Consider the following 70,938-nt stretch of genomic DNA (forward strand, 5'->3'; position numbering starts at 1 on the left):
GATATAGGATCAGTCCTCAGATGACGTGTAACATCCAGTGATTGACTGTAGAAGATCTGATTTTCCCGAAATTTTGACAAACTACCTTTTCCTTGAATAAAAATCAGTGCACAGATAATCAAGTCTGGAGAATTGTGACTGCGTGAAAAAAGTTAGTACATTTGCCGGTGTAACAGATCGTATTGCAGGGGAATTGTTTTTAATGATCACAAGTAAGTTCCTCGGGGTATATTACGCAGTATATTTAATAGTTTTTTTCAAGCACCTTGTGAGTGGATTTTTTTGGTTTACAGACGTCTGCGATCGGCCCGCAAAGTTTGTACACCCAGAGACTGCATGCAGCGCGTGGTATTTCTGTTACGGAATTGCAGAAAAGCGGCACGAAGACTGGCGGGAGGCCCAAAGAAGAATTGAGGAGAGGTGGAGGCTGGGCCTTACCGAATGCAAGGTTCTGCGAGATCGTAAGCCAACCACAATGCCAGTTTAGTGCTCAGTCTGTGCCAGGCTCACCATCTGATCAGATCAGGTGGATGTCGTAACTCGCCGGAGGAATTCATTGCACGTACAATACGCGTCGTTAACAAGTTTTCACGTGGAATCGCAGCAAGGTTTTCGCTCTTGCCTTTGCACTCGCGCAGGATAATAAACGCATCACCAGTAAGTGAAGTTTGATTTCATTTTTAATTTCTTCATGAGAACGACGTCGAGTGTGAGAGCGAATTTAATGAAATTATCGACAGAAATCGCCAGTACGCGCATTTGACGAATGACGAAAAACGCGATTTCATTGCACAACACTAAACGTATCATGCGTGCTCTTTGCACGGATTGGTTGCGTCATGCGTGTATAGCAACAGCTTGAGACGACAACTTCTACCGCACATTTCAAGACATTTACTGACTCCAGGAGTGTGTTACGTGGTCGTTTCTACATCGTTAATAACAACGTGAAATAAAGATCCATGCGAAAATGTCAGGAGAGAATATTTATCGTCATTAAAACGTAATTTTGGATTGTTCAATCGTTTTTTACACTACTAATCAATCCTGTTATGAGTTTGTTCACCAAAGGCATCGGACTATTTTGCACCATACTCTTTACTGACTGACAAAAGAAATCTATAAATATAGGCATTCAGCGTTTTCAAAACTCGAGACTTCATAAGCAATGGTGTTTAGTCTAGACTGTGTGAGCTTTTGTTGTTTTCTAGGTGTTGACGTCATATTAAAGTATACAAAAATAATCTCTACAGTCCGTATATACAAAGGTGTCATGTCGATCTTTATCTCAGTTGATATTTGTATATACTCGTATTATTCACTGTTTAGAGCAACGGGTATATATGTATAATCCCCTCTCGTACAGCCCCTCAGTTCGTCAGTCTTGTCGAGTACCTCGAATGAGGCACATCACATAAAAGTTTAATATAAATCAGAATAGAGAACAGAATTTATTAACCCATTTCTAACACTAGGAACCGTCTAAAAAACAAATCTAGTACAAGCTTTAATCCTGCACATTTGATCGGCGAAAGAGCTCGAATAATGTGCTTAACTACTGAGTGCATATATTGTTTATTAGTAGTATCTAGACCTGTGTTCGGAACATGAAGAAGCTATGCACAAATGGTGAAAAACATGCAAAATCAATTTTTTGTCGTCTTCATACCTTCCATTAATCAGTGAAGCAGCTCGTTAACGTTCTTTTGTCACCTTCGATGCAAAAAAAAACGGATTCTTCAATCTTATTCGTTGTAATTATTGCCCAAGTTCAAATGTTAGATAACATCACGTACGGTGTATACAAAACTTATTCTAACCGTTGCGCCGTGATTGATTTTATTCGATTTGCTTTTTTAACACCTGTTTACCTTGACTTTTCCTTCTACCAGCTGTCTCACGTTTTTTACGCGCACCACTTGCCTCTCGGCACAACAATTCGTGACTGCTGTAATGTTGCACACTTCTGGCATAACTAGTTCCCTGTATCAATATGTGTGACCAGAAACAAGTGGAAATTATACACGTGAATCGGTTAGCGTCAAGCACTCGTTTCGCCGCATGAGCACATGCAAATTTATTCCCAGCAATGTATCACAAAGAAAAAGAAAAGTGGACATGTGAAACCAAGCATAGTTGCGAAATAGGTGGTATAATATACTCGGAACTCTTCTCTTCAATTCGTGCGTGCGACTCGATAGGAAAATCAGGATAGAGGAAAAGATCATTGAAAGCGTCAGCCGATTGCGTAGTAGTTAACAGCAGCGACTGGCTTACTGGTAAACCAGTTGGATTCTGGGACAAAAGGTAACTGTTACATCGAGGAAGCGTCATGTGAGACAGAACTTGCCGTCTGACAGGTTGAATCTGGGCTGCAAAGTTAGCCGTGCACGATCTGTTATGCCGTTTAATCAGTTACTCATTTACTTTCGCAGATCAGTCATACAGAGTAGCGTTAATTTTTTGAAACAATCAAAACCGATCAACATGTAACAGTCGAAGATCTCTTTTCTTTCCTCCTATTTGTTTCTCAATATCTTCATTCCGTAATTTTAGACTAATTCGAAAGGTTTAATTTACGCAGTATTGATTCCACAGCGGGAGGTTGAAACCTGTGGTCAAATAGCTGTCGAATAGTAATAAGCACAGTGACTCGGCTTTTAAAGTTGCTTGACGTCCACTCATTAGAAGTTGGTATCAGGCGCTTGTTCCAACTGGTCAATTATATTCAACATCGCTTATTTGCTTTCCACCTCCGTGATCCGGGAGAGTTCGAAAACTAAATGGTTTAGAATATTACGCAATTGTTTATACTATACATATAACCTTGATCAAATGCTTTCTCACCTTGGGCAGTTATTCGTCAAATAGATTCAACGTTATTTCGCAGCTGCTTGTATGAACATATATAATTATGGCTCGAATGCGATAAATGTTTTTTCATATAACACCATGATTCGCCAATCAGATGATTTGCGAAGCTGCAAGGTAGACTTGTTGTAGCATGAATGACAATCGATAAACAGATTCGTGTAGTGCATACCGAATACTCTAAATCGTAACCTGTGGTATAACTTCGTTAGTTTGGTTGTTCCTTTTCAGCTCCGGTAGAGAAGTGTCGAAAATTTAATTATACCATCGAAGGTAATGCGATTCCTAGTAATTTGAGAAAGGTGTTTCTCGCGGATCTCCAGCGTGAAACGAACTTCGTGGCTAATTACAGACATTACATAATTATGTGAGCAAAATGCAGCAATGAGTGTAAACGGAATTGCGACCGCACTTCGCTGCAGCTGTATTGTATGCTGAAGCAGTGACATTCGTCAACGCATGACGACACAGGCAATTCAGAGAACATTTTGTACGTGCATATTTTAAGATTTGTTCCTTGCTTCAGGAAGGGAAAAAATGACAGAAGCAAACATGGACGATATTCCCGATAGGATCGCCGAAACCTTCAAGGGACGAGACATTTTCATCACCGGTGGTACCGGATTCCTAGGAAAAGTGATGCTCGAAAGATTCCTTCGTTGCATACCGGAAATTGGAACGATCCACTTGCTGATCAGGCCGAAGAAGGGGAAGGACCCGAAACTTCGACTGGACGAAATATTCAATGGACCGGTAAGTCGAGGTCCTTTGGAGACCAGTGTTCACTGGTACCAGAGTTTCTAACGCTCATGTTTGTTGCGAAATACAATTGCGAAATGGTAACGCGACCCACCTTTTTCTGGAGAACTTTTCTTCTCCACCGTAACTCATGAGATGTATAGTACTGTTGGGCAAGTCAAAGTTGAAACACCGTTTTGCATTAGAGCGGAAATTATGATGACAAGCTTTCTTAGATCTTGCCATAGACGAGAGGCACATGTTACGTGATGTATTATTATGGTGTCTCTGCTCGTCTACTGCACGGAGGAGTCCCTTATATAGTATGTCACTCTTATTTCATCGTCGAGCTGAATAATCGTTGCATCTTAACGTGTATGAAACTTGATAATTCATACCCGTGCTCCATTCTACCAAGAAATTCGCGACGCATGAGGGAAAGTAAATTTTCTACGAAACTTCGATGTGTTTACGCGTGAACTGCATTCCTTGTCTTTTTGCCAAAATAATCAACTCACACGCCAAGATTTCGAAATGAATACTTTTCTAAATAGCAAATGCCAGATAGTTCACTATCGATCCCGGAAAAATTGCGAATTGATTTAATTTATCTATTTCGTAAATGCACCAATAAGGGTATGGTAAAATCTTTGAACAAATAATCCCAGCAAACGCAAAAGGAAGGGCTCGTCAGAGAAATTCGGACTCAAGAATGTTTACGCGTCCTCGAACAAACTTCACAGATATCAGTTTCCGGCTCTGCGTGGCCGTAGTGACAATTTCGGATTACGCACGGTTCAGAGAAGTATAGGCGCATTTTCAGTATTTTGCAAGAATATACAAGAGATAGGAGAGTCGCATAACGAACATCGTAATTTATACATATAATTACGCGTACGTGTAATACGGGTAATAAAATTATCCTATACAATTTCGCTCGAACGTATAGGTAATGGTAAATGGTAAAAATAGGTAAATAACCCATACGGTGCGTCTGTGACGCAATTTCTTGTCTATTGTCGCTTTCGAATATGGTATTGTTAAAATGAATAAGTAAAATGAAAAAGTGGAATGAGTGTTGGTCGTTTTTAATAGAGAGTCGTTATTGAAGTTGATATGCATGATCAGTGTATAATTTATTACATGCATGTGATGTATTCACTATACACGAACAGCGTGTTAAGTTTTGGTTTTTAAATATGCGGCCAAAAATATCCATACATTCATGCATTATTCAAACTTTAATTCAATAAGCATTCCAAATGTTTTACACGTGCAATTCTAAAATTTTATTACTAACTTTCCTCTTGTAAGAATTATTGAAAGTTGTCAAAACATAAATAAACAAATTTCTCTCTATACTCCAGCATCCGTTATAATATTTGCACTCATTTCCATATTTACCAATACTTTCTATCCACAATGCATATCAATTACCATGTGATAACAAGTATTAATTCAGCATAATTCCGAAAAGACGTATTCAGTAGCGAAAACTGATCACTGGGAATAGCTGCTGCATATTACATACGATTCAAGAGTGCCGGCAAAGAAAGCGGAACCATAAAATAAAATTTTTAAAACCCGGATGGTGTTCAAATTAACCAGTTAAACATTCTAAATCAAATTGATTTACTATTTGATGTTAGATCAAGTTGATTAGGAGTAGATGGGGATAAGGTGAGAGGGTACCGAAAATGCAGACGCAATTATAAATTAGAGGGTAGAAAAAGTGGTTAGAAACTTGAAGGACTCTTTGAGCACAGAGAGTAGCACGTGGGGACGCAAAGTTTTTGAGGAATGCAAGGAGCGTTAAAAAGGATTAGCTATGCGAAGAGTGGTATATACTCACAATTTCACAGACCACGAGATGGGTGCATGCTACGCAAGACGCATTACGAATGAGTATGCCCTAGAAATCCTTGAAAGCATGGCACCTGCGACTTATAATCCAACATGCAGTCACCCTTTCAACATTGGCAGGTATACGTGAAACATATAAAATACGTGATCATGTTGCACCTCATTTCATTCGCCTAATCAGAATCAGGTGTATATATAAGCATGTGACGACATTCCCGAGAGGCAAGACTGCCCCTCGTTCCGGTTTTCTCATGCCGGACCATTTTCTAATCGCTCACGCCTTTCTAATTTAACCGCTAATAAATTGGTCCTAAACTACCGTATAGCCTGCACGTTGCCAGATCGTTATTCTTTCGAAATGGTACAAAAAATGATCTACGTTATACTCACGATCAATCGTGCGCTGCGTCTTCTGCTGTTGCATATCAGATTCAGGCCGCTGGGCGAGGGGATGAAATTGATTAAAAACTAGAGCTAGAGGTCGTCCGAAATCTCTCTTCTGACCTCAGCTCCTTTGGGATTATATGATCGACGGTTTTAACTGAGTCAAGGACGCGTAAAGCGAAAAATTCATCGGCTGGTAGTGAAAGAGAAAGTTCCTTCTGCTGTTGTGCAATATTTTCTCCAGTTACTCGGTAATACCAATCCACACTAACGATACCTTCGCAGTAAGCAGGCGCGTTAGCCACGCATATATAAGCGAGTTCATCAAGGCCAATAGGCCACGTGGATTTATGTTTCTGTAGTGCATTTGTCTGGCCACACATGCAGAGAAAAAACACAAAACGGAATGGAAATTTATTATTCACGACTATTTGAACTCCCTTGAACCGTGCCGAAATTTATATCCGTCTATGCTTTATAAGATGCTTTGGTTTACGAACGTTACATTTCGCGGATACGAGTGAATTGGCGATAAATAATACCAATAATAATCTCATACTTATGAACACTTGACATATTTATCGCAGGAGTACTCGTACTTGGCACAAAGGAAAAAACTGTCTCGCAAATTGATCTGAGGCTTAGATGCAACTTAATATGCAATAATTCACCGACGATTCGGAATGTCGAGAAACACGCAACTCGACAAGAGTTCCGCTTGAATAGAATAAAGTTTGGTATAATACATGATATAACCCAGATAGTCAATACGGTATTACGCTATGTTGTAGAAATTTAATGAAAATGAAACGAGACCATGAAACTAGATTTTGGGTTACGTACAATGCAGGTTGTCACCAAGGTATAACAGCAGACCGGAATGGGTCTGGGGGTAAAAGATGATGAGGAAGCAGGTAGTGTAGCAAAAACGAGGATTTTCATATGCTCGTGTAAGCTTCAAGGCGTATAGAATTAGGTACACCGAAAGAATATGTGTCATGCATCGGAAGTGGCTGATAATTTACCGTGCTCAATAATGTTTAGATGGTGTAAAAAAATCTCACTGCCTTTCAGTAATATAAGTGAACGATCGTTACATCTTCAAATATTTATTTCACTTTGCGTTACCCAGGTAGGCAAAACTTTTCTTCGTGTGTTGTTCAAATACTCACTAGAAACACGCTCTTTTTGCGAGTCGGTAAACTTTTTCTCACCTTTTCGTTTTTATTGAAATAGCCGGGAATGAAACAACATTCCAAAACGAGACGTCCGCGGTTTTGAATCAACAGTATCGGTTATTTCGAGTCACGTATTACGTATTTATGCTAAATCAGAATCACACCAACAGCCGAAACGGAGTTTTTTTTTCTCTATGTAATAAACCCACGTGCTCATTGGCACGTACATAGGTATGTACATACATCCGTCGGCATAGCTCGGAGCGTGATAAAAGTAGACTTTTAAAATTGCATAGTTACACTCTTGCTTTCTCTTGGTCTATCTGACGAAGTGAGACATACAGATTCATCAAGTCGGTGGATTAGCCGAACAAAATTCAAATCAACGCTGTGCGTGAATGGGTATTGGAACCCCGTGCCGATGGAGCATCTCACGTTCTGATGACGTTTGACTGACAGGCTGATGCCATTAATTAAACTCACTGATTATCAATCACTAAATATAGCTGGGTCTTAGATTGGCTCGCACGGTTAGCGAAGTCAAGCCGAAACCCATGCAACGTTTGAATTAGGAACAGTCTAAAATTCTCATTGTCAGACAGGAATGATTAATGTTGAGCGTTACGTGAGACGAGTATACTTACAGTGTGATTATGCGAACGATTCGACAGTATTCGTGACGTGGATTTTTGAACGGGAAAAAGTTGTTCGCGTTCGAGTTGAACGAACTGTAATATGAGTGGGGTTTGATCGCCTCGTGAACATGTTGCGAACGGAAACTTATACGATACGTCCCCATTCTCGGCAACGTGTAGTAGAACTGTAGAATAATGACCAATAGTTGGGATAAATTGTCACCTCGATTGATCTGTTACAGCTTTTCGAAAAAGTTAAAGAACAGAGGGGACTGCCAGCTCTTCACAAATCGGTCTCTATCATCAGCGGGGACGTCTCTATGCCTGGACTCGGCTTGTCAGCGGAAGACAGAAAACTGTTGTGCGAAAAAATTAGCATCGTCTATCACGGGGCCGCTACTGTCAGGTTGATTAAAATATGCTGTTTCTATACGAAATAAAGCTTGTGCTCATTTGCATTTTAAATATTCAAGCATAGTCTTTACCTGATTTTGAAATTGCTGAGTAGAATCTGTAAGCTGAAATGCATGTATGTGTAGTAGCAGAGCTGTGTAAATATATACACGTGGATAGCCTGTATCTTGACCTGTCTTTACGATTGAATTATACGCGTTGAGGCGACTAAGCAAGAGTAAAGGAAAATTATGCAAAAGTGTCTCATTAGCAACTACGACTTTCTATCACTTCGTTATTTTTTTATACTTATACTTTCAAATGACAAACTTTTCAAAAGTCATCCATTCTCTTAACTGTGCAAATCAATTTTACGACGTCACATACGGTTGGATTGAAATTTTACATATGTATCCTGTAGATTCGACGAGATGTTGAAGAGGGCCGTTCTGCTGAATACACGTGGTACAAAACTAATGCTAGAACTTGCCAAAGAAATGAAGAAGTTAGTTCTCTTCGCTCATATTAGCACGGCGTATTGTCATCTCGAGGAAAAGGTAACGATATCTCATTATCGCTTTAATTCTTCTGTAAATTTGTCCAACTTGAAATCACGCACATGCCAGAAAATCTTAAAGCCTGAGCCTTGGCCTGTTAACATAATTTTTTTTATCAATTTGAAAACGAGACTATAGTTTTGGAGAAATGTTTAAAATCAGTAGTGGTTGCACATGCTAGCTAATTCTCGTGCTTACGAAGCATTACGCTTTAATACAGTCGGTCCAGTATGGCGACGGAATAAGTGCCAATTGTGGCTTGAATGGCTGTTGCAATCACCGTATATGTTGATTTGCCAATTGACAAGCAGATACATGATGAATTTTCTATTATTCGTCATACGCGACTAACAATTTCTCCAATTTGACGTCGATTTTTCATAACATGGTCGGGTTCGTTAGGCCGTACCTATAATGATAAATCGCGTCTCTTTCCTACGGCTCTGCCAAACGAATGTAATTACCATTATTTACATGTTGTAATCCGTGCATTGTCACTGCATAGATTCTAGGGGAAAAACCATACCCACCGCCAGCGGATCCGCATAAGGTGATAAAGTGCGTGGAATGGATGGAGGACGATGTGGTCGAGGCGATGACGGACAAGATCCTGGGGGATCTGCCCAACACATACGCGTTCACCAAGGCACTTTCCGAGGGTTTGGTCGAAGAAGCGATGCCTCATATCCCCGCCGTTATTCTTCGGTGATTATAATTACGTTACCGCCACTCGGTTACATCAGGTTATTTTGGCCAACGGCCATAAACGGCGAGTGTCTGGTATCCCTGTCTTCGTCCCTGCCGGCGTCGCGTCTGCAGTCCGGTATATTTTGCAATTTCAGACCGATCACCGTCCACGTGTGCGCCGATTCTCACGGCTTTATTATAATTTCGCAGGCGCGCTCAGCGGCTACGTGACTCTTTTCGCGTAAATTACGCCCTCGTAAACCCTTGTTTTTAACGATTCCGACTGCCAGAGATATATTCTCATCCTTACCTAAATGTAGACGGTATAACGTACAAATGCATTTTGTGTACATGAATAATCGTTTGAGAGAAACGTTTAAATGGTACAGTATAATTTTATATGCGAATAAACGATCCACGTACAACCGATCGAACCCAACTTTTGGGCATGTTGCGATATTCTCGTTGATATTTCACAAACGCGAGCTTTCCTGACAAACAAAGAGATTCAACACTTTCCAAACGAAATCTGCAGCCAGTTTAGGGTGGTACTTGTACTCTCCGTCAAATAGCTCGATGTTCGAACCGAATTTTATCGCCTTCTAATTGGTCTCATTCCCTTCCAGTCCCAGCATAATAATTCCGGTGTGGAGAAACCCGCTCCCTGGATGGACAGACAATATAAATGGACCAACGGGTCTCCTGATCGGGGCTGGGAAGGGAGTCATCAGGACAATGTACTGCAATCAGAATGGGTACGCCGACTACCTCCCTGTAGACGTTGCGGTAAACGCGATATTCGTTACCACGTGGAATTATCTGTCCAACAACGATCGTGGGAAAAACGTATACAATCTCACAAGCAGCACCGAGTTCAAGGTGACACTCCAATTGTCTAATATAGTATTACTTTATCAATACATTGTTAGAGGTTTCGGAAAATCATTTCGATTTGTGGATGCAATTGCGTGATATGTATAACAAAGTGAACTCTTTTTAATTTCAGGTGTCGTGGGCAGAAATTATCGAACGTGGTCGTCGCATAACGGAAAAAGTACCTTTGAACGGAGTGGTTTGGTACCCAGGAGGAAGTATGAAGAGCTCGCGCTTGATGCACAACATCTGTGTATTCTTCTTCCACATGCTTCCAGCTTACTTTATTGACACTATAATATTCCTCGCGGGACACAAGCCAATGTGAGTCTTGACAATTATCCATGGGATGCTCAATTGCGTGATTACGATCTTGAGAAAGACATAGTCGGCGAAATCAGGTTCGGAATGTATGCGTGACTCGATAAGTTTAGTAATCGTTTGATGGTTACAGTATGTGCAGAGTGCAGCGAAGAATTCAAAAAGGATTCGAGGTGTTCGAGTACTACGCCAATAATCAGTGGGACTTTGACAACGCGAACATAAGGGAAGTCAGAGAGACGCTCAATCCTAAAGAGCAGAAATTGTATGTGCTTAACGGTGACGATATGGACATTGATGCCTATTTCGAAGACTGCATTAGGGCGGCAAGGATTTATATTCTTAAAGAGTATCCGGAGACTCTACCTGCAGCTCGCAGGCACATGAAAGTGTAAGTGTATGATTGTACCCTCCGTGGTTTTTGCTCATTAATATTTTATTGTGATTGCTAGCTCGATACGTACACAGAAATTTCTTTGGATATTTTCATTTCATTTCACATCAAATTCGTTTCGTAGAAATCGCAACATCACGTTACGACATACGAACGAAAGACTTCACAATATGTTGAAAACATTCCGTTAATTGATTGAGATCAGAGTAACGTGTCGATAAAATAGATAAAATGAGTGATGATGACTAATTGAAAAAAGCATTCATAATTCGTATGATTGCTTATTTATACTCGGTTTATCATTATAAGTTTTAAAATTGCAAAGTTAAATCAACGCGAGTCTCTAGCAGTGAGCCATGCTGATCCAATGGTCGCAACCGTTTTAAATGCTTGTGTTCTAGGAGGGTTATAGCAAAAGGAATTGAATATAACGAGAGATGAAATTCGTTCGTTGAAATTCAAACGTTGACAAATCACGTATATATAATTCGTCGCATTTTTACAAAGAATTCCAACAACGTAAAAAGCGCCAGTCATATTCTATTTCCTATTGCCGGACATCTATGTGAAGTTCTCAATTTCAAGCGGTGTTGAGTATCGAAATGTTCTTTCCTTGTTGCAGTATGTACTGGGTCGACGTTATCACGAAAGTCCTGTTCTGTTTGCTGATTATCTACACGTTGGCATCGTGGAATGACAGTTTTCGAGCTATGTTAGTAGGCGGATGGGCCCTGATAGCCGGAGTTTTATCCTTATAGCTGTTGTACATTACATTTCTTTTTTTTATAACAAGTTTGCAATACCTTTGTATTACAATATGAGTACCAAATGAAATAGATAATCTATGTATGTATATTTACATAGGTTAATTAAATAAATTCTATAAATCACTATCACAATAGGCTACCTCTAATCGTACTAATTATATATACTAGTGAAACTAAAACTGTATTTTAGGTTGTGTGTCTAGTTTCCGGTTTTCACGGTTTCTCTGCATTTGAAAGCACAACCGTAATAGACCATAGCAATACGGCCCGGCATCATGAATTGCCTATCAAACAATAACCGAAAAAAGTTCGATCCACGTCTTGAGTCTATGTTCAACCTTGATCCTTGAGTAGTCAAAATCCCACGAGTCTGAACTACGTGGGTGAATAAGTGGTAATAAAATACTAATCTAAAAAGTAATAAGGTACTTGAAAGTGTGAAGAAACGGCAAAAATAGAGAAGCGAGAAGGAAATCGAATAAAAAGTCAGTTATTCGAGGTAAGAAAATAATGATGAATAGTATTTTCTTGAACTCAGAAGTGTTGAATTCAAAATGGTTTTCTTCATTATAGAGGTTATTAAACGAAACACCGAAGAATTGTTGACGTTTCCGCCCGAGTAGGGGCCCTTCTCAGAACGAATATTTATTTATTGACCACATCTATGACAAGTATGAACAAAAGGTAACAGAAGGAAAAAAGATAAAAAGATAAAAACACAGAGGTAACATAAAGAAAATAACCTTAGATTTAAACTTATTGTATAAGAAAAAAAATATATCAATATCGAAGCAATATGTGCCAAACGGAAAACAAGACGTAAATACCTGATAGTAACGCTGTATGTTGCAAAAATGCTGAATGAAAACACGACGAACATCACAAGATAAAACACAATAGGATGACTAGCCAACCGTTATAATATAAAAACAAGTAAAAAGCGTACATCTTAGTCTACTAAATATTTAAATTCAAGTTCATAGTATTACAAATTTAAAAGTTTAAAATTATCATAATCGAGACGGACGAAAAATAATTTGAAAAAACACGTGTGGATCCTCCGACGTGTAAGCGGGAAAAGAGTTAAATATCAAGGTAATGGGCGGCAAGGCAGTGACTCAAAGAGTTACTAACTTATCTGCTAATTGAGACCAACGTAACTTGACAGCGTTGATTGCTACCTCTTGTGGTACATTCGTAAACAAGGAGACTGCATCTTTCGAAACCAAAATATAATCGTCCGGAAGTGTGAGATTTTTAATAGCATTCACAAAGGCTATCTTTGACCCGTGAAGCGGGAGGAACAATGTTATTTCCAATCCAATTACTCTGAATACGAGTTAGGTTGAAAGTCGGGCTGTTGGTGAAGTAGAAAATAATTCTAACAGGTACATCTGGTTTATGAAGAAAAGAAACAAAAGGTAAGAAAATAATGTAGTTCAGTCTCATTATTCCAGAATCATGCACTTGTGCATAAGTAAAATGCCTTTGCATACGCTTGTCACCGCATAACCGCAGTCTATACTGAAAATTTTGTGTCAAGGCCCTTTCTTCCGAACAATGAACAATGGTAAAAAGAAACATCGATACTTCACTCATTTCAATGCATTACATACATTACGATTCTAGAATTATTCAGAAAATTAGTTTAATCGTTTCTCCAATGCACTGTATCTACGTAATTTTGTGAGAGCAATCGATAGGGCGCAGTTGGAATACGCTATTAGCTACTTTATCTCGCTTCGTTATTTTCTCCATTTCTTTACTTTTAAATAATACTAGTTTTTTCAATTCTGCGAATAAAAATGTAATTGAGAACCATTGACCTAACCATGTGGGTTTAGACGGGCAGCATTCTGCTGCGACGTCAGTATCCATTCTCATATGCAGCTATTCCTACCGATGAGCGTGGCGCTGCCGCGTTAATTTGACGCCCATGAAAATCGAGACAATAGGTGTAACACTCGTTAACATAGGTCTGTCAACGGTGCATTGATTGGAAATATCCGTGTGGGTAACTGGAGTTGAAATTGCATAGATCACATTCGAAACCCGTTTCAAAAAATAAATTCAGCAGTCACACTGATGAGTGGTTTTTATTTTTATAAGGGATGATAGAAGTACAGTTTTTGTTTTAAACGGACTCCTGAACAGGTGGTTCGTAGCCTTCGGGCCTGTCGACCTTTGAGCCACCTTCACCACCTTCTCCGCTCTTGCCGCCACCTCCATCACCGTGGAGCTCGAGAAGTTTGCTTAGTTCAAAACGCGGCTTCTTCAGTACCTTAACCTGAAATATATATCGTAGAATTAGGCATCAATAATTGAAAATATGAATGGAACTATGTATTGTTTATATTTAATCTAGAAAATTGTATGACACGGGAGCAGTGTCAGGCGTAAAATCCTTTACAAGGCAGTAACCATTCACAAGGTATCTATATCAAGTTTAAGTAAATCAATTGAAACATGTCAATAGAAAAGTAAATATTACGAACCTTGCGAATATAAACGTCGTGAAGTGGGTAAATTCCTTGACAAGCTTTTTCAATGTCTTTAGCAATAGCGTCGGGCAATAGCTTGCTGACGACCCCCTTGAGGTCGCTGGATGTAATGTCACTTGTGATGATTTCAACCATCTTCTTCCGGATGTTGCGAACCTGCGAGAATGGAACATTTTAAAATGGATTACATATTGCAGCTGGATAAGGCGGAGCATATACTTTTGCTGGTGTTCCTTAATTCGTAATACTGATTAATAAGACTCCGTCTCAGATGAAACAATTACGCATTATTATTTAGTCGAAGAAACACGAACATTAGCAAGTCCAAACAGTATGACTTTTTTTAGTATACAAATTTTTCCAAACATAAATGGCAATTCAAATGTTTTAACCAGCTTAATTTGGAGATAATAGAAATTTATTAACTATGTCCGAGTTTCACTAAAAACTTTTATAAGCATTCAACATTAAAATTTGATAGTTACAATATTAAAAGTGACGCTACTTTAATACCAAATAATGAAGCAATTTGCATCACGATCGTTAGTGTAAACCTTAAAGATTTATGTGATTTTATTGAACCATGTTTAAGATACCTGGGCATGTTGGGCGTAGCAGGTCTTTCTTCCACTCATCTGGTCTTTGTTGGTAAATCCAATACAGAATATTCTGAGGAGGTATCCATCAGTTGTTTTAACATCTACATTAGCTTCAATAAGGGTTTGCCATTTTTTGACCATTGAGCGTAGCTTGTCGGTAGTCAAGTCCATTCCATGGAAGTTGGTCAAAACATTACGGCCTTGTACATCCTCGGCAATGAGTCTAAATTTGCGGAATGATCTTTCTGCATCATTATCGCTCTGAAGATCAGCCAAAGATACTTCGAACACACGGAATTTGAGACCCTCGGAGGCAATTTCTGTAGAATGAAAAGTTGAAAATCAGAGAATGAGATTACAGTAGTATCAATCATTAAATAGATTTCTATACACAAAAATGCACCATTGAGATTTCGATAGGTTTCATGTTATTTGTCGCAGCATATAATTTCACCATTCTTATTGACCAAGATATGGCGTGGTAAGCGTCTGCTTTGATTTACGCAACACTAAACGTCACACAGACATGAATGAGTACCAGTGTGAAGCTGGGGTTGCGAGTGAACGATTCAAATTTGTTTGAGACAACTGCACTGGAATTAAGTTTGATGGATGATGAATACTGAGATGAAAATCAGAGAAACAGACAGAAACTTTAATGAAAGAAAACAAAAGTTCACATGAAAATTAGTAAATTACATCACATTTTGATTTTGAGATAACTTACTTGTTCCCTGAGTTCTGTTCACAAGGGTCTTACCCACTTGGCGGGTGGTGAACATTGATGGTGCCTTGACATCGTACCAATCCTTACGAGTGAAAGGGTCAACACTAAAAATACATAAACCTGGCTAAAAAGGTGAAATAAAAACTATGAAATTACAGTAACGCGTTAATTCCCGAGTTTCTTGCCATTTCAATTCAAATATGTTTTTGGCGACCCAATGCCGGAGTAAGATAATATATAAGATACCGGAGGCCTCAACGACCATAACCTAGCTTTTCAAAAATAGTTGCTATTCACTTGGAAAAACACAAATATAAAAAGTTCTGCATAACCGAGTACTTTGGTCGCAGTATAATTCCATTTCAATAGGGATGGGCTATAAGTAATCGATATTTAAAATTCAAGTTCTGTTGATCGACTGCTTGAACGTGAATCTTCAGCCCCGAACTTTTTCAAGTCCGAAACAAATTATTACCGAGTAGTCGAAGATAGTTTGAAAAAGTTTATAAGGGAGTAGAATTCCTGTCGCAATGTTTAAAAATTAATTAGTTGACAGGTCATAGTTGAAGAAACGAATAGTATCAAGTATGCCGAAAACACAGCATGGTAGATCAGTCACGGGACGTGGGAAATCCACTCGAATTACGTGCATCGCTCTACATATAGAAGTAGAATTGAGATATTTTCACTCACGAAACTTTAGGTAAAGAAAATATCGTAATATTATTCACTCACATCTTCTTCTTTACTCCTTTCTTGCCTCCTTTCGACAGACCCTTGTTTTTCCCTACCGCCATGATTAGGGTTATAAACGGAAAGAGAAAATGTGTTTACAGCGCTGCGGACGGAAACGTGGTCGATGGGCCAAGCTCGAGTGGATGACTACATGGACTCGACATGCTGATGTCCTAGCCTATCGAATCTACCAATCTACTGGTCGAAGTATCGATACGCTTGAAAATCGATTCGGGTGATTGAAAAAGATAGAAACATGAAATGTATTTTGTAAGAATGTTTAGAATGCAGGTAATATTTATCGTTGGAGTTAATTATTCACATTATAAGAAACCGAATTACCAACATCGTTGACTGAAGAATATGAAGAAAGTTACCACTGGGTAAATTTTTGTGACCAGCCGTTGACTGAAGAATATACAGAAGGCTGATACAGACAGTTCTGGACAGTTGCCCTAATGGGCTTTGGTGTGACAACCGAAAATCGTCGTGCGCTTGCGCTTCCTGAGATGTTCCAACGCGACGGTAGAGTTGAGAACTTATTGCAGAACATCAGAGAGTTACCGATTTCGACATGATGCTGGCTGCATTAACCTTCCGAGTAACACAGTCTTCGCAATGGTAAGCCCAAGCCAGTATATAGCCTGTGTGTACTTACCAATTTGTCGGCGATACAAGAAATTAATAATGAGAGTAAATTTCTTCAAACATTTGTAGAAAAACAGTGATTTAATTAAAGTATAGGTACCCGAGAAAAAAATTTATACGCAGATTATAAATAATAATACATCAGATGTAATAATGATGCTGAGACCAAGTAGTATATATGCATATGCGGTCCATGTACGATATTGATATACATATATATGATACATTTAGGATTAATACGTGATGCATACTAGAAATTTTATAATTTTTCAGAAGACAAACTAGATTATCTACAATAATACGTGTATAATATGAAAAGAGAAGAATTATTCATTTTGAAATGGGATTCTATTCGACTCGCGCTCAACGTATTCCATAACATTAGTATTCATAATTATTCCAACAACTTTTCATTTGTCTCTTGATCTTGAATTTTTGTAGGCATAGAATCGAAACGCTGATTTAGCTAGTCGCAAGTGAAGTATCTACGTTGGGTAGAGAAGCAGAATTGTTTTTCGAAAAGTGTTCGTACGGAAAGAAATTCAGAATAACTGTAATACATCACGGATGCGCTAACTTTGATCGAGATGAAATGTATGTTCCGTATATAAGACAGTATTTAACTCAGTGTAGCGATTTACACATCTAATAAGGTGATCGGGAGAGAAAGAACGAAGCTTCTTAAAAGTGTATTTTAACACACATTTGAAGGGTACGAGCAAAATTTTTTATCATCCAACTGTCGCAGAACGGCAGCGTTATTATCTGACCCGTTAACTGAAGAATATATCTTTAGTCAACGGCTGACTATCGAAGGGCCTGGCCGCTTGAGTCTGGAATCGGCAGGAAGGATAGAGTGCGTATTTCTTGTACGAAATGTGAAAACTAAAATCATTATACATCATATCATATCATCATACATCATGCATCATACATCATACATAGTATTAAAGTTCGAATCCAAAGTTTGGATGTTCGGATGTTCAGAAAGTGACGTCACTCTAATTTTTTTTTCTCTTGACGTCATCGACTGCTTGAAAATTTGCTAGCCGAATTCCTCAGTCTGGAAACAACCGCGCAGTAGAGCTGACGGATAAGAATCGCGCTCCGCAGATTTCGAGAACCGGGTTCTCTACCTCCTGGATCCTGCGCTCCGGGTCCGTTTCCTGGTGCAGCTTGACTTCCGGGACAAGCGCTTCGTAATTTCTGCGCGCCGGGTCCACTACCTGGTGAAACTCGACTTCCAAAACAGGCAATCCGTGGTTTCTGCGCTCCAGGTACGCATCTGGTGAAAATTGACTTCCAGGACAAGCGCTCCGTAGTTTCTGCGCTCAAGGTCTACTACCGGGTGAAACTTAACTTCCAGGACAAGTGCTCCGTGTTTCGTATTTCATGTTTACAGTTAATTACTTCAATTCAATTTTTCGCGCAAGCCCAAATTCAGTAGCTGTCAGTGCGCTAATAATATTTCTCCAATTTTTTATAATTTTCTCATAATCTTCTTGGTAAGATGTGTCGATATAAAAATTATACTAATCCTTACATAATATTTTTGATGTGTTCTAATACTGAAAATATTTATTAGTATTCGAGGTATAACCTGAGGTCGTTAGCGGTGGTCGTTGGAGGTGGTTGGCGGTGGTTGGAGGTGGTCGAAGGTGGTCGAAGGTGGTCAAGGAGGAGGACGAGGATTTGTGCATGGTGTGTAAAACATTTTCATAATATTTAATGGCAATTGTGATTATGTTTCATCTGAAAGATTTCAAAGTTGTCATGTTTACAATAAATTATTTCAATTCATTTGTTGCGCCAGCACATATTCAGTAGCTATAAATGTGCTAGTAAAATTTATTACATTATTAATCAATTAATTATTTATATTAATCCTTACACAATATTCTTGGAGTGTTCTTATACTGAAACTATTTATTACTCTTCAAGGTATAACCCGAGGTGGTTATCGGTGGTCTTTGGAGGTGGTTGGGTATGGCTGGCGGTAATAGGAGGTGGCTGGAGAAGGAGGAGAAGGCGGGAGAGGAGGACGAGGACAAAGACGAGGAGGAGTACTAGGTGGACGAGGAGGACGGAGGTGGTCGAAAGTAGTAGGGGGTGGTAGGCAGGAGTAGTAGGAGTAGGAGTTGGATTAGAAGTAGGAGTAGGATTAGAAGAAGTAGGAGTAGGGGTAGGAGTTAGAGTAGAATTAGGAGTAGTAGGAGGTGGAGTTGGAGATGGAGTAGGAGTAGGAGTAGGATGGTGGGAGAAGGGGCGGGGAGGGGAAGGAGGTGGAGGGGAAGGAGGAAGGGGGAAGGGCAGGGGAGAGGGGGCGGGAAGGGTAGATTAGAGTATGAGGATGGGGTGGGGTAGGGTAGGGTAGGGTAGGTTGTAGGGTAGGGTAGGGTATGCTAGGGTAGGGTAGGGTAGGGTAGGGTAGGGTCGGGTAGGGTAGTTTAGGCCCCACTACCTCGCCTCTCCAACACCCCAACACCCCACCACCCCACCACACTGCCATCCCAACACCCTAACATCCCGCCACCCCAACACCCCAGACTACCTTACCACCTTGAATCACCTGCGACGACCCCCGTCCTTCTTGTCCACCTCGTGGTTCTCCTCCTCTTCCTCCATTGTCCTCCTTCTCGTTCTCGACCACCTCCGTTTACCTCTTACCACCGCCAACTACCTCCAACGACCTCGAACCAGCTCAAATCACCTTCAGCTACCTCCAACCACTGCTAATCACCTCCAACGACCACCTCTAACCACCTCGGGTTATTCCCTGAATACTGATAAACATTTTCAGTAAAAATTAGAACACATCACATTATTATCATAGATCATAAATATTGTGTAAGGATTAATATAACTTTTCTGTTGACAGATTTGACCAAGAAGACTTCAAGAAAATTATGAAGAATTAGAGGAATTTTATTAGCGCATTGATAGATACCGATTTTGGGCTTGCGCGATGAATGAATTGAAATAATTTATTGTAAACATGACAAGTTAAAAAAATTCAAGATAAAATACTGTAATGATTCAAATATAACCGCTCATTGTACACGGCACGATCGGATGAGGTTAGACCCAGGGAGTGGGGCACCTGGTCGCAAATTTAAGGAGAAAATTAGGAGGCTTGGTCTACGTCTCTCCAGGAGGAAGGAGGTGCGGAGGTTTTCCTCTCTGAAAAGAACTCGTAATCGATCCAAAATCGACCATTTAAAAATAATAAAGTGAATCTAAACTACGAGGACATACCTATTAAATTAAAAATTAAACACTCGAAAACCCAAGCACAAATTTAAAAAGAGACGATATAGAACGAGAAATAATTAAAGTGCAATAAAGAAATATAGTGCCTTGACGAAAGACGGTTATTGACAATTATTTATAATCTCAAGAATATCCACCAGTTTTAACCATATACACTGTTTTAAACAATATACACCTGGAATGAATGAATTGTGGAATGGATGAATGAATGAATTTTAAACCTAATGATGGCTCATGTGTGGATATATTTATAAATAAATTGAAATTTTCACTATACTACTCATAGTTTATAAAAGATTTTTAATATTGATTTCGAATAATTTTTAATTTTCAAGAAATTTTATAATACCTATAATTACAATTGCCATTAAATATTATAAAAATGTTTTACTCACTGTGCACAAATCCTCATTCTCCTCGTCTTTCTCGTCCTCCTCCTCGTTCACCTCGATCACCCGCAACCACCCCCAACCACCTCCGATGATCACCGCTGACCACCTCGGTTGATACCTCGAATACTAATAAATATTTTCAGTATTAGAACACATCAAAAATACTGTGTGAGAATTAATATAATTTGTTTATCGACATATTTTAGCAAGAAGATTATGAGAAAATTATAAAAGATTATAGAAATTGTATTAGTGCATTGATAGCTAATAGATCTGTGCTTGCGCGAAAACTGGATGCAAATAATTTATAGTACACATGACAAGTATGAAAGACTCTAAGGCAGCACGTGCTTCTACAGGATTCTAGGGATATTCAGGATTTGTGGGTAATTCACCTGGTGGATGAACAACATGCCGGAGAAAATTATTCCCCATCCAGCTCGGTACCATCGAGCTTACAGACATGACGGTAGCAACCCAAGGCTAGATTTTCACTCGCAGCAAGGTTCTGTGGCAATATTTAGCGTTGTTTTTCTCTTCATTTTTGGAGCTAAAAATTTTTGGTCTCAGATTCGATTTAAATGACCCTTTCCTCACCAATTGGACCCCCAGGAACTCAGAAAACGCGGCGAAAACAGCGTGGGATCAACAGGATAGAAATCACGAAGGAAAAAGCACCTGCTGAAAAATGTCGAAATCACAGGTTTTCGTTTTTTGGCTGTAACTTTTGATGCGTTGATCGCAGCGTATTGAGACTGCGCCCAATCGATTTCTCTCGCAAAATTACGTCGGAATGGTGCGTGAAAGAATTTATTTCAGCACTTTTCAAAATCGCGAAAATTTTCGCCAAAAATACAAAGGGGTAAGCCTTGCTGTTTTTTTGGGCGAAAAACTTTTAGTCTCCGATTCGGTTTGTGTGACCCTTTTCTGACCAATTGGACTCCCAGGAACTCAGAAAACGCAGCGAAAACAGCGTGGGATCAACAGGATAGAAATCACGAAGGAAAAAGCACCTGCTGAAAAATGTCGAAATCACGGGTTTTTGTTTTTTGGCTGTAACTTTTGATGAGTTGATCGCAGCGTATTGGGACTGCGCCCAATCGATTTCTCTCGCAAAATTACGTCGAAATAGTGCGTGAAAGAATTTATTTCAGCACTTTTCAAAATCGCGAAAATTTTCGCCAAAAATACAAAGGGGTAAGCCTTGCTATTTTTTTGGGCGAAAAACTTTTAGTCTCCGATTCGATTTGTATGACCCTTTTCTGACCAATTGGACTCCCAGGAACTCAGAAAACGCAGCGAAAACAGCGTGGGATCAACAGGATAGAAATCACGAAGGAAAAAGCACCTGCTGAAAAATGTCGAAATCACGGGTTTTTGTTTTTTGGCTGTAACTTTTGATGCGTTGATCGCAGCGTATTGGGACTGCGCCCAATCGATTTCTCCCGTAAAATTACGTCGGAATAGTGCGTGAAAGAATTTATTTCAGCACTTTTGAAAATCGCGAAAATTTTCGCCAAAAATACAAAGGGGTAAGCCTTGCTGTTTTTTTGGGCGAAAAACTTTTAGTCTCCGATTCGGTTTGTGTGACCCTTTTCTGACCAATTGGACTCCCAGGAACTCAGAAAACGCAGCAAAAACAGCGTGGGATCAACAGGATAGAAATCACGAAGGAAAAAGCACCTGCTGAAAAATGTCGAAATCACGGGTTTTTGTTTTTTGGCTGTAACTTTTGATGCGTTGATCGCAGCGTATTGGGACTGCGCCCAATCGATTTCTCTCGCAAAATTACGTCGGAATAGTGCGTGAAAGAATTTATTTCAGCACTTTTCAAAATCGCGAAAATTTTCGTCAAAAATGCAAAGGGGTAAGCCTTGCTGTTTTTTTGGGCGAAAAACTTTTAGTCTCCGATTCGATTTGTATGACCCTTTTCTGACCAATTGGACTCCCAGGAACTCAGAAAACGCAGCGAAAACAGCGTGGGATCAACAGGGTAGAAATCACGAAGGAAAAAGCACCTGCTGAAAAATGTCGAAATAACAGGTTTTCGTTTTTTGGCTGTAACTTTTGATGCGTTGATCGCAGCGTATTGGGACTGCGCCCAATCGATTTCTCTCGCAAAATTACGTCGAAATAGTGCGTGAAAGAATTTATTTCAGCACTTTTCAAAATCGCGAAAATTTTCGTCAAAAATACAAAGGGGTAAGCCTTGCTGTTTTTTTGGGCGAAAAACTTTCAGTCTCCGATTCGATTTGTATGACCCTTTTCTGACCAATTGGACTCCCAGGAACTCAGAAAACGCAGCGAAAACAGCGTGGGATCAACAGGATAGAAATCACGAAGGAAAAAGCACCTGCTGAAAAATGTCGAAATCACAGGTTTTCGTTTTTTGGCTGTAACTTTTGATGCGTTGATCGCAGCGTATTGGGACTGCGCCCAATCGATTTCTCTCGCAAAATTACGTCGAAATGGTGCGTGAAAGAATTTATTTCAGCACTTTTCAAAATCGCGAAAATTTTCGCCAAAAATACAAAGGGGTAAGCCTTGCTGTTTTTTTGGGCGAAAAACTTTTAGTCTCCGATTCGGTTTGTGTGACCCTTCTCTGACCAATTGGACTCCCAGGAACTCAGAAAACGCAGCGAAAACAGCGTGGGATCAACAGGATAGAAATCACGAAGGAAAAAGCACCTGCTGAAAAATGTCGAAATCACGGGTTTTTGTTTTTTGGCTGTAACTTTTGATGCGTTGATCGCAGCGTATTGGGACTGCGCCCAATCGATTTCTCTCGCAAAATTACGTCGAAATAGTGCGTGAAAGAATTTATTTCAGCACTTTTCAAAATCGCGAAAATTTTCGCCAAAAATACAAAGGGGTAAGCCTTGCTATTTTTTTGGGCGAAAAACTTTTAGTCTCCGATTCGATTTGTATGACCCTTTTCTGACCAATTGGACTCCCAGGAACTCAGAAAACGCAGCGAAAACAGCGTGGGATCAACAGGATAGAAATCACGAAGGAAAAAGCACCTGCTGAAAAATGTCGAAATCACAGGTTTTCGTTTTTTGGCTGTAACTTTTGATGCGTTGATCGCAGCGTATTGGGACTGCGCCCAATCGATTTCTCCCGTAAAATTACGTCGGAATAGTGCGTGAAAGAATTTATTTCAGCACTTTTGAAAATCGCGAAAATTTTCGCCAAAAATACAAAGGGGTAAGCCTTGCTGTTTTTTTGGGCGAAAAACTTTTAGTCTCCGATTCGGTTTGTGTGACCCTTTTCTGACCAATTGGACTCCCAGGAACTCAGAAAACGCAGCGAAAACAGCGTGGGATCAACAGGATAGAAATCACGAAGGAAAAAGCACCTGCTGAAAAATGTCGAAATCACGGGTTTTTGTTTTTTGGCTGTAACTTTTGATGCGTTGATCGCAGCGTATTGGGACTGCGCCCAATCGATTTCTCTCGCAAAATTACGTCGGAATAGTGCGTGAAAGAATTTATTTCAGCACTTTTCAAAATCGCGAAAATTTTCGCCAAAAATACAAAGGGGTAAGCCTTGCTGTTTTTTTGGGCGAAAAACTTTTAGTCTCCGATTCGATTTGTGTGACCCTTTTCTAACCAATTGGACCTTCAGGAGCTCAGAAAACGCAGCGAACACAACGTGGGATCAACAGGATAGAAATCACGAAGGAAAAAGCACCTGCTGAAAAATGTCGAAATCACAGGTTTTCGTTTTTTGGCTGTAACTTTTGATGCGTTGATCGCAGCGTATTGGGACTGCGCCCAATCGATTTCTCTCGCAAAATTACGTCGAAATAGTGCGTGAAAGAATTTATTTCAGCACTTTTCAAAATCGCGAAAATTTTCGCCAAAAATACAAAGGGGTAAGCCTTGCTGTTTTTTTGGGCGAAAAACTTTCAGTCTCCGATTTGATTTGTATGACCCTTTTCTGACCAATTGGACTCCCAGGAACTCAGAAAACGCAGCGAAAACAGCGTGGGATCAACAGGAGAGTTAAGTTACGAAGGAAAGTGCACCTGCTGAAATATGTCGAAAACACAGGTTCTCGTTTTTCGGCTGCAACTTCTGATGTGTCGATCGCAGCGTATTGGGACTGCGCCCAATCGATTTCTCTCGCAAAATTGCGTCGGAATAGTGCATGAAAGCATTTATTTCGGCACTTTTCGAAATCCCGAAAATTTTTGCCAAAAATGCAAAGGGGTTAGCCTTACTTCTTCTTCATTTTTGGAGCCGAAAATTTTTGGTCTCAGATACGATCTAAATGACCCTTTCCTGACTAATCGGACCCCTAGGAACTCAGAAAACGCAGCGAAAAGAGCGTGGGATCAACAGCAGAGAAATTACGAAGGAAATCTTCCAATTCTTGGCTGTAACTTTCGGCCTGCTGCTTTTCACCGCTTGAGGCTATACGCAATTGATATCTCCCGCAAGATTACATTGACGTAGGGTATCAACAAACCAATTCTATCATCTCTCAAAATCGGCAAATTTCAGTCCGAAAAATTTCAACGGCGCAAATTTCCATCTTTTTTTTGCGCTTCTGGAGCCAAAAACTCTCCGTTTCGTCATTTTTTCAAACGATCCTTTGTAGACGAATTGGACCCTAAAGAAATTCGAAAAGACCGTAAAAATGTGTGGGAAATAAATCCAAAGACAGACGAGCAAATTTTCAATCATTTATTCATTTTAATCCAGTTTGCATCAAGTACTAATGATAGAGTATCATTCATGTTATGTTCTGCGAAAGAGCATTGCACCTGTACGCAGGTCATTACTTGAGTAATACCTCCAATTTACGATAATCACTGCATTACACAATATCCCTCATTTTTAGCATCAGATAATATTCGTTGCACTTTTTATTTCTGACGTAATATTCAGATTTATTATTTAATATTCAATCATCCTTTTGCATTGCTATGTGACCTCGACTGTTATATATTACAGTTCACTGTATTATACAAGTTACGTTCCATACTGACACCCGATGGATGGTTGTAGAATTCGGACGCAAACACTATTTACCGGTGCAAATCTAGATATTTAAATTGATGGCATGAAATTTTGTTTCATACCTACAGACTTATAAAATGTATTAATCATTTTCAATCACACACGCCACAAAATTCACTATCTATGCGGCCTAAAAGTCAAACCCTAATGTTAGGTTACCCGCCACACATTTTTGTCACCAGCTGACATCGAACAGGCGTCACCATCATTTTCAGGATCGATTTCTTCACGCGTGACAGAAGAATATAAAGACAGTTGCCCCTTATGGGTTTTGGTGTGACAACCGAAAATCGTCGTGCGCTTGCGCCCCCAGAGATGTTCCAACGGTAGAGTTGAGAACTTATTGCAGAACATCATAGAGTTGACGATTTCGACATGATGCTGTCTGCATTCACTTCTGATCCTACTCCTACTGCATCAAATATTATAAAAATGTTAAACTCATCAAGCACAAATCCTCGTCCTCCTCGTAGACCTTGTTTTCCTCGTCTTCCACGTCCTCCTCCTCGTCCACCTCTGATCACCTCCAACAACTACCGATAACCACCTCGGGTTACACCTTTAATGGTAATAAATATTTTCATTATAAGAATACATAAAAAATATTGTACAAGGATTAGTATAGATGATTAATTAAATAATAATATAATAAATTTTATTAGCGCATTTATACCTACTGAATTTGTGCTTGCACGAGAAATGAATTCAAATAATTTATTATAAATATGACAAGTTTGAAAAATTTTGGATCAAACAGAATAACAATTGTCATTAAATATCATAAAAATGTTAAACTCACCGAACACAAATCATCGTCCTCATCGTCCTCCTCCTCGTCCACCTCCGACCACCTCCAACCACCGGCAACCACCTCCAACAACCACCGATAACCACTGCGGATTGTACCTTGAATAGTCATAAATATTTTCAGTATAAGGACACATCAAATATATTGTGTAAGGATTACTATAATTAATTAATCAATTAATAATGTAATAAATTTGAATAGCGCATTAACAGCTACTGAGTTTGGGCTTGCGCGAAAAATGAATTGAAATTATTTATTGTAAACATGACAAGTTAAAAAAATTTTAGATAAAATATAATTGCAATTACCATTAAATATTATAAACATGTTTTGCTCACCGTGCACAAATCCTCGTCCTCCTCGTCCACTTCGTCTCCTCCTCTTCCTCGACATCCTTCTCCTCGTCCACCTCGATCAGCCGCAACCACCGCCTACCACCTCCAACGACCAACGCTAACCACTTCGGGCTATACGTCGAATACTAATAAATGAGCGCTTGTCCTGGAAGTCGAGTTTCACCAGGTGGTCGACCTCAAGCGCCGGAATCATGGAGCGCATGTCCTAGAAGTCAAGTTTCACCAGGAACCGGACCTGGAGCGTAGAAACTACGAGGCGCTTGTCCTGGAAGTCGAATTTCACCAGATAGCGGACCTGGAGAGCAGGAACCACGGAGCGCTTGTTCTGGAAGTCGAGTTTCACCAGGTAGCGGACCTGGAGCGTAGAAACTACGGAGCGCTTGTCCTGGAAGTCGAGTTGCACCAGGAAGCGGACCTGGAGCGTAGAAGCTGCGGGGCGCTTGTCCTGGAAGTCGATTTGCACCAGGAAGCGGATCCGGAGCGCAGGATCCAGGAGGTAGAGAACCCGGTACTCGAAATTTGCGGAGCGCGATTCTCACACGTCCGCTCTACTGCGTGGTTGTTTCCAAACTGAGGAATTCGTCCAACTGATTTTCGTCTATATAGATCAAGAGAGAAAAAATTTTGGGTGCCGTCACTTTCTGGACATCCGAACATCCAAAATTTGGTTTCGACCTTTAAATACTATGTATGTATGATGATATGATGTATGATGTATGACGTATGATTTTAGTTTTCACATTTCAGACATGAAATGCGCACCTTATATTTCTTGCCGATTCCAGATTCAAGCGGCTAGGTCCTTCGATGATCAGCCGTTGACTCAAGATATTCTTAGGTTAACAGGTTAGCTAATAATAATGCTGCCGAACGGTTCTGCTACCGTTGGATGATAAAAATTTTTGCTCGTACCTTTCAAATGTGTGTTAAAATAAACTCGAAGTTTTATGAAGCTTCATTCTTTCCGAGGTTCTTTCTCTCCCTATGAAAAAAAAATCCCCTAGTCACCTTTTTAGGCCTTTAAATCAGGACACTGCGTTTAATACTGTCTGATATACGGAGCATCCATTTCATCTCGATCAAAATTAGCGCATCCGTGCTGTAATGCAGTTACTCTGAACTTCTTTTCATAAGAACACTTTTCGAAAACAATTCTGCTTCTCTACCCAACGTAGATACTTCATTTGCGACTAGCTAAATCAGCGTTTCGATTCTATGCCTACGAAAATTCAAGATCGAGAGAGCAAATGAAAAGTTGTTGGAATAATTATGAATATTAATGTTATGGATACATCGAGCGCGTGTCGAATAGAATCCCATTTCGAAATGAATAATTCTTTTATTCTCATATTATAGTCGTATTATTGTAGATAATCTAGTTTGTCTCCTGGAAAATTATAAAATTTATCGTTTGCATCACGTATTAATCGTAAATGGATCATATATAATAATATCGTACATGGACCGCATATACATATATACTTTTTGCCTGTGCATCATTGTTACATCTGATCTAAATATGTATAAATTCTTCTCTTGGGTACCTATGCTTCAATTAAAGGGTAGCAACAAGTACTGGCTTGGGCTTACCGTTGCAAAGACTGTGTTACTCGGAAGGTTAATGCAGCCAGTATCAAGTCGAAATCGGTAACTCTCTGGTGTTCTGCAATAAGTTCTCAACTCTGCCGTCGGAACATCTCAGCGGGCGCAAGTCATGTGCAAGTGCACGGTGATCTTCGGTTGTCACACCAGTGGTCACACCATAGCCCATAAGGGCAACTGTCCTTATATTTTTTAGTAAACGCCAATGTTGTGTATCTACGTAATCGCTATAATCTGATTTTTCCTAAAACAATACGTGAGACGAAAATTATTAAGCGATACGTTATAATAATTCATCTATACCGATAAATTTATCTTTTTCCACTTTTGCTTCTATTGAAGGATTTTATATTAGAATAAAATTAATTTACCGATGTTCAACTGCAGTTTGATTCGGGAAATTCCAAATCTCGAATATTGAAAGTCAATGCTGTGAAGTGGGCGCTCGTCCGTAATGTCGAAATTCGATATCTAGCTACTAATCTACAGCCATCGCCTAATTTCAGTTAACTGAATGTACGTGATTGGACGTACGGTTATTTCTTATTTGCGTAAATGCGCGAGATTGGGATTACGTGTTTTGCAATAACCAAGTGAAAAATATAGAGCATCTATATGATGAACATGTTCATGAATGACTATCGAGTCTCGTGAAAAGCCTAACCTAGTTGGCAAACCGTCACGCTAACCATGAATCTTCAAACCTTATTCCAAGACTTCAATCCTGGGTAATTTCATTAGTGCATATTCGTTACCTGCTCGTTCTTCGTTTAAAAAAAAAACTGCTTACACAGAATTTTGACAGTATTATTTCACCCCTTCATAATTATCTGTCAACATTTTCCATAGCACGCTTCAGCTTCAATAAAGTTCATCCACTTGCATTGGAACACCTACAACTATAACCAATGTTTTCCTTTCACCAAATCCGATTGATTTTTATCAAAATTTAGATTATAATGTTATAAATTCAATTCTACTTGTTGAATCCATAATAGTATGTACGATTTTTACACATTTTTCTTCAAAAAGTTCCACTACTGCACCTAGGTGCCTTTTTTCTTCGACGAATAAAGCTAATGTCCTAGATATTTAGAGTATTACATTAGTCACGAATGAATTCTTTTCTATTGTTTGACCTGTGGAATCCAAAAGATTCTATGATTCCTAGACAACTAAATCTAGCTTAACCTTTTTCTCTACACAATATTCACGCTTACGTCTGTATTTTTCTTCATAAATTCCAGCAAGTTCTTGGTGCACTGCTGCCTAATGGTATTCACGGTGTTATTTGCTCTCCGAAAGGACGATGAGATAGAATGGAGCTACTGGTCCGTTTTTAGTCCAATATGGTTTTGGAAAGGCATGGTAATTCTGGGGGCAACGGTTGGAAGCTATATCTGGTGGAGGCATCCCCATGCTAGGCTGGAAGGCGAATCCTATGTTCATTATAAAGCAATGCTGATCACTTTAGCACTACACCTAATTTTGTTGATGTTCGAATTACTTGTATGTGACAAGCTAGAATCCGGAAGACACTTGTGGATATTAGTCTTCATACCACTGATTTTTATATCAATCGTATCGATAGCTGTAAGTATAGAGCTTACTTGATTGAGGCACTTTACCCTAGAAGTACGATTTTAAGTTTTTTTTTCTGTATCTAATTTACCTTAATAATAATTTCTAATCTATCTCGAATACAACTGTAAAATTCAACTTTTTATTTTTTCCAGGTATGCATTTGGGCTGTGAAACACGATCGATCATTTGAGCTGGAATTATTTTGCGCAGTCAATGTGTTACAATTTATATTCATTGCTCTGAGATTGGATGGTTTTATTTCGTGGAGTTGGGAAGTTGTATTTGTGCCTCTCTGGGCGTTGTTATGTTTGTCGCTAGTTGCTGTTTTATATGCTATCGTTTTTGCTGCCGTCTTACTTAGAACTCCACAAATAAATGCGCGGCAAAGGCGGACGTCATTAAATTCTGCATTGGGATACACTTTTCTAGTAGTTCCCATTTTAGTATTTCAGGTGAGCCCTTTTTGCTATTAGAAAATAATACGTTGGAAATTAAATAAATCCATGAAAATTCTCATATCAAGAACTTTATAGTTCTAATTGAACTAACGTTTGTATAAAATTTTTTATGCAGGTGCTATTAGCTAATAAATTAGACGGTGACCCGATCAAGTATACAACCGTGGCGATGCCGTTGCTAGTTTCTCACATCACTCTTATAATAATGTCATTTGGAGCCAAAGGTGGAAATAGATGTAAGTCTCACAGTTTTAAAGTAATTTGTACCTCTTTAAGCTTAACTGTAACTTCCAGATTTACTGATTTTCGTCTTGTTATAGATGGAGAGCACGTAACATTCGAATCTAAATTATTTTATTAAGAAACTTTTCGGACCACTTATGTTGGAGTATAATCACAAAGTCACAAAGTGGCAGTCGGGCTGGCGAACTCCGTTGCAGCTGGCAGGGGTGGCGTGTGTTCAAATCCGTGTTTATATATATTTCAATTTATGGCAAACACGAATTTGGAGTATGTAAGAGCATTTTTTTCTAAATTCGTTCAGTGAAGATTATTACTTTTTTACTACCATTACATATCACACAAGTTGGTTCAGTTGAAGCCATGATGACAATGCACAAACAATTGCGTACACTATTAGCTGATTTGATGTAAAAAACATACGTAAGGGAATGTGCTAGAATCTATGAAAATTGGCACTTTTGACATGATCTGTCGGCATATTAGCCACGGGATTTTGGTCTGTCATTTTATGTCCGGCTTGCAGTATCTTGACAAGAACTCATTGGTCTGGCAATATCATTATACAATAGATCACATCACTAGTTATCATTCAAAAAAAAATCAGCTTTGATAAAATGATTTATTTTTAATTTTTTTATTTACTTGCAACGCGGTCCCCGATAGTCACAACGGAATTCGCCAGCTAGGCCGCCACTTTGTGATCCAGTGATTATACTACCATTTCAAAAACTTCCTTAATAAAATAATGTAGCTTCGAACATTGCTGATTCTTAGACAATTATTAACATATCATATGAATAGAAACTGTCGTGTTAAAATTCTTGAATAGTTTTACTTATTTATTCATTTACCTTTGTCTTTTTAAGGGTGGTTTGGCATTAGAAAAGATTTCTATCACTTCCTCTTAGGGTTGTGCCCACTGCTTCAAGAGTATGGTAATATCTCGTATCAACCAAGGAGTGACGCGGATCAGCCACCATCCGAGCCGATGATATCTGAAAAAAGTCAAAAGCGTATTAAGAAACACGACCTAACTAAACCTGTTGTGCCTGTAGAGATCATAGACATGCCTGACTGAGCGTCCAATTATAGTTGCTTACACAAAACGAGTATAATCAGGTCTACCTGATTAACCACTCGGTTCAAATCATCACAATAATTGTTCGTAACACAATCGAATGTATAGTTCTTTCTCTTAATTACACCAGGATGAGCCAAAGTATCCTAATTATGAAAAGTCAAATCTTGAAATTCTGCCAGTTATCATTACAGAGTCCACATTAACTAAAACGATTCTCTCTAAATTCTCCTGTCAGAAATAATTGAATTAATATTTTTTTTGCTGCTTGTAATTACGCATACAGTACATAGAACTTTGAAATGAGTTACTTGAGGCAAGTTGAAGGACTCTTAATTATTAGTTTATTCTGCCAAATGGCCGCTGATTAGATTTGTGACTGAAATCAGCTGAAGCGTGTAGCGTTATCTCATCGTTTTTAATCAGATGGTAAGTTTCAATTGCAATATGATCGATCAATTAAATCCTACGCAATATTGGATTTCGTCCTTGACTGAAGTTTTTCAAAGTTTTCCCAAAAACTTCGCAATTGACTTCTCAAATGTATGAAATCTCGGGAAATTGTTTCGAATCACTTCAGATTGTGATTAAGACGTGAAAAACTGCACAAGCAAAATATTTTCAACAGCTCTATGCTTTATTGGTCAAATTTCAAGAAGGTTCTCTTACGCGGAATACTAAGGGCAAAATTTCAAATAAGTTGACACCTGTCATTTGTGAAAAAATTATTAGTGTGGGACTTTTACCATGTATATGTGGCTAGTTATATTCCTGAAATCAATGGTAGGTCAAATTTCCAGTCAGACGATCAAGTTTTGTCACTCGTCCATGACAGCTCAAGGGAATTCCTTTTTGAGTAATATATTTTGGAACTCTACTAACTCAAGTGGTAGAATATTACTTGTCAAGTGTTGAGTAATGATCAAGTAAATCAAAATGTTAACATGTTGCCTGACAATCGATATACGCCGGGATATTTTGTCTTACGAAAGATTACGAAACGGGCCATAAATAAAATACATGAAAATTCTTTGCCTGTATATTTACTCACCGTGCAATTGCAGTGTCATTAGTATCTTATTATTAAAAAATTGAAAAATAGGAGCTGAAGACTGTAGGTGTTTGTATTACGTATACTAACATTAAGAATCGTTCATGTATGTACGTCACGTGTCAAATAATTTTTATCTTATCAGTTTCGTTGAGGAAACGGATTGGACACAAGACTGAGTGCCTCGCATCTGTAGCATAGTATTAAATTGTACAAACAGAACTTGACGAAAAAGAAATAATGATGAGAGATGAAAATCACGTAAAAATTATTACTTTTAATGGAGTGTTGTTGGCGTTGGTATAAATGGAAGCATTAAAGTGCTCAATCATTCGTCACTAATTATACGTTACGTAAAAATTATGTACAGATCTTGTTATATTATAATAACATTATTATATAGTCTATATATGTACACACCATATATATGTATATCAGGGTGGACTTTAAAAAGGTTATTTTGGAATTTCGACTGTCCCGCCGCCCAAATCGACTCGAAATAATTTAAAAATAATTCCCTCATTTGTTCAGATTTTCACCTCAACTGTAACCCCACCCACCCACATGATGGATTTACCCATTTAAAATACACGTGTTCCGAATACATTCTCAGTATATATTTTATTAAAAGAGTAATAATGTTCAAAAAAGTCAGTAACTGCGAAGTTTTAGTGGGCACTAATGCTACTATCTGAGAAAAAAGTCACATCATCATACCAACCGATCTAGACGAATTGCACTTCCTCTGAATAAATAAAAAAGTCAGATTTCAAGGGTGTGCAATTCGTTGGGATTGCATGGTATAATGATGTGAATTCTTTCTCAGATAGTAGCACTAATGCTCACTGAAACCTCGCAGTCAGAGATTTCTTTGAACGTTATTACTCTTACAATAAAATATATGCTGAGAATGTATCCGGAACACGTGTATTTTAAATGGGAAAATCCATCCTGTTGGCGGGAGGGGAAAAACTGAAAGAATTAGGGAATTGTTTTCGAATTATTTCGAGCCGATTTGGGGGGTGGGACAGTGGAAATTTAAAAATGATCTTTTTAAGGATCATCCTAATATATGTATATATACACACCTACATAGGTATATATATATATACATTAGGGTGTTTCAGAAACAAAAATTTTCCACCGTGACACCCCCTAAGAAGTTTATTTAGGTTAAAAGAAAGATTGTGTGAAAAATTGATGTTTTGCGTTATGAGGAAGATCGCGCTCATTTGATTTTCCACGTTTTTCACATTTTTTTTGAATTTGTAAAGAAGCACATTATAGCACTTCAAGTATTATTTCTTGCCTAACATTTATATTCAGCCGAAAGATCACATCCATAATACAACAATATTTTAACTGGGAATCTTATTCTTCTAAATTAAAAGTTCATATCAAATTATAACTATTTTATGAGATTGAATTAATAATGAAAACGTCGTCAGATACGTTTCTAAAACATCAACTGAAGACCTAATATTACAAGTGTGGGTCTTCTTAAATTGATATTATGTGATTGATGTCAGTAATAAAAATAAAATTATATTCACGATACTTCATAAATTTAAAAAAATGTATAAAAGGGAAAAATCAACTGAGCGCGATCTTAAATATAACGTAGAACGCTAATCTCTTGACTGAATCATTCTTTTAACGTGAACAATTTTCTTAGGGAGTGCCTTGGTGGAAAATCACATATTATTTTTTGTTGAAATACCGTAATATACATATACATTATTATATTGTATCGAATAATTATTATACATTATACACGTTTACTGATATAACAATTGATTGATTTATTATTATTATTATTATTATTATATTATGTGTACATATATATAGTATAATATATATGTATATGTATTACGCGTAAGAAAAAATTACGACCTAATAAAGTTTATATTTTTTTGGTATGACGTTAATATATTGAGAATTGGATTTACTTAATATTGAATCATTTCAATGCGAAAGATGAAACAACTAGACACGTAAATTTCAGTTTCAATCAAATCCTTTCTCTCTGAATTGACACATCCATTATGACGTAGCTATTAAAATATAACTCGTTCAATATGCAGTTTGATATCGCTGCTGGGCTGTATGGATTTCCCAACTTATTATTAGTCTAACAATGATGGTACATAATTGTAATCTGTATGCTTCGGTTCGATCGTACGTTTTACCACATCGGAATGTACTCGGGTGCCCAACTTCGTCCTAGCAAAGACGATACTCTGCCGGCTGCACTTGCAACGTCGTACTTAGAGTCTTCCAGCAGCGACGTTTCGTATACGTACAATTCCCGAAGACGCTCTGCGCACAGAACTACAAAATCGACGAATCCAGAGCATCTGAAAAATAACAAAATAATGACTTGAAAATTAAAGTCAACCGGGTACTGAATTCCAATTGCAATTTAGCATCTATTAACTCCTAAACAATTCAGACTTATTTCCAGTTCTGTAAACTGTAAAAGTTTCCGTAAATTTATGGAAATCTTAAGATTGCGTTGATGTAACTGTTTTAAGATTTCTGAGTTGTATACTATTATAGGTTCATCTCTAGCAGATACTTTGAGTGAAAAATGTCTGCTAGAATGAACCAAGAAACTTGTGGAATAGTGTGCATACGTGAGTTCACAGTCACCAAGGCCGACGGCGGCGAGTTGGGGGCATCCTCTAGCAGCGGATATCAAAGCTTGATCAATTGGTCCAGGACTGTGTCTACTGATGACGAGCTCCACAAGCCGGGGACAAAACTTTCCAATCCTAGCAACGACTGCTGCAGGTGCATCTTCGCCGAAGTAGAGGTGAGTAACGGGTACATAGGAGGCAAGAAGTGGTGCGAAATCGTCTTCGTCCGTGATGTAGGATAATCTGCAAAGATCAGGTATAATCTTTTGCACTAACTGTCCATTAAACGATCGAGCGATAGCTAATCATTTGGAGCTAATTGATGCAAACTCACAATACAAAGTTGATGTTTGGCGAGTGAGTTGCCAAGGCAAGCCACGCTCTGTCACTTAGACGTGGTAGAGGTTTTGATTCAGGATACGCTTCGACCCTGAGCGTCTCTAGACGAACGTGTTTCTCCACGCTGAGAGCCACCAGAAGTTCATCGCTTAGGAGAGAATAAGATAGCGAGAGTTCACGGAGACATTGGCAATGCTCAGCGAGTGCTAGAATACCTTGCGTAATTGAATAAAATATTATATTATAGTTTACCGTGTAAAAGTGATGATGAGCTGAGGCTTTGGTGATTCGTTTCATTCAATTAGCCCATTCGATTTTTTGTACACTATAGTGTGCAATTTTGACTTAAGTTTCTTACGATTTTCTCGAAATATCACTGCATATTAAATAATTGTCAAGTATGTGAAGTTGGGGGTAAAATTTTCTGATAAATCAATTGCCGCAATTTTTTTTTTTTTGTAGAATTATTCTCACATTGCGAGAAAAGTGTAAATTTTGATTAAAAAAAAGTCAATTTCCAAAACATGTCCAAAATATATCATAATCGTCCAAAAAGTGTTTCTTTATTCAAATAAAGGGATTTTGGTGGCAATAATTTTACCTCTTGGCGACAATCGAGGGCAACTCTTGATCCGTAGAAGTTGCAGCGTTCCAGATGTACTCAATGCTAGGGTGGCTAAAGATGGATCATCCACGGGCGTGTGATCGATATCTAGTGACCTAAGCGGCGAATGATCAAGGGCAATAATTAGAGCTGACGTAAATTTCTTCTCCTCGATGTCCATGAATGCTGGCTTCGCAGCACTCATCAGCGTTAGTGTCTGGGGGGTTGAATAAAAAATTGTCATTCAAGAATGGTAATCTTAATTGTGTATATGACATTTAAAAAAACTATAATCTTCTCCCTGGGCGAATAATCACCTTTCTCTAGTGTGCGTGAGACGATCATAATCGTACAGTCTTCAAAAACAAATTTTTGAATTTACTCCGTAATCAAAAAATGTAAAATCTACGAGTATACGAACCTTCAAGGAAGAGTTGACCAGGCGGGAAAGAACGATGCAGGCAGCCTCCGCAGACTCGACAGAGTTGTCCGTTTTGAGAGAAACGTCGCGGATGTGGTTACCGTGACGCCGTAGTATGTAATCAATCCGGTGGGGGTTGGTGGAGCTGCACAGAGATTGAAATGAAGGGAAAGGATATTTCGGAGTAGCACGTGTTGCTGGTCGTTAGAAGCGGACACGTGCTAGCAAAAAGAATAATTCTATGAGCCTTCTGCAGGTAGGTGAAAGAACGCGTATCCTTGACATCTCACTGCACGTACAGCTTTGTAGCTCTTTCACTAATCGTTGCAGTATTCAATACGTCGACGAATGTATACACGTCAACCCCTTTCCCACCCCCAATCTATTTTTACTATTACCCGTGGCTCAATTGATTTCTCGACTTACTTGTCTGCTTGGCTCAAGTTGAATTCAACCGTTCGCCAGAGCGACGGACTGTGCACAACCATCTCCCAGTGTTTGCAGACCAACGAAGCCGATATTAATTCGTCATAAGATAAATTGCCGAAGATTCGAGCCAGCGCTTCAGCTGGAAGCGTCGCCCAGCTAAATTTGCTGCCGTTGTAGTTCATCTTCATTGTAGCTTTTTATTTCACAAGTCCGAAGCTGCTGACATCAATTCATCGATCAGACGGTTGCTGCAATGTTTTGAACTAATTACACTCACGCTGTGTAAAATTAATATACCATACTGACGTACTATATTTCATACAGGTACATGAAGCATTGCGTATCGAATTTGAACGAACCGTCATCAGGACTATAAAATATCTGTAATACAGAAATTTTATAACAACGTGTAAAATAGTATTCGTTCGAAGCGATTCTTATATTCTTGGCCTCAAAATCGAATTTCTAAAAGTTATTACGCTAATATGGAGTTATTGCTATGGTGTAATGATTATACCTTAGCGTTGTGTTGTGTTGGATATAAAAATATTTCACATTATTCAGTATGTGTAGATTCATGTCAGTTTCTTCGAATATATTTCGCTTTCTAGTTTCACTTACATGTAGCCCAGATCACAATACAATCGCGATATATCAATCAGATTGCAACGCAGCTGCAGAGTGCTCTTTATTACAACTAAAACGGATGTTAGTAGGATGAGGAAAATTCTCGTTTTACCCTTAAGCGTGGTACATGATCAATTAACGACGCTAATTCGCTACACATTTAATGTCAAGTCGTATAAGCTGCTCTCACGTTGTATGATCATCGAATACGTAATAATAACGACCTATACCTATATTGGGATGCAAACGTACAACGAAGTAGGCTGAAAAATTATAAAGACGATTTACTGTTAAAAATCTGCGTTCACGCTCTAGTACGAATTGAAGTACAGTTTCTATCGACGTTTAACGTTGCACCTTGTTTCCGTAGCCAGCTTATATCTCGACGGATATACCTAGCGTACATTGTCTGAACGAGGCAGCGACTCGCGAGTCTCGACCAAGTTCAGCGCAGCCACGTGCCAGCCGCTCACGTGCGCCTATCAATGGGAAATTTCTGTCGAATGCGGGACACAGGCATCGGCGTATTTACGTAACCTGCATAACTATAGTGCACGTTGTACGTATATTAGTACCTCTGTATATCAGGACTGTCAGCTTCTGCACTAGACATTGCGCAACTCAAAAATATAATTGGAATCGATTTCATTAAATTGTTTTTTTGGTTTTTTAGATTCGATCGGTTCGATGAAAGTTAAAAGCTGTACGCGCCGTTACAAATTGAGACTGATGCATAATACCGAATCTTAACATTTCATTAAAAATCGCTCACGTGCATTCTAAGATATGTAGCCATTTATAACATATTTAAACATTTGTATCCGAGTAATGCATATAACTTATAGTTATTATCGACATTTTACGTGCTGTTTCTCAAGCTGCAGTTATATTTTCTTTCAAAGATCAACTTTTACACCCAGCTGCGGTTGCTATTATAGACGCTACTTGCGAAACATCGATGCAGCAAAATTATTCCCGAAGGCGTGAAAACTCTCTTCGTAGTTTAGAACATTATATACACAGTATTCGCAATTACTTAGACATTCTTGTATTGTATTATGTAGCACGATAGTTTTGTATCCATAGATGATCTGTGGATTATTCGCGATGGTGCATGGTAAGCCTAAAAATGTTTCGTTATGTTTTCTAATACCCATCACATATTCCGTAAGTATTCAAATTTATGGACCTAATCTACGCGATGAAAAATAGAAAACGGACATGTTTCTACGATACGTGCAGTAATAATTTTGGAAGGGAAGGGAAAAAACGGTATCTTGCACAGTTGGATTTTGAGGCGGGTTCACTCGAGACGCCTTCACTATCTAATTCAATATAATACTACAACAAATCCGATTATACGATATCGTATTCAAATTTACCGAGATCATAAAATACTTTAATAATTATTTTAAAGAATGAGCAAGGTGTGTAATTCATTAACGTTTAAAGAATTAAGTTTTTACTTTAATAACTTTGCACTGCTTTTATTCCAATATTAATATTTTTTTTATCCAAATCCGCAGAGTGCGGGACTGAGATCGTTCTGTGTTCAGCGAGGTTCACAGACTGTGGGATAACCGACTGTTGTAGGCATTGCGAAATTCGCACGCAGCGCTGGAGAATGACGGCCGGCATCGCGATTACGAAGTAATGATCGAATTGAAGTTTCGCGATATTAAATTTAGTAGAGATTCATGTGTACCCAAAGGAAAATCTGAAAACTCGTAACGAGATGAAATAACTATAATTACTCATTTTCCCTGGAAGTAAAGTGAAATTCGATATCAACGCAAATTTCTGTATCAATAATGTATTTCGATACTACACGAATTTGCGATTTCTCGTTGAACGAATTAAATCCTGCCCTTTACGTGATTATAATTGTAATTCATGTAGGTATAAATAGATGAAAATTACTGCAGTTATTACTTACTTTTACACGCATATAATTGCACAAATGAGGGAACGATCTGTTTGGAGATTATAAACATTTATTTACGTCACATAAGTACAGTTGAACACCGAGGGGGCACTAAAATTATTATTATTATGTATTATTATTCTTTTCCGCTACTCTAATCGTAAGAGTGGTTTTTTGAGGCTTGCACACGTATATATCTATATATGTGTGTATACTTAGGTATACAAATACCCATATTTATATAAATATATATGTACATATCCGTATATTAATATTATAATTTACTCTTTTAGATCATTTACACAAACACATACTACCTCTCTCTCTCTTCCTTTCTCGCAAATATAATCATTTATCATTATTATACAGGTATTTAATATATCACAATCTCTCCCAATCATTCTCTATAATCTGTGTATTCATTCATGCTAATAAAAATTACACGAAAATGACCATGATTTACGTTATAATTAAATTGTCTTATTTTTCCTGTTCCTGTTAAACTCGAATTTCGAAACAAATAACGAAAGAAGTTTGCATTTAAGTTTTTTTTTTCTTGCGAGTAGATAAATACTAATTCCACAGTTAAATATTTTACAAATATTCGGATACTCGCAGTCATGGATCTTCAAGTTAATCTAAATATTCATTAATCACCAATTTTTATCTTGTAGGCATTCTACATTATTTATCTATCTTTCTAATTGATATTTTAGACATTGATTTCTTTTACAAGGATCCAACATATTCGTCACTTTGTTTATTCTGCACAGCTTTTCGTTTTCCTTTTTTTCTGATTCTATATGACATGGAATTTTCAATATATTCTCATTTGCATACAGAATTTTCAAAAAAATAAAGTAACAATAATAACAGTAGTAATAGTAATAATAATCCATGATAACACATTGTACTACTCGCATTCAGTCTTGGTCAATAAATAAAATAAAATAATATAACAAATGTTAGTAATTAATACTAGAAAAAAAAAAAAAAAAAACATTTAGGAACTGGAATCAGGATGTAAGTATATATTCGTCGTGGGTCCCAAATTGTTCAAAGCATTCTCTCACTTCGCACAGAGCTAAATATTATTTTCATCCGCTCGTACGGTTTAAAATAAAATACATCACGATATTAGAAAATTTTGTTTTTAAATTGAATAGCTACGTCAACTCTATACAATACCTGGTCGTTCACCAGTTCAATACTAAATTTCAGATCTTGTTCTAAATGTATAATTGTACATGCCGGAGCTGTATGAAAAACTCTCCAAGATTTCGAGCATTCGTGCGAAATGAATAGTTGCCGCAAACGTAACTAGTAGGGTTGATACGAAAAACGAAAAAAAAAAAATAAAAAAATACGAGCAAGTATTGTAAAAAAGATAGAAAGCAAAATGTGTATGAAAATTGTGAAGTTAAAATGATATGAAGAATATATCGATTGGTTCGCATGAAATTAATTTCTGGTCACAATATTTTTGACAATAGCCAGAATCTGAATAAATTTGTTTATCTCTTTTTGGAATGTATTTGTAATGTAAAAATGTTTCGTTTCTAAGGGGATGAAAAGTTGATATTAGTGAAAATGCTTGTTAAAAAATAAATTTTCATAAAGCACCGTAATATACGTTAAAAATGTAATTCCCTTCGAACGAACATTGCGCTATCCAACCGCGTTAATCTCAGGCGATTGATGATATCACCAAAAAAATATCCATCATTTTGATTTGGATCATGAATCGGTATAGTTTCGTCGAAAAATTCCCCACATATCCGCTGAATTCTAGATTTTCATTGAGCTTTGCGCCTTTGAGATTAAGTGTCAAACAGTTCGACGTGGCAGTATTGGTGATGGCAGCTTGGATTGATATAGACTTTATACTTCTCAGTTACATCCACGATGGATTTTGTAACGAAAAGTCCGTAGTAGCGCAGGTCAGAAGCCTAACATCCGAACCAGTATCGAACGAGCCTGATTTTTCTTGAGGAACCTTTGCGCTAACAATGTTTCAATCACCCGACGTTGGCGTCAAATTACCGAGTGTTTGTTCAAACAGATACAATGCCCTGTGTACAAACTCATATTGCTCAGCAGTTTGCACCATTCCACCTCTGTCATACCTGTAACGTCAAATCGCATCACAATGAATTTCAGGCGTAACGCGGGATTAAACAATGTATACAAGAGAAAACGGAGACCAAGGGCTTATTATCACTAATGAATTTACTTATTTACAGGTTTAAGATATTAGTGTAAATATTTCCAATAGTTTCGGTATACATCATCATTACCCCTTTTTAAACTTTTACGAAATAAACTCGACTTAACTACACATTTAAGGGAATCTATGAAAAATGTGTCAAACAATGACTGCTCTCACCTCATTTGGCAAAGAATACCGAGTACGTCGACATTTCCATCCCTCAATAATTGAGCCATTCCTGTGGCTATAGCTATAAAACATCCAGTTCGCCCAATTCCGGCACTGCAGTGTACAACCACTGGGCCTGGTAACGAGTTAACTTCGGCAGCTAGGCCAACCAATGCGCCAGCAGCCTGAGGTACTGCATGATCTGGCCACGTGTCATACCTGTGAACAAAAAAGAGAAAATCATTAGACGTTCTTTTCTTAGAATAAGAGTTCAGTCTAAAATACAGAACGGATATTTTATCCTCACCAATAGTGCTGTATGTGTCTTCTTTCTCCTTCGTATCCAAGCTCTAATTCTCTGACCATATAGCCATCTTTAGATTCAACGGAATTTACGACGACGGTATAGGTACCAGCTTGCATTCGGCCGTTTTTCTCTAGCGGAAAATAAGGGTCGCACTTGGTTTTTGTTGCCTCGTGCAATCTGGTCATCATAACAATGGTAGAAACTCTTTCTGACCAAACCATTCTCCAGAAATCACTGATGGTATGCGACAATGGCCCCTGGGTCGCGATGTAACGAGTATCTTCGCAGTCATAGCCCTACGTCATAAAAAAACACAATGCAAATTTATTATTTCATTGATAATGACAGCGAGGTAGCTGAGTTTTCACCCATTACTCAAAATTTCACTTACACGAATATAATTGGCGTTAATATAACTGGCGAGGGGATCGTCAGATCCTGGGAGGACAACTCGTGACTGTGGATTTGGCAGGACCGAGCAATATCGATTTTTAATACCAGAACCACAGACGTCGACCTTGTGTGGTAGATTTAGAGGCACTTCCCAAAATTCTTTGTGTAACAAGGCAGGTTCTTTTAGTACTTTACACAGCTGGGCACGTGATAGAACATTTCCAGCACTCAATAAGAATTCTTCAGCTGTACATTCACGGGTTGGCGTCACCATCGATGGCGGGCTTTCCGGTGCAGGTGCCAACTCTATTGTCAAACTAGCACTAGAACCTCGGCGTTCTAGGAGACCTTTAGCCTTGATGCGAATTGGTTCAGGTCTTCGTTCTGGCGCAGATAATGTCATTACCTAAATGGGATGATTAACATTTTGTTAAGAAAAAAAAACATTGCAGCAGCAGCTGTTTGTATGTCACTGGAACTGGGTAATTCTATTTCGTATTGTAAGTAGTGTGCGAATTACCTCTGGAAGTGCAGCTGGCTGCTTAACAGGTCTAGTCGGTTGAATAGCAACAGGAGGTTTCATAACTGGCTGACAAACCCACTGAGCTTCAACAGGGTCTCTCAATTCCTTAGCTGGCTTTTCTGGTAGGCCAACTGCGCCTTCTTCTACCAATCCTCGCCTGTCTCCATCTTCTGTGTCTTTTTCACACGACATTTGCTTTCGAAGCCATAACAGGATCTGTAGATATATCGTTTCAATGGTTTGTTAGTAAATCTTACGTTTGGTCTTCCTAGACTTCATCATGTTCTTCACACCACGAATTGCTCTTTCTGACTGACTCAAATTGTTAAAAATTTGCCAACACTATAGGATTTTGATAGCTAAATTCAATGTACATGAAATTAGCAGTGATTGATTGACACAACTGGGCTGCTAAGAAATAGCCGGTGATTTCTCTCAGAAGTGGAAGAAAGTCCCTTATCAAATTTACTACTACTTCAAGATTTATATGCGATAGCATGGCATCAGAGCTCAACAATTTAAATGTGAAATGTATGGTATCTGACTGCAATAATAAATGAAATTACAGAGTCTAAACGCTGCACAATATTTCACAAAAAAAGTGACTTGCTAGCATTTTTGGTAAGCACAACATTAGGTTCCTGAATTTTTGTATTGCAATGAAACATGTCGTTGTTTTCAACGATCAATTTCTGTTCTTACCACAAAAGTGAACAGTATGGCGCCAACCAAGGCGCAAAGTACTACGAAGAGTGGTAGTTGCCAGTCGAGCCAGGATAACGTTGCGGTGGAACTAACCTCCTCTCCACCTTTTGCACCCAGTTGTGCCATCTGTAGATCCATTCCAGCATCGTTCGGTCCCGTAGAGGACTGTCGAATCCTGTTCAAAATCGAAAAACAAACTGTCGTTAAATAATGAATTCGTATTCCCTTTGGCATTAATTCATTATTCCCATCAAGTTTGCAAGCTTCTGTCAACAATCGCCTCGCAAGCCTACCTGTGCTGGGATCTCGCCGACATACCCTCGGGTGCTGGCAGCAGGGATACTGGCAGCACTGCGTCCGAGCGCCACTTTGGCTCAGCAATTAAGTAGTGGTGGTTGTAAGTATCCGACGAGCCGGTACCATCTTCGATCTCACTTGGTTCTCCATAAGGGACTGCATCACGCTTATAGTGATGAGTTAAAGGGGTGCCGGTGCCTCCTGAAACACAAAGATAAAAAAATTGCAGGTTCATTTTACTCAGACGTCGATACTACCGATGATCCCTCAACACTGACGACAAAAACAATCGAGGCGTTCCTTAATTCCCTTCCACAGTACGATATCTTTAATGAAACTAATACTACACCGGAAGTTTAGATGATGGTCAATTTTTTCAGTCTCGAATTAATACATAAGAAAAAAATAGCCTGAAACATGGACACGTCACCATAATTTCCGTAAAAATGTTTAACGGGTTTCCATAACGTTCTAAAAATCACAATCTCCGAGAAAAATGACAAATGACACGTATTGGGAAATTGCTATGTTACTCATGTGTCCACTCTTTCGAGACAGCAGTAATTGCAACGTAATTTCATTCTTCCGGGAGGCGAGTGTGTACGTGCATGTACGAGATGCACAAGTGTCAAGGTGTGTGCGTACTGAAAAGACGGCAGTTATATATGTGACGAAATACGACAATAAAGACTGTTTGCAGAATAGGTTGAACGAAGTGACGAAGAGTTTGACCACCGTTACGGTGTTGACAAATTTAAAACACGTTTGACACAGACTCACACATATTGCGTTCTCGCGATGTTTTCGCAACAATTTTTTAACTGCCTACCCGATCAATAAATCGGTTTACCAAATGTAAAAGCAGTCTAATCGCGATGTATGTATTCGTTCAGCACAGGCATTAACGTGCGTGTTGAAAAGCGTATAATATATGTATATATATAATATAAACACATGTGACAGCATAGCATATTCATCTATACACGTATCTGTCTATTTGTCTATAACACGTATTCGTGTACGCGCGTATGCACGAGAAGAGGAACAGACACCAAGGCTGCTCTAGTCACCGCATATTCCCCAGACAGGAAGTAAACATTAGAGTTAATTTTATAGGAGACGTAGAGACGCTGGAAGAGTCGGGATGCATCATGCGCCGATTAGATGACTGCTGCTGCCAAACAGGATTGACGGAGCTGCTAGACGAAATATACCCATATACCCAGATACCCAGATGCACACATGCAATGTTCGTTAGATACAGAACGATAAGTAAGTAAGTAAGAAGGTAGGTAGGTAGGTAGGTAGTTAGAGAGGTAGAGTGTGAAATACATAGAAACCCACAGGTAATGCATTCGAAAAAATCCCCCGTATTATGGATGGCACTGTCATAAACACGAGCGTAGCACACATCCTGCAGTACGTAGTAATAGCGAGAAGACGAACGAAACCGTTCGGTGATGAAATTTGTGTTGTTTTTTTATTTATTTTATTTCCCATTTCTCTCTTTGTAGCGAAAATCGTCGTGTTAGTGAATAAAGCGGAGTGGAAAAAACTGAGAGAATGAAAAACACAGTGAAATCCTGCAATTTATACCTCTTATCAAAATCACGCACACTAATATTGCGAGCGGTGCACTGTTCGCGGCTAAGCTCATTCTGCGTATCGCGTGTGTAATTAACGTCGTATATTCGCTCGTCGATCGGCTCTTGTTTCGTGTCGGTGATCAGGGATTCGCCTGCACATCGACGACCGACTCGCACGTCACAACTAGCCGAGACATCCGTTCGAACTGTCGACCGTCGAGAGCCCGAACTGCCGACCGACCTCGCTACTCGGCTCGGCCTCGTCACGAAGCGAAGAGGGGGGGGGAGGCCGAGCTCGGCGAGCCAATCGGTGAACGGCGTCGAATCCACCCCCCGTGAATTTGGCGGGAAATTATCGCTCGCCCGAGGTTCGTTCGTGTGAGTGGGCGACGCCGTCTGTGATCGTATAACACGCATTCGCACCGTGCACACGAACCCTTTTGATATCCGCTCTCCCATGCAGGGGAGTAGGTGTTGTGGCGGTCGAACGGATCAATGGAGTTTCAGAGTGTATCGTTATTACGGGGATCGTTTTTGTTGTTTCTTTGTTTCTTGTTTTTTACTTTTTCTTTGTTCTTTTTTTTTTCTCTCGTCATCGTATCAATGAATCTTGGGAACGCGACGATTTATTTGTACCGTTGAAAATGTTGCCACGACGAAGGAAGAAAAAATAAAAATGAACCCGGAAGAGTTAAACTTTCGACTTTGTATACCTGCGTATATTATATTACGTTGATGTTTGCGTAAAAACGACATTTCGCCCACGTTGTTATACGGAAGGACGGAAATAGACTACGTACTTCGTATACGATATCCGATTGACATGAGAGTGAGACAGAAAAAAGAATACGTCTGATTTCAGTACGTGTAGTAATATTTCGAAGCACATTTACGTTGATTGAGGACTATACGGACTTTGGCTGGGTTATGCGTGTATGTGATGCAGTTTTGAAAGTACTTATATAATCCTCTAGAACAATAGCTTTTCTACTTCATCTACTTCTTAGGCTAACAATATGTCCATGTGTTTGGATTAAAAAATTCCCTGTTCATGCACGTATATACATTGAAATGAAACTGTTCTCATTCATAGCGGCTAAGCCGAAGAGCCTTGAAGAGTGTTGGGCTAAATTATTGACCTATCGCTGAGTGGGAGTTATTGTTAATGTGACCGACAGATGTCGGTAGCAGAGCCTCGCCAAATCTCATCCCTTGGATTGGATATTATTTTTCACCCGACTCTCTTTCAATTTCACATGTATGTGTCCGCTCTTCCAAGGGAATAATAATAATAATCAATTTGCACGTATAAATAAATTGTTATTTCGTCAAATTCAACAATCATTTTTACTGCTATAATTTATTTAATTCCATCCAAGCATTTTTTCCCGTTTGTTTTTCTTTCACAGCTCTAGCAAAAGGGAAAATATTTGTGCTGATTTCAGATTTTTCATCTCGATGAACCTCAATGTGAAAAGAAGAACAACAGAGCTACTCTATATTCTCAAGAATAATTAAGCTAGAGGAGTAACTAACGATCATGCATATAGATATAGAGGCGATAATAAAAGCACTATTTAAAACTAGATGAAGAAAAATTCAGGCAAAGCTACAGAGCAATACGTGTACCTGTAATGTACCTAATTGTGGACGAAACCACATGAATATGATTAACGTGATTAACTCAAGGTAGAACAATAATCTGCAGCATATGCAGTGTATCATTTAAATAAATTTTACATTTATACTCGTAGATATGTACTAGTGACTATAACATCATGCTCACATCTACACGTACAGAAATAAATTCAAGACGCATTTGTAAATGAAATATTACATGCGTAAGGGTTTACCGTGAAACAAAACAGCATCAGCACACTGCCACATATCCCCAATTAAAATTGACTTGCAGATATTTTTGTATGTTTCAAAATGATTTCGAAGGTATCGATGACCATGTGAATTCAATCCCCTATGAACTTAGATGCGGTGACAAGGCGGGAATAGATAAAACCGGTCAGCATACGCTCACAAAAATATCGCCGTGGTTCGGACGAGAATTACTTAGGTGAAATTAATTACGTGCGAGAGCGAAGAAAAAAATGAAAATGACCAAACAGATTTCTCAGGGGAAGCCTGATACGAAGGCTTCGTTAGAGTATTTATTTTTTTATTGATTTGTCCGTTATTTAACGAGAATGAAAGATGAATGAATAAAAATAAAACAACACATACAACTCCAGTCGATATATTTTTACATCGTTTCTTTCACGCGGAGGTGAATCTGTTTTATATATTTCCGATGGCTAATCGTCTATCAATCCCGTCAATTTCTACGATACGCGTCGATTCACTCCGTAATTAGTGTGTACAGAAAATAAAGCAGTAGATGTATATAATTTAAACATTACTCATACGTTTTATTCGCAAAAAGTTTATGAGACGGCCATTGATTTCGATGAGATGCAACGATTGGCATCGTACAGTAAAACCTGTGTACACGGTTGGTTACCGTGCCAAGTTTTAGAAAATAAATTGAAAGTTTGGAAGCGACCAATTGAGCCGCGAACGATGCTGCGTGAGACCGTGCAATATACGCTCGTACAACGATATTGGCAAGTCTTTAAAATTGCGTGAATGATTGTATCGTCGTACGTTGATTTAGCAGGGAAACAAACTACGGTACAACGAGAAAGACAGAATAGATAGGGCGACAGTGAGTAACAGCACAGGGTTGACATTTGAATCGCGTATTCGTGACGGAATGAGGGAACGAAAAACGTATCTGCAAAATCAAGGGAGAGTTTCGAGCGAAGAGTCTAATGGCGAGGCGTAGCTTGTAGGGTCGCGATAACGCAGAACGGAAAGAAAGAAGACGCGAGCGGTGGTGAAAAACAGGGTCCCTGTTACCCGGCGCAAAGCCTCCGGCGAGGGTGGCTGTGCTACTGACTGGATTTTGGCGAAACGGTAGGTCCGAGTCGCGGCGGCATAGGGACTCCATTCAGTAATCGGGCTCTCGAGCCCTCGGCGGGCAGGCAGGCGGGCAGACAGGGGGCTCACACTTGCGTAAAGTGCGTGCTGTACGATTGGCCTCCGCTCCGTGTGCGTGGGCGACACGTCGAGGCGCGCGTCTTCGTTCTTCGCGAGCCCTTTTGACGCCGCGTAGTCGATAGGCAGAGCGGCGCGATCGGGAGCGATGGGTGCCGGGAAGGATGAGGGGGTGCAAAAGCGTGACCTTGGCTCACGGCCCATTGATAAGAGTCGCGCCCCGCGTTACAGGTAAGGCTACGGGGTATTAATTTGCGATCGCAGGAATGACTGTTGCGTAGGCGGTTCCTCGAACGAGACCTACACGTACACCTGTAATAGGTGTATAGACGAAGGAACGTCAGGAGTACCTAATTTATAATACATACATGTGCGTACATTGATATACGTACCGCTATGAATAAGGCTCTAGACATTCACACGAGTCGATCGGTTAGTTAAAAATCCGCCGGGTGTTTTACCCTTCGGCGTGTATCGTGTTATGTATAAGCCAGTGCGTGTGGCTCAATCGCTTCTACGTTTACCTACAGGTATAGGTTTATAAGTGAAAAAAAAAATCGCGATCGAGCAACGCGGATTCGACCTGATTTCGACGTTCGTCCGAACAGGTTGCAGTCTGGCGGGTAACTGCGTTCAGGATTTTACGAGCTGCATCGAAGGAACGCGCGCCGTCGCATCGCCCTCGAGTCGTCCTCCTTTCCTGCTCGCATTAGCGTCTCTTCCTCCCGACATCGGCACGCATACATGTAAAAACGTACTATCGCCCCTTCTGCCCTCCGAGCACGGTAGTGCGTCGTCCTCTCGTTCATGCCCAGATCTCTTTCTTTCACCCTCTGCTCCGCAATCCCGAAACCAGATCGAGCGTTACCCCCGACAAGAAGACATTTCTCTTCTCAACGATGTGTCATTGCACGGCTTGTGCGGTGTTCGAGTGAAATATCGAGGGTGCGGGGAAACCGGGAGCTAATTTGCATGGTAAAATAATACGTACACAATGTATAACTACTTGTATTACAAGTATAGATTTTTTAAACATATGTATCCTGTTTATCAAATCTTTGTAGATGAATTTTATAACGCGGAGGATTTAATTCCGATGCAATGGGACTGATAAATCATTGAGGACGATCCTGGTGAGTTGTTGGGGTGGCGCCTGCGCGGAGAGTCTTTTACTCCGGGTTAATATCGCGCGCGAATTCTGTACGCGTGTCTTGTAGGTGTAGGACACGCGCGACTCGCGATGCACGATCAACCCGTCGTTCGGAGGGGAGGTTTTACGAGTTTGCGCCGAGGGATGGCCGACCGAGAAAGGGGAACCGGAGGAAGAATTTGTTGAATGAGGCGGAGTGGAGCCAGGGGTTCGACTGGGTTCGAGACCACGCACGGGGGCGGGTGGAGTAATGTCGGCCAGAAGGAGAGGAAAGGGTCGAATGTAGGCTACTTCCGTCGGGGAACCGCGTCCCCGCCAATCGATACGCGAACGCAGCCAGAGCCGACGGTTTGTTACGACGAGGAGACCGAGGAAAACCAGGACAAAGTGCTAACTTCAGGAATAGGATTTTAGCAATTACTGTATATACATAATCCGATTTTCACGAAACTCTCTCGTAACCTAGCTTGATATAGCGGCACTTTACAAATCGTATAATTGCATGTCGGCGGGATTGTCCGCGTTTCCGCAATCCTTATAGCGCTGAAATGAGAAATAAAAAGGTTGTCAATGGTAATTGTAAGTTACGACAGTATATATATAAACGAAATGTAGGTGATCGTTTTTATTCGAGCAACGAGACTTAGAAATGAAGTTGGACCGATATTATCAATTGAAAATACGCAAGATATTTTTATCCGTGAACAAATTGGGTAAACTACATAATTTTTTATTCAAATTATGCTAAATTGCATTCAAAGTATTATTGTACTTGAAGACCAGCGGAATTATTCGGAGAAATAATTTATCGTTAAACACGAGACGCGAGAAATGAAAAAACGGTAGCAAAGTATTACCATAAATTTTCACACCACTCCGAAACGTAATGTGGGGTTAGATGTTTAAAATGATCGCCAGATTAGAGGATGATTTTCTAACAAGTATACATATGCACGCATATACCTCTAATCACTTCGGAAGCCATAATATTAGGTGTCTCGAGCAGAAAACGTGTCGAATTATAACCCAGCTGCACGGATATATTTTCAGACTCCACGCACCGCCTCCGGTCTCTCGGGGCCGTGAAGCTCGACTCGCTGCATAGGGAATCGGCGTTAGTCATCATCCCTCGCTTGTCGGCAGTGATTTAAAATCTCACTTTTATTTCAAACCTTGGTAGTAAGCGGCTCGAGTTGCGCGCTCCGAAGAGTGATCCGTGTACCAGTTTCAACCTAAATGCACAACGAGATAACGCACTTGTGCGCATGAATCCTGGAAAATGGGAGAGTAATTTTGTTTGTAAGCATGGCAGCCTGAAATTTTGTTTAATTCAACGACTAGGAATGTCTGGATGACACTAATTGCGGTCTGATTTTGACATTGGCCCAAAATCAATATGGCCGCCGTTCTCCCACCTGGAGATCTTTTTCGGCTGTGGGATGGATTTCAGCAGCTACTGTTTACCGCAGGCCATTTCAGACGAAACAAAATGATGGCAAGAGTGTTTCAGACAAGATTCCAGGCTTGACGTTGGCTCGGAAGGCGACAATTCGCCTGGCGAAATGTACCGACATTCTAACTCAAGCCTAAGACTTTTATCTCGTTCAAGCTTCGCTCGTTTCTCTCGCTACACCGTAGCTGAGCCTCCACTTGCGACCAGAAAGATTCCCGTCGGGATTCCTGGAAGGGCACCCACGCTTACTTACGATGACGAGATGAGGGTGGCTGTGACTGCTACGGTTAGGGTCTTCATACGTATAATCCTACGAACCTCCGCACTTTCTCGTCACGATCAAGGCCGATTCGTTATCAGCTCGTGGTGGTGCATGTACATCTGTGTACAAAGACGTGTTAACATCACTGTGCAATGACACTGTCACACTTGATTTTATCTGGCTCGCGTGCGAGGTGCGAAAATTGAATACGCAGTCGGCCGAAAAAAAAATGGAGCCAAAAATTTACAAATCCGGTTTCGGTATCACGAATAATTTCGTGCGCGTATGCTTTACTAAACGTTGCATTCGACATACATATATATATATATATGTATATTACGTTACAATACGTTAGCGGTATGAAGAGCAAACGCGATGGCTGAAGAATCATCGATTGCGATTTGGGAATTCGTATATTATATACAGACGCATGAAAACGAGTTTGTACTTTACAAATTGCTCGAGATGATAATCGTTTTGCCTATAATATGATCCTTGAGCAAAAGAACTCGTTCCTAACTTGTTTGAAAATTGATATCTCGCTCTGCGGCAAAGTCATAGCCACCTTCTCCCACTCGGCAGTACGACCGCGAGCCATCCTTCCGCCGTCTTAATTCAAACTGTTTGTATTATTTCTGCCGGAAATGTCTACTTCCGGTGTTGTAATCATGAACGTACACACACGTGCGCGTATATCATAAGTATAAAGTATATGATATTTCCGTATATGGGTTATACATAAAATTACAATACGACAAGAACAATGATACCCATATAATGACGACGTGCTAACAATATCGACGACGGTAACAATGAGATCGGCAATTGCGCAACTCGCGTATTTGTAATTAATTGCTGGATATGTAACGCACATTATACATGCATCTATGTATAGCGATACGAATCCGTCGTAGCGTACAATATCCTCGTGTACTATATTCATTGTCAGCAATAACGAATCCGGAAGCTGAGTAAGTGTATTATTGACGATTGAAAATACGAAGTTGAAATAAAATTTCGAACTGCTTACCGCTGCATGTATGAGACACGCGCGATTTGCAGCATTAAATTTCACTATAACACGATGGAAAACATGTTTGGTAAAATACTGCGGAAGGTAATTTAAAAGTAACAATGTGTCGCCGAATTTAGAATTAATCGGCTACCATGAATTCATCGAATTGACGGAGCAGACATAACACTCGCCATGCTGTGAATTTTATACATCGATGCACGACACAGAATCTACACCGAGAATTCGAAAAACACCCGTACACAGTAAAACGTGATTACATTGTATTTCCCCAAGGGCACCGCGGGTTGGATTTCCTTATCAGCGTTGATAATAAGACACACGTATAAGTTACACCTGAACATACCGTGAGTGTGTGCAGGGCTTGACACGGTCTCGTCCGCAGAAACGACCTAATTAAGGCTATACAGTACCTACCAGGGGAGGAAAAAAGTAAAAGTCTCTCTTTTCAAAGTTACAAAAATACTTACCGTGACCGGCTCTTCGCCGCAGGCGGCGTCTTCGTAACATCATGTTACACAGGGCAATCATTTCGAACTTGTTTTGCTCGTCCGACTTCGGGAATATACGGAAGAAGTCGAGAAAATCGAGCACGACTTTATTTCACGCTTACAACCTGCTCTAATTTACTTTTACCGAAAATGAGAGTTAAGAAGAGTATAATGTGGTAATAAGTACCCGGATAAAAAGGATGGTAACTACATATATTGGACCAGCTTTATTTTTCTGTAGAATCCACAGCAATTATCATATAAGAATATGCGAAAAATGATTACGAAATCTAATTATTGCCAATAAATTTTAACCAATACAGTCAATGATCTAATTGTTATAGATTCTAACGAATACACTATTGCTGATATGCGTACGATAGTTGTACAACAGCGCATTTTTTTATCCGTGATCTTGTAGTTTGTATCCCTATTACTGACGAAAGAAGTAGACGCTTGCCTATCTATCGCCTTTCCATTATCCCAATATTCCCCTACGCCAGGATCTAGATCCGAACCCAACGGGAGACGAAAGTGTGATGAGGTTCGGGCCGAACCTGGGGCTCGTCGTCGGGATTTTACTTTTTTTTTTTTTCTTTTTCATCAGAATTTTTTTTCTCCTCATCTTTCCTCTCAATTCTATTTTCGGTGGAGAAGGCGGCAGCGGCGAAAGATACCCGCGCGGATATCTCCGCACACTTCCACCATGACGTGCGGCGTGTGTCTTACAGCAGTGATACGCGTCTACACGTTTTACAGATATCCAGCAAACATCCGGGCCGCCGCCGTGCCGTTAACGATATTGCAACGTTTTTACGCCGCCGTTAACCGATCGGCTGGTACGTCACGTCCGGTTCCGGCCAAGTCTGACTCTGTTACTCCGGATCACGAACCGGCTGGCCTTCGGGTTGCGAACGCGCCGCGCATTAATCCTCACTCGACACAATTGCATCCAATATACATGCGTAGAACCCCGCAAGTATGGGTGTGCGAAAGTGCCTCCGACAGCCGGATTACAACCTCGTTATTCCCCGCGGCTGCGGGCTATCATTGTAAGAAACCGGAAGGTCGCCTGCCCGTAACGTTGCATTATGTTATACTTCCCCCATTGACGGTGACTTTCATCGTACTCTAGAGCTACAAAACGGGCCGGTTCAAAAAGCGCGAATGAGCGATCGACACGTGATTGCGAACCCACTTGCCGAATTAGCGTCACATCGAATTGTGCCAATTTATACGATATTTGTACATGATATTATGACTTGAGTGAAAAACGTTTTTTTTTTTTTACCACAAGTTTAACCACATGTGTGCTAATTATCATTTCATTTGTCAAACCGATATTGTATTCTCTACTTTAAAGACTATACACCCGATTTTTAAACATGTATATCTTATGCTTCCGACGGTCAATTAATAATCGCCGAGATTACAGTAATTTTGCCTGTATTACGAATATCCAAGATATGCTGCGTTCGATAGCTCGATATACAATACACACACACGTACAGGCGTGGCCTGATTTTGCAAAACTTTGCAAAACAGCGCTGACGTAGCGTAAATAAACAGTGATCCATGAATGGAGCGGAAGTCGTCAGCGAACCCGTGCATATCCTCGGTTCTAAGAATAGTTGTAGAGCGGCTGCGGCGCGGTGTAGCAAAAATCGCCAAGGTCTATGTGCCTGCAGACTTAACGTTCAGGCCTTCAGGGGATAATAAACTCGCACTGCAGACCGCTATGCAAGTTGTTAATCTTTTGATGGAAAACGGGGCAAACTGCTACGCCGTAAAAACACACGATATCATACGTGTTTATTTTGCTTAGGAAGTTAACGAACCCGCGATGTATATACTGGCCAGTGTTAAGCGCCGGCTTTCACTCGATTCCTTGGTTAGCCGATTCCCAGTTTAAATACAGGAATGAAGTCATCGCTTTTGCTGGGATGTTATAGACTACTGGCTGATGAACTCGTATTCCAGTACCTATGTTTCTCACGTCTTTAGAAAGCTTAGCCGCAATCGGCATCTCTGGACTTTATCAATATTTGCGAACTTCTATCTTCGCGCTAATTCAACGGAACGGTTACGCTTGTTTCTATTGCTACCGTTATTTTACTCGGTAATTCCACGGTGAGGAACAGGTGAAACTTAGCAGGCTGAATGACCGTCTGCGCATGCGCAAAACATCGAACTCTATTGGTCTACGAGGCAGGGCAGCCAACTTGCTCGAAACAGAGCACGAGATGTAAAACTGTCAAGCATAAAGTGGGGGATTGAATGTATATTGTTATTATGATTACTCGTAGCGTACAGTCGTCAGTGATCAGTCAATAAATAACAAACTTAAGTTTGCCAAACCGTTCCAAATCACTACGTCAACTATTTGAGATCTTGGCGAAAAAAAAATCGCATCACCAGAAGCTACGTTTTGCAGCTGCAATATCTTGAGGTGGCCAACCTGCACGAAAAGACGATAAAGCCACAGCGGAGCAATCCTGACCGATGAAGAAAGCGGACGTGTACTTACATGGTTCGAGAAATATGTATCGTTACTTTTCTCGTGATTCGCTTTTAAATTTACGACAGTGCATTGATAGCGGGACCCCGAGTATTTTGCGAACTAGCACTAGGTGTGTGTACAAGCTGCATATTTATAAGGTTAGCCACCAAACCCCATAGAAAAGCGAACAATACACCAAACAAAGAAGATCGCGAGGCACGGAAAGAACGGATCTTAACCTGCAGCAGAGGCCGTTCCAACCGTTTGTCAGAACTCGCGTTTAGTTGTAGATCTTGAGGGTTTCACCCTGCAGTAACACGCTGCAGTCCACCGCGCCGACTTAAGTCCTCACTTCCGCCCCGAGTTGCGGCCTTTATGCGGCTCCGGGGGTCATCCGGGCGGTTTTTTTTTTCCTCTGGCAAAACCGTTTTTGTCCGTGTCTATAATAGCCTCCGCTGAAATGGCAATTTGTATATTTACCAGCATCCTGGAGAACCGACGGAAGGGTTCAAATCCCACGGGGTTATCCTGGGGTTGCCGTTGTGCAGATGTGAGGGAAAGAAAGATTAAGTATCGTTAATCGAAAAATTCACTCTATTACCGAGATGTAAATTAGGGAACGTATATACACATGGTGAGACAATTGAAGGAAGATGGTATTGCGGTCTTCCGCGAATCGCTACCCGACGATTTCCTGCTGCGATTCTTCTTCTTCTTTTTACCCACAATCTTCTTTTTCATCTCACGCTCAACAGTGAGTACCATAGTCTTGCAGAAGCCTCAAGTTCGCCATACTGCGGTCTTTGATTCGTGTTGCCGAAAAAGGTGAGAAGCTCTATTTTCTACCGGAAGTGTCGAGCGATACGATTTCTCCGCTCGGAAATTTGCTGCGCAACGATCGTACCTGCGGTTAGGTAAAAAAATGGTGAACTTTGAACTAATTCAGGAATTAATTGAAAATTAACACATTGGATGTTTCAGGTGGTTTTAATCGTTCGTTCATCGTACTCTCTGAATGTCAATTAGTCGTAAGTATACCACCGAAAAAAATCAGTGTACATGCACTGGTAATCCGTGAAATACCAGTAAAAAAGTTACTGAATCGTCAGTGCACATGCACTGGTTTATTTTCAGTGGTATACTTATAACTGATTCATGTTTAGAAATTAATCGATATAAGTGCGACGCGACGCTGGAAGATTAGATATATTTGACGATGCGAGGATTACAAATAAAACCGAGTTTAATTGCATTTTTTATAGAAAATAATCCTGCGAATAAAATACGCTATGGCCGATTTTTAATCATTTTGAAGCGATTTCGAGCCGAGCATCGACATACCCAATCTTTTATATTAAAATACATATAATCCCATCATTGTCTATTTCTGTATTGTTGAATAAATCTTCGTAGTCTACTAACATAATAATTTCATAAATACTCAGGGTGGGAATACCTCGTAATGAAATTTTATCGCAACACACACTCATTGTCAGCGGCAATTCCAGGAGGTCGCATAAATTAAGCGAAACTGCAAATGACGAGTGAAAAGACCTATGCGGTCGTACGTACCTGACACCTTTATACTACCATGGCACTGTGTCTCTGAAATGTATAGCATAAGATTTGAGTAACAATATGGTGATGTTCACCAGTATAAGACTCACGATATTATATCAATGAGACAATTTCGCAAACTTGGAATGCAATGACTTGGAAAATATGTTCTTCCGGCAAACGTCCAGCACTTGGCGTAAGCCTTATATATGTATCTATAGACTTCTCGATGAGTTGCGTCGTACGTGAAATCCAAAGTTAAATCGGTAACGCGAATTATCGGGCGGCGATGTAACGATCATACAGTACAATAATGGTAATGATAATAGGAACGAAGTATGTGCAGCAGTTAACTGCCGGAGATAGTCATCGGTCTGTGACGGTTAATTACTCAGTTATATACTTGGTAAGAGCTCCTAGCAGTGAGATCACTTCCGGTACGTGGGGTTACTTAAGGCGAACGAATGCGAACGAATCCCCCTCCCGCCCATCCATGTATACGTCGCGCTGCATGTTCGTATAGGGGGACCTTTGTGTCTGCCTACCTACGCGAGGAGGAAATAGCGAACAAGACGAAATGAAAGGGTCGTGGGATGGGAACCTTACGCATCGCCTTCTGCGTAATCACGGTCTTGCTGTAAAGAATTATCAAACGGTATTTCCGGCCGAGGGATACATCATCCCTTTAAAAATTTGCGACGTGTATTCGGTTGTCCGTTTCACTTTTTTCACCGACTCACATTCAATCCTGGAACGGCGAAGTTATTTTTTTTTTTTTACCTGTTCCAGGACCTGGGTGAAAAAACGCCCCAATATAGTAAATTCCATGTCTCGGGTACATCGTATCGTTAAAGGTCCTATAGGATCTCGTTTTCTTTGTTTTTTAATAAAGAATTACGCGGGCGCAAAAAATTTTTTCCGCAAGTTTAAAATAAGTGGTAAAAAATTAGTACCTAAACGAAACCAGAAAACGTAAGCTGTTCTCTTGTGCGAAAAATTTAAATTCGCGAGTGTTGTTTTTTCACCCCCGTTACAGTTCTAGGGTCAATATACCCAGAATGCATGGATTTCGAGTAAATTTCTTCGGAGTTACGAGAAGCAAGACTAATAAATTGAAAAGACGCCTCGTTTCCCGAAATAATATATTTTCGGAGAGTTTCGTGCGGGGCAAGTCGTATGACATCGTTCATTCGAGGAATGCCACTTTTTCGTTAAATCGATACGAATTTGCAGAAATCACGTCGCCGTTCAATTGCCAGCCAAGTTTATATTATCCAGGAATATATATTTCCACTACCGTTCCGACAGCCTGCTCACGCAGGTGTGGAATACGAAATGCAGGTCGCATCAGCTGTGACGAACCGTGAGCCCCGTGATTTGTGCGATACGCGTATGCATACAACGAAACAGATACCCGACGCGATGCGAAAAACGTGGAATACATCGCTCGACGGTAAGCCTTGAGCGCATTTTTATCTTTGTCTCGGAACTTTTACCTGTGCGCTTCGCTTCGCCTCAGACTCATACCTCGCGCAGCTCGGATTTCAAATCTCTTTACACGAATTTAAATTCACTGTCAACGAGACTAATCGTTACATACAGCCCGAGACGTGTCTGAAACGGTGAGCCTTGAACTCCGATTCGATATCGGACTGCAACAATCTTTGTTTTTCAACTACGTACGATTTTTATCGATAAATCTTCGTCGAATTTTTTCTCTCGCTATACTTCTCACCTTTTTTTACGAAAGACGTACGCCAATTCACGCCGTAAATTATACCTATGCTTTTAACGATAATTATTACACAGCGTTTCCGGGAGGGAAATCTCCGAGCCGATCAAATGTCTTGCCGGTCTATCCCAACGTACACAGGGGTTGTTCTCTCGCGTGAGACCGGAACTAGGCGCAGTAGCCGAACCACTTGAGGGAAGGCGCATCAATGCGGCCGTTCATAAAACGCGTCCGGGTTACGCGGGGCCACGCCCACGCCTGTGTGAACAGAGTTTACGACAGCGGAAGTAGCCGTCCGGAGTAAAAGATTTGGATCGTTGAGAAGAAGAGAAAAAAAAAAAACCGTATATATGTATAGTTATAATAACACTAATAAGAGTCCCACGATTTCTCTCGGTCGGTTGTATAACCGTAAAATTTTTTCATTCATTTTTCTTCCTCTCTTTCTTTATCTTTCTTTTTCCGCACGCCGACGAAGACTGCAGCATTGCGCAGCCGGAACTTTGTTTTCAACACTTCGTTACATAATTGAGTTATTTTCGAGGGGGCGGACGCGCGGCCCGAATTTGAATCTTATTTCTATAGTATAGCTGCAGATTCACCGATTTCGCGTACAATTCCAGAATTTTTCATCCCACGATTTTTTCATAACACAATAAACATTTATCGCACAGCCGAGAACGGTACGTGTATTGAAATTCGTAAATCGTAGAAATGAAAACGGAATAACAAACGGCGAATCGAAAGTGCCGTGAAGTGAAAGAGCTTTGAACCGTTGCAGCGTGATTTTCCGTTAGCTCTACATCGTAACCACGCGCCAAAATTCACGTTCGTTACTCCGAAAATTTCTGACGTCGTGCAGAGCTTTGCGCACGCACCCCGCCGGAGGTTTCCCATTGAGCAAGAAACCCATTCGCATTTGCAGCCATTAACCGCGGCGCTGTGTATGGGTTCAGGGGTTGTTGCGGAGGGTCCGGGGATACGGGGAACAGGAAGTCGGAGACAGGGGCGGGAGTTGCGGGGCGAGGCCGGCTCCCGTCATTGAGCGGTGTTCCTGCTTCCGTTTTCCGTTCATGCCATCCCCCCTCCCCCATAACGCGCCATACCGCACGCGTCTGCATTTCCGTCTCTCGCATATGTATCCATGAAGCGTAATTTCTGTCAGTTGCAGCTGCATGGTGAACACATAGGTATACCTATACGCGGCTTATACCTTCTTCGATCCAACGTTTTTCCCCACTCTTTACCTAGTTCGTTTAACCTTTGCCGGGTTTTCTCTTTTGTTCGCCGTCCAAGAAAGATTGTCGCGTCGTAAAATAAAGGAATTGCGTTGCCTGCAGTGAAAGAGAATCTTTATATTCATCCCGCGCATAAAGTTCACCGCATATCGCTTTCGCACCGCGTTCCATAATCGCCGGCTCGTATCATGGCGTTGAAACTCAACACCCCATGGGGCGGTTATAGTGATGCTGGCCCATGCGTCACCGGGTCTATAACACTCCTCAAGTGATTCACTGATTTTTAGATAGGAATGCCGAGATCTCCCGGTCCAGGGTTTGCGTCTCTTCTCGTCTTTTAGCCTCGCTGCACGTGGTCGTTGCGGAGTCTGAATCACTCGGCGGTTCACCCGCCGACGTCACTGACCGGAATAGCCGACGATGCTGGCAGAGCGGATCAAACGAGGTGTTTGAAACGAAGAAAGACCCCCCGCCAATATCTCATCGTCGCGGTTGTAACGTTGTTGGGAAACCGACGAATCGTTCGTGCCGGGAATGAAAATTCTTCACAGAAAGGCTCGATCATCTCTCTATCCATGCGTCTGTAAATTTTCGCTGCCATAAGTGCACGTATTGACGAGAATTAGTTAGAAATGAATTTCGCGTCAATAGCTTGATGGCGATTTTAGTAATGGCTCCGAGGGTCGGAAGACGTGTTTAAAAAAGCGAAACTAGACTCTCCGATACGAGCTTGCTCTGAGCTTTGGATTCTTCTTTTTTCTTTTTTCATTTTATGTATTTTGCGTGAAACGCGTTATATCGAATGCATGAAAGTGTACACAGTTTTGAAATTTTAAATCTCTCAAGGAGAGGAAAAAAATACAGCGAATGAATGATCGAAGGCCGACAACAAGGTCAAAGATTGCGGAGTGAAAGGAAGGAAGGAAGGAAGGAAGGGAGGGATCGCGGCCTTCCGCTGCGGGCAAATATTTGCGAAACTGGATAAAAATTTGCGATCAGTGTGCACAGATAACGTATCTGGATTATGTATAATACATATTTCCCGGAGGAGGCGGCGGGCACGTAGATATACATATAGCCATTATTCATGTATAAACTCTCGGACACCGTGTCCGATCGGCGAAGCAATCTCCACGCGCTTCTTCGCCATCGACTCGACATCGAAGACAACTGACATTGTTCATCCCACAACAACCGCAGTGGAAATAACACGGCCTGGTATACGAGCGCGCCAAACAGTCTGTACCGGACTTGAGAGTCGAGTCAGCGTGACGGTACGACGTGATATTACAATAACTTCGAATGATCATTTTGAATCCCGACACTGAGAAAAATTTCATTCGTTACAGTAACTAGAAAAATTGAGTAAAACAGGTATCGTTAAAAAAAACTGTTTCAATATTGTTGGAATTACGAAAAATGAGGTAAGCCTAACCATTTTTCAATATTGTCGATCCTTTCTTGAAAATTGCAACGAAAAATCAGTTTGTTCGGTTTACTCTACGTTTTTAATTAAATAAGGCTTTAACGTCAATTTATTGCAGCACAAGCATTAAATTTTCGCAGTAGTTACAAGAAAATATAGCAACAGTGACCGTAATGAGAAAGAATAGTAACGGATACTAGACTTTCCGGTAACAGGTAGAAAAATAATTTTCATTTTCTACCTAGAACTATATTTTTCGATTGTGGTAAAAAATGAAAATAGTTAAGGACTGAGCGGTAACCGGGACTAAAAATTTCTCTCGGTGCAATTGTTCAACTCTTCACAATTGCTGACGCGCAGCAGCGGGATGATAATTCGTGTGTAATTAATGGTCAATGGTCGTATTCATCCGCAGATCCCGGGACCTGCGAGAGATGCAAGGCGTGAAGATGCGGCGGGGGACGGGGATGTTGCTGTTAGCGATGACCTATTTTGTCAAGGAATGACGTCAAACGAGACCATTCACCCTGGCGAGCCCCAGAACTCCGGGCCACGATCAAACTAGGTCACTGGAGTAACGCAACCCCGTTGTGCCGGCCCCGCCGATTCAACCCTCGTACCTCCAACCTTATCGTAGAATTATGCTTCCGCTGTATTATCCGCCTCTATAGTCGACCTATTTTCTTTGTATCGATTAGTGCTTTCAGACCTCGGTGAGGAACCCCTGTGTTCTTCCTTTAGACAGGTGTGATAAGTATAAAAAAATTTCGATCATAGACTTTGCTGAGCAGGAATCGTACACTTTGACTTTACTGCAAATTTTTTTTCCAGCATTCTCTTCGTGGTAAGGTGCTATTTTTACCACTCGATACGTACGATATAAAATAAAGTCTTCGATTTTACGAATTTACGAATGATTTATTATTAAATAATGCATACTTTGTGTACGTATATTTATTTCACTTCATCAATGGATAATGCAAGTGAAAGCTTATGAATTTCGTAGAGATGCACAGTAGCGAGTTTGGTTTATCAAATCTGTTCTGTTTTACGAGCAGATGATAAACTGGCATGTGGTCTAAGCTGATCGACGATTTGTGACGATTCGTTCAAGTGACAAGTCGTAATCTTTGCGTCACGTCGAGAGTGTTATGAATTAAAGTAAATGTGAAATACAGGAACTCGCGCTAATCAGATTTGTTCGCGAAATATGAGTAGATTATACACATACATGTAATGTATCTCATATTTGTATTTGAAAATGACGTGTACGTGTATCGTGACTTGTCAATAACGACATCCGCTGCATGAAAATGCACAATTGTTCGCAATTAAACCCGCGTCTGTTTTTCTTTGCTTCGATATTATTTTTGCCGGAAGTGAGCGAATTTGATGGTGACGTTCCGTTTTAGGAGGGAGTCGTCGGCTGACGACGCGGTTTGGCCTTTGCCCGGTTTAAGCAAATTCACAAGTAATAAAGTTCAGTCATGGAACGAACTAAAAGAAACAGGAAATATTTGTATGAGGAAAAGAAAAGGATAAAGCCGATAAGCCCTAGATCAAGATAAGATAAGATAAGAATTAACGTCAGCAGTGACTTGGCACCGCATGTGTGGATTGGAGAACCAAAATAGCGGGCGAACAATGAATCGGAATGAAAAGCGACGAAGAATAAGAATAATAAGAAGGGAACGAAGGAGCAAATGTCCTCTGAATCATTATTTAAACGATATGCCGGCAATTTCCGGATGACTAAGACACCTTCTTGCAACCGCGACGCCCTTAATCCGTGAAAAGATTTTTCGAGATCCTCATTTCCGGCGATTCCGTCAAACCCACGTGAAGCATTTACCATCTGTCGGTTTGTTCAAGCGTCGCCTAGATCTTGTCGTATTCAAAGATCCGAAGGGACTGATGTTACAGAAAACGCTACGTCATAGCGGTTCGATTTCACAATCATCCTTACATCATGAAAGGGGCGCCCTTAGATGTAACCATTAACGAATCCAGGATCAAGAACGATCGGATAAAACTATCAGCGAGAAAGCGGCGTCTTATTCCTAAGGAAATCGGGCGCTTGTACGGTTTGAAAACTACCCAATTTTGATCAGCACCGATTAAGATGTATAACTAATGTAAATTAGTGTTGAAATCTACGTGAGTTTTTACGATTTATTAAAAATAAGATGATAAATTTATCGCGGGCTCAGGGACTAGAGAGTGAAATAGGGAGGCTGGCCGACGTTGCTGAATGAAAGCATCCTGGGAGAGCATCAATGCGACGTAGTTTAGAATGGATACTGTAGAATGCACAGCTCCGTATCAAGTATCAAGGTAACCGCGACAAGCTGCAAAACCGCAGCAATTTGTGCATTTCGCACGCGAAAAGTTGCCCAGCGGTTGTAAAGAATAGAAGTAAAAAAAATAAATGAAATCAAATAATGTCGTTGCAACAGACCTATAAAAACACCGACAAAACAGACGTAGAAGCGTAAAGTCGATGTAAAGTTAAAAGAAGAACAAAGAAGTAACCGCGGAAAGGGAAGAGGTTTTTGAACCGACAGCGACCGCAAGCTCTTGCACAAAGTGACGGTGATAAAATAAATAAAATGTTAAATACGCGGAGAATTATCGCAGCCCGACAATTTTTTGTGACAAGAAAGGAAAACAGAAATATTACAACAGTAATTCAGGGACGAGTGACGTCTAATTATAACACTGTACAACTGTTGCCAATATTATTATGGCTTTGTCTCTCTCTCTCTCTCTCACTCTCCCTCTTTATAATGAGATGAGGATTCGTCGGATATGGTCAAATTTTGTTTATTCGATTCACATGATAACAAATGATAAACAAAATTTGATCATATCCAACGAATCATCATCTCAATTAAACTACCATAGTCACGAATCCCAATTCTATCTCTTTCCAATAGCCGCACCCTGAAGAAATATCGCGGTACAGACAGATACGATCACCCTCAGAGTTTCCCGCGCGCCCTATTTGCGTGTACGACATACATTATGTCTAAGCTTTTCACCTCTTTCGGATGTACGTACGTGCGTCGGTGAAATATGCCATCGTCATTGTACCGGCTGTATATCCAATTCTTCATCGCACGTAGACGAGGCCTTGATGCGGTGATGTATGGACGTACAGTCGGTAGGTGTAACCTACTTGCGTTATACTTATCGCCTAGCGATCCTCGAAGCCGCGCTTCGTGCGGGGAGCAACGAGGGATGCGATGCTGCCGGGACAAAGGTGCAGATGATGGTTAGCTCGCCCCTGTGACCTAGTTCATCTCTGGGGGTTGAATGAACGCCGTTTGCCGCGTGGTGACGTCACTGGCGACCTGGTTTCCGCGTCTCCCGACGCAACCAGCGAGGCACCTCCTCTCCTCCTCTCCTCCGTCCAGGAACCCCCTGTTCAATCTCTCGGGGTGAATCGAACGTAATTTTCATTCGGTTTCTCCCGGTTCTGCCCCGGTCTTGCTACCATCAATGAGATTTAAAACCTTGCCATTCATCCGGAGTTCTCTACGTGTTTCACCTTTTATTCGGTTTCATATTTTTCCCACTTTGATATGAATCATTTTGTAGAGCTTGCGGAACAACCTCTATTAATTTTCTGCGTACGGTTCTTTCTTCATATATTACAAGTATTCCATTTAACTAGCGCTCGAGCTTTCGTTAATAATGCTGGTTATTTATTTATTTTTTTTTTTTTTCTGTGAATTTTCACTCGGTTTACTGCCCGCAACGTCATCGGTGATAAAAAAAGAAAAGTAGCAGATGGTTGCGATCGTTCGACTCTTACCGAGTCGGTAGAATAATACAGCCTGCAACAAGATCCGTGCAAATGGTATAACCCAACACTTGACTGACGAGGTTGTGATCTGATATTTCCAAAAATTTGAGTATATTTTCAGCACTCGCGCTTTTTAGTGCGGTACATTCGTTTACGCATCTCTCAAAATATATATTATTCATGGAACTCTAAATTTGCAACGTATATTTTAAAATTAAACCAGTGACACCGGTACTTGGTGTTACTTATCCCCACGAATTGTAGGTTCCCCGAGTATGTTTGAGGTTCAAATTATATATAAACGTTTATATGCGTCGAGGTTTCCTTCAGGCTCGTATATATTTTGTTAGAAATATTGGAATAACACGATGATGTGGTGCGATAATATATTGATATGTTAAACCCTTATTAAGCTGAAAAAAGTGTAATAAACCAATCAGATTTATAACATCGGAATACTTGTACAACATTCGCTTGTATAAGTATAACTCGGACTATATATATACATTAAAGCAGTTATTTTAACGATATCCATTTTACCACAATTTACTGCTAACTGTAACGAATGTAATTTTTCTTGGTTTAGATTTACCTATGATCATTAGATTTTGTATTTTCGACACGTGTCGGGATGCTATTGGATTATGCGTAGGTAGGCTTTGTGGGCGTATAATTCGTAAAGGTCTTCACTCTTATCGCATTGTTGAGTCACAGGTATAACAAAGGCTGCAAGCCGGCCAATGCTATCGGAAAAGTTTAATTACACATCGGTCGACCGACGGACGAGCGGCGACTCCCTTCTCGTTGTCAAAATCCCATTTTTCGTTTAAACAATGACAGTGACGCGCAGGCATACGACAGCACCGGATCCTTGAATGAATTATCCTTGCGTACGTCCCTGGGGCTGACAATTGCCAAACAATCGGGACTAACGATGGCTGTCGATGCCTCACGCACTTACCGATGCGCAACTAATATCGCCTTTTTGAAACAAGATATACTCCACTCGCACCCTGGCATCCGCAGGTAGGTACGTCTAGTGACGGAATCGAACAAACGCCGAGTCATTTTTGTGCCAAACTAACGACGAGACAAGAGTTTCCTTCATCGCAAATTAATCACCACCGAGTACGGCTTCATTTCGATGGTTTTTTTATACCCTCGATGTCACGAAGTGCCGACAGAAGTCGAGAGAATCGAATGCACGACACTCGGGTTCGACTCTTGATCGAACCTGGTGAGTGGTCGGAGCAATCGTCATCAATTATTACCAGAATTTTCGGGCGGAGATTGCAGCAGCCTTTGTCACGGACACTATTACCGGATGAAAGAAGACACCTCGGAGGATAGCTTTTCACGCGCTTTCCCGGGCCAAAAAACTTGGGACAAAGGTTTCGCTTTCAGGTTTCATTCCGTCTGCGAGGCATAATCGGGACTGCGATGCGCTGCGTAACGCCGCGGGAGATTTTTCCCTTCGTGCGAAACGGATTTGTGCGGTTATTGCCAGTCCCTCGGTCTTCGCTAAGGTAATGACGGTGCAGTATACCTTACACTATTCCATTGGGGGTTTCAGTACCAGGGATGGACCTCTCTTTCCATTCCTCGTAGCGAGGACCATTGTCCTTTAAAATTCACACCGTCGATTGCTGCGGATCGTCCAAACTCATTGCAGAAATGCAGCTAGAGGGGAAGAGAGAGAGAGAGAGAAATGTACATGCGGCCTGTTTCGTTCAGCAGCTTGCGAACTCAAAGGTCCATTGTCGTATCGATATAGTGAAATTCAAGGTCTATGCCTGTTTACGCTGCGAGTTTACGTGGTATAACACTCGGATAATACGTATCGGGTATCCACGCATGCAGGCACACACATCAACTGTATCACTTTCCTTTTCTGGAACGTGGGGAAAAAGTGTGTTATGCGAATATGGTTTCTCGGATTACGATAATAACGTGTCAAGTCATTTTTACCCGACATATATTTATTCACACGTGTTTTCGTGTAGGTTTATTTATATACGATTGACGACATGATATCGTATTTCTTTACTGGAAAATAAATATGATCGTTTCATTGGATTGAGGTGTACAATGAATAATTAATAGCGTTTTCGCGAAAGAAGAATTATCTCAGCGAACTCTAGTTGCAGGAGATTAAAATTACGATCTACAATTCAGAGCAGGCAGTCAATGTAATCATTGACGTAGTTCCAAAACGTGGGCGAGGTTTCTTTTTCGTTCTAGCGTATATTTGCGTTTGTACCCGTTCAAATTTCGCGGATTAAAATAGATTTCGAAAATGAACGGTGCAGCGTGTGCAGCGAAGATCGCTTTTCTTCGACCCGCAGGCGTAATAATGGAGGACATTTATTTGAAACGTATAAAACGCAATACTATATTGGAAATTTTCTTACTCATCAAATGTTGTAACCTGTCACTCGTGTCTGTCACTCAAAGCACTCTGTACGGTATATTTATAGGTGTTTGAAAATTCATTTGCTTTGATCTCTCTCGTGCTTCCCACGTGAAAAATGAGCCGAACTGGAATGTTGGAGATGTATTTTTTTGTCCTTTCTCTCTTCTTTCTTTCTTTCTTTTATTTTTTTTCTTTTTTGTTAACGTACGCGTTTATCCGGCCTTTAATTCAGTGCATGTGTGCGCACACGGGGGATAAAAATAAAACCGAGGAATTATGACGGCTCTGCACTGCATAATTCGTTGATCGAGAATAAATAACCGTGCAACACTGGATCACCTTTTTCTGTTAAATTTGTTGCAGGGATTACCAATTCCACAGAGAATTTTACTTCACAGCTTACATAATGTTTCAATACTACAAATTTCAGGGTTCCATAATTTATAATTGCTTCGGGGGCTCAGATATTTGCTGCACTGACGCAGATGTGACACTCGAATGATTGAGGTCAACATACCGTCAGGTTAAGTAACCTTAGTTTAACGTTGTCAATGAAGCTTTCTTCTTCGATCCTTACCGGCTGGTGCATTCATATTTACGCTGGAACGTTATTCAATTGTATGTACACGCTATTTATATGCACGTTGCGCGTGTGAATTAAACGGTTGCGATACGCTCAACGCGACGTGTCCCACATTAAAGTTCAGTTACCGGTCATATAACGAGTCCCGATCCTCATTGAGCCGTCGCGTCGCAGCCAAGAACGAGATTATTAACCCTGAGCACGGAATAGCAGTATTTAGCGTAGAAGATGTAGTACTAGCTTCGTCTATTAATAGGTGCATAACATTACTCGCGCTGTTTCATCTCGAAAGAAACTTTCAATTCAACTTGCAGATCCGTCGGTTCGCAACGGATTTCGGCACAAGGTGGCTATAATATGTATGCCGTGTCACTACGAATAGCTTTCACCAAAATGCAAGATCAATAATTCTCATTGAAGTTTTAGCTGCTTTCTCTTTTTAATATTTAGCTATGATGAGAACCATAGGTAAAATACGCTTTCTTTCGGATATGTTAAGACTGGATTTAGGCTAAAGCAGGCTGATAGCAGAGGCGAATCATAATATCGAAAGAGCTATGGTATTAGAAAATTACTTGGAAAAAACTTGTTGCTTTTTTGAAAAAATCAATCGTAGACACGTTTTGCGGAAGGCTTTCTTGTGGAAACACAGTATTTTATTATAATACCAAAATTAACCAAATAATTGTTTCGAAATTGCAAAAAAATTTCATTGAATCAAATATACTTATATATACGTTATCTCGATTTTAATTTAGTCTATTTAACGAAATAATACTTTTTTCGTGGTATTATCAAAATATTAAATACCCTCTGGTAGATTCAACTAAATCGTTTCATACAATTCACTAAATCTATTCGGTGGATAAAGATTTAATCAAATTTACGAAATCATGCGAGCTACTAATTGATTACCACTATCAAATAATATGTTGTATCATAAGTCTACAAAATTTCCTCTTGAAGTGGCAAAATACATTCTGCAAGGCATTGAAAATCCTTTCTCGCAAAAGAAGTAAGATTAGCAGATATCGGGAAATCAGCAGAACTGCATATCTCGTGGTAAAATATCATTGAATCAGCAAGTTCATTTTCATCAGCAAGAATCAGTAAGTTTGGCATGAGGTGCCAAACCATTTCTCAGACATTACTGAAACATTTTGTTTTCTGCGCACTACAAGATCAACTAAACTTTTTAGTCGTATGAAATGAACATTTGGTCTGATGTATATTAACCCTGAAATTTCGTTTCCAACACCATATTTTGGTCATTATACGACAAAATTTTTTTCCGAGTGTAGACTTACTTTTTATTACGATGCTACCTTGAAGTGACAGAGATGCAACCGAAAAATTCGGAACTCGGAAATCTCGATGTTTGCGTTCTATTATTGACTTACATTTTCATGATTTTGCTCTGCAAATTTGACGATCGACAGTACATACTAAGAACGTCTTTGCTTCCGTGTGCTAGGCAAGCCGGATCGCTTTCATGTACTCTAGGTTGCCAGTCGTCAGGCGGCAGTCAATCTACAGCGTCAACCTCCGAAATAAGGAAAGAAATTTAGTGAGATTCACTTAAAAAGACTAATCAGCTAGCACTTGCAAACTGAAATCGCAATATACGTCATTGCCGATAAAGTATGCTTATGCATTACACTATCTAATTTAATATTATACCATTGCCACATCTTACCCATAATAAAAACTACTTTTAAAACACTCGCTCGCTACAGCTCGCTCGGGGTCGGATGCCTAGTGTAACTGGTTTTTGTACTCGTGCGCTCGCTTACTAGTTGTCAGTGTTTTACCATATGATATAGTTGTAGGGGAGATTGGGGCACGATGGACTCCCCAACAAATTCTGATATTTGCTTCACAGTATACAGAAGGAACACTGTCTTTGTGCATGTGACGCAAACCGAATCTGCCCCTAAGATTTTTCCTATATAATGTTACAAATCACGTTTACACATGCATGTAAGTATAACGCATTCTGACTTTATGACAATAAATTTCGTCAAAAAGTACCACAAAACAATCAGCTAAGTGCTGACAGATTTGAAACACGACGCACAGCCATTTTAGCTGTAATCGAACGACGTTATTGTCATTTATTCCTATGTATACAATGCCAACCATTCACCAATTGCAATTTGTTGATCCTGGTCGGTCGGTTTTTTTTCCGATTTAAAATGTTATCTGAAGCATGCATATTGGTTTGATAGTATAAAACAGGACGTTTTCAATAATCAAACTTGTAAACTTTAAAATTAGTCCGGAAGGTCAAAAGTCATCAGGTCAAGGACCTGGACAGCCAGAACTACGGAGCG

The 70,938-nt window shown here is 40.1% G+C and overlaps 5 protein-coding genes across 18 annotated transcripts; 2 read left to right on the top strand and 3 right to left on the bottom strand.

Annotated features, from left to right (window-relative positions):
* The first annotated feature begins 445 nt into the window (after positions 1 to 445).
* LOC124217056 (putative fatty acyl-CoA reductase CG5065) lies at positions 446 to 11,793 on the top strand. Of its 2 annotated transcripts, none has more exons than XM_046622300.2 (9): positions 446 to 657; positions 3,398 to 3,624; positions 7,912 to 8,075; positions 8,484 to 8,619; positions 9,125 to 9,324; positions 9,933 to 10,185; positions 10,313 to 10,503; positions 10,634 to 10,891; positions 11,517 to 11,793. In XM_046622300.2, exons 2-9 carry the CDS (start codon positions 3,409 to 3,411, stop codon positions 11,650 to 11,652), a joined length of 1,554 nt encoding a protein of 517 aa, XP_046478256.1. In that variant the 5' UTR covers positions 446 to 657; positions 3,398 to 3,408; the 3' UTR covers positions 11,653 to 11,793. The 2 variants fall into 2 exon arrangements, with proteins under 2 accessions (XP_046478256.1, XP_046478257.1); XM_046622301.2 differs by lacking the exon at positions 446 to 657 and adding an exon at positions 2,149 to 2,307.
* A 1,947-nt stretch (positions 11,794 to 13,740) lies between these two features.
* Positions 13,741 to 16,384, bottom strand: RpS3A (ribosomal protein S3A). Its single transcript, XM_046622323.2, has 5 exons — positions 16,224 to 16,384; positions 15,489 to 15,592; positions 14,759 to 15,081; positions 14,157 to 14,318; positions 13,741 to 13,948 (listed from the first exon to the last, which is right to left on the bottom strand). Exons 1-5 carry the CDS (start codon positions 16,283 to 16,285, stop codon positions 13,796 to 13,798), a joined length of 804 nt encoding a protein of 267 aa, XP_046478279.1. The 5' UTR covers positions 16,286 to 16,384; the 3' UTR covers positions 13,741 to 13,795.
* Positions 16,385 to 25,209: 8,825 nt separating this feature from the next.
* On the bottom strand, positions 25,210 to 39,360 carry LOC124216095 (F-box/LRR-repeat protein 3). Of its 9 annotated transcripts, XM_069135156.1 has the most exons (10): positions 37,170 to 37,553; positions 36,744 to 36,888; positions 36,320 to 36,539; positions 35,714 to 35,933; positions 35,377 to 35,622; positions 31,463 to 35,097; positions 28,315 to 28,570; positions 26,707 to 27,322; positions 26,360 to 26,466; positions 25,210 to 26,119 (listed from the first exon to the last, which is right to left on the bottom strand). In XM_069135156.1, exons 1-6 carry the CDS (start codon positions 37,358 to 37,360, stop codon positions 34,926 to 34,928), a joined length of 1,194 nt encoding a protein of 397 aa, XP_068991257.1. In that variant the 5' UTR covers positions 37,361 to 37,553; the 3' UTR covers positions 25,210 to 26,119; positions 26,360 to 26,466; positions 26,707 to 27,322; positions 28,315 to 28,570; positions 31,463 to 34,925. The 9 variants fall into 9 exon arrangements, 8 of the variants coding, with proteins under 8 accessions (XP_068991257.1, XP_046476172.1, XP_046476174.1 ...); XM_046620216.2 differs by lacking the exons at positions 25,210 to 26,119; positions 26,360 to 26,466; positions 26,707 to 27,322; positions 28,315 to 28,570 and adding exons at positions 30,264 to 30,376; positions 39,266 to 39,360 and having other exon boundaries at positions 37,170 to 37,420; XM_046620218.2 differs by lacking the exons at positions 25,210 to 26,119; positions 26,360 to 26,466; positions 26,707 to 27,322; positions 28,315 to 28,570 and adding exons at positions 30,264 to 30,376; positions 39,182 to 39,353 and having other exon boundaries at positions 37,170 to 37,420.
* Positions 28,896 to 34,668, top strand: LOC124216096 (transmembrane protein 185A). Of its 2 annotated transcripts, none has more exons than XM_046620219.2 (5): positions 28,896 to 29,054; positions 29,574 to 29,919; positions 30,063 to 30,362; positions 30,484 to 30,604; positions 31,478 to 34,668. In XM_046620219.2, exons 1-5 carry the CDS (start codon positions 29,017 to 29,019, stop codon positions 31,687 to 31,689), a joined length of 1,017 nt encoding a protein of 338 aa, XP_046476175.1. In that variant the 5' UTR covers positions 28,896 to 29,016; the 3' UTR covers positions 31,690 to 34,668. The 2 variants fall into 2 exon arrangements, with proteins under 2 accessions (XP_046476175.1, XP_046476176.1); XM_046620220.2 differs by lacking the exon at positions 31,478 to 34,668 and adding an exon at positions 30,689 to 31,452.
* Positions 39,361 to 39,775: 415 nt separating the features above from the next.
* On the bottom strand, positions 39,776 to 47,957 carry LOC124216093 (tyrosine-protein phosphatase non-receptor type 7). 4 transcript variants are annotated; one of them, XM_046620212.2, is made up of 8 exons: positions 47,765 to 47,957; positions 44,322 to 44,526; positions 44,026 to 44,203; positions 43,321 to 43,539; positions 42,799 to 43,206; positions 42,408 to 42,703; positions 42,110 to 42,319; positions 39,776 to 41,849 (listed from the first exon to the last, which is right to left on the bottom strand). In XM_046620212.2, the coding sequence occupies exons 1-8, from the start codon at positions 47,796 to 47,798 to the stop codon at positions 41,738 to 41,740; spliced, it is 1,662 nt and encodes a 553-aa protein (XP_046476168.1). In that variant the 5' UTR covers positions 47,799 to 47,957; the 3' UTR covers positions 39,776 to 41,737. The 4 variants fall into 4 exon arrangements, with proteins under 4 accessions (XP_046476168.1, XP_046476167.1, XP_068991255.1 ...); XM_046620211.2 differs by lacking the exon at positions 47,765 to 47,957 and adding an exon at positions 45,922 to 46,135; XM_069135154.1 differs by lacking the exon at positions 47,765 to 47,957 and adding an exon at positions 45,670 to 45,898 and having other exon boundaries at positions 44,347 to 44,526.
* Between the last annotated feature and the right edge of the window lie 22,981 nt (positions 47,958 to 70,938).

This window comes from Neodiprion pinetum, chromosome 4 (assembly GCF_021155775.2).
Source record: "Neodiprion pinetum isolate iyNeoPine1 chromosome 4, iyNeoPine1.2, whole genome shotgun sequence".
Lineage (NCBI taxonomy): Eukaryota > Metazoa > Arthropoda > Insecta > Hymenoptera > Diprionidae > Neodiprion > Neodiprion pinetum.

Coding starts and splice junctions, on each gene's coding strand:
- LOC124216093 (XM_046620211.2), bottom strand. CDS start 45,982: ATGAGCTTAGCCGCGAACAGTGCACCGCTCGCAATATTAGTGTGCGTG. Junction 43,540..44,025: donor CCATACTGTTCACTTTTGTG/GTAAGAACAGAA, acceptor ATATATCTACAG/ATCCTGTTATGGCTTCGAAA. Junction 43,207..43,320: donor AGCCAGCTGCACTTCCAGAG/GTAATTCGCACA, acceptor CATCCCATTTAG/GTAATGACATTATCTGCGCC.
- LOC124216096 (XM_046620219.2), top strand. CDS start 29,017: ATGAATCTTCAAACCTTATTCCAAGACTTCAATCCTGG. Junction 29,055..29,573: donor TTCCAAGACTTCAATCCTGG/GTAATTTCATTA, acceptor CATAAATTCCAG/CAAGTTCTTGGTGCACTGCT. Junction 30,605..31,477: donor AGCCAAAGGTGGAAATAGAT/GTAAGTCTCACA, acceptor TGTCTTTTTAAG/GGTGGTTTGGCATTAGAAAA.
- RpS3A (XM_046622323.2), bottom strand. CDS start 16,285: ATGGCGGTAGGGAAAAACAAGGGTCTGTCGAAAGGAGGCAAGAAAGGA. Junction 14,319..14,758: donor GCTACGCCCAACATGCCCAG/GTATCTTAAACA, acceptor CCATTCTCGCAG/GTTCGCAACATCCGGAAGAA. Junction 13,949..14,156: donor ACGACGTTTATATTCGCAAG/GTTCGTAATATT, acceptor TATATATTTCAG/GTTAAGGTACTGAAGAAGCC.
- LOC124216095 (XM_069135156.1), bottom strand. CDS start 37,360: ATGAAGATGAACTACAACGGCAGCAAATTTAGCTGGGCGACGCTTCCA. Junction 36,540..36,743: donor TGGTCAACTCTTCCTTGAAG/GTTCGTATACTC, acceptor TCAACCCCCCAG/ACACTAACGCTGATGAGTGC. Junction 35,623..35,713: donor CCAAACATCAACTTTGTATT/GTGAGTTTGCAT, acceptor TGATCTTTGCAG/ATTATCCTACATCACGGACG.
- LOC124217056 (XM_046622300.2), top strand. CDS start 3,409: ATGACAGAAGCAAACATGGACGATATTCCCGATAGGATCGCCGAAACC. Junction 8,620..9,124: donor ATTGTCATCTCGAGGAAAAG/GTAACGATATCT, acceptor GTCACTGCATAG/ATTCTAGGGGAAAAACCATA. Junction 9,325..9,932: donor ATCCCCGCCGTTATTCTTCG/GTGATTATAATT, acceptor ATTCCCTTCCAG/TCCCAGCATAATAATTCCGG.